The following is a 60,948-nucleotide window of genomic DNA, read 5'->3' as shown; positions in this document are numbered from 1 at the left end:
CCAAAAATATTCCACAAAACTAAAATGATCCTAGCCCTGCTCTAGATAGCAGCTGCAAGAGAGTGAAACTAGAGCTACCCGGGGTCAAGACTAGACTTCTGCATTATGTGGAAAGAAAGAGGGGGTCAAAATGTAAAATCAACTTATTTCTCACCCTCACTTATATGCAGTAAGGTCTTATTCTGTGGGCCAAAAAGCTTCTTGATCTAAAGTGAGCTTCTCCCATTCTCAGGAGTAGGGCCTAACAGACACAAGTAAAGAGGCGTCATGGAGCAGAATTACAACCAGTAAAGAGAAATCTGAGGGGAAAGGAAGGACACTGGAGTCTCAGTTTTACCTGAGACTAGGTGTGTGACCTTGGGCAAGTCCAACCATCTTTCTGTTTTCCCTTCTGTTGTTTTGAGGATCTCATGTGGCCTCATCCCGTGTCCTTCTGAAGTCACAAATTACATTTCGGCACACTGAACATAAGCAACACATTCTAATTCTTTATCATTCCAGAGCCCAAGGAAAGACATAAGCTTCCATGTTGGGGTTTCCAGCTCAACTGCTCTCCTGCCAGGCCAGCATCACTGCTCAGCTCCTGTCTCTCTTATTTCATGGATATTCCAATTGACATAGCTGTGCTTCTACACCTGCATGGATTTTCCTCTTCCTATTGACCCTGACATCAGTATATCTGAAAGCACTTTGTTAAACTATGATGGGACATTTAAATGCCTAATTTGTAACAAAAACAAAAAAATTCTTTGCTACATATTACTTTTTCTTATGAGATCCTCTCTGTAGGATCTCATAAGAAAAAGTATCAGAGTGGACCACACACTCTGTACCTTGGAGGAAGGTGCAGAATTCTTGCTTCTGGCAAACGCTTCGTGACACATTCATGTATTCACCTTTCTGCTCAGGTATACTCATGTATACCTTCTTTCTGCTGATAACTGTGGACCTAAGTCATGACCTGTAGGTGGGCATGGAGAAATGTCTGACTTGATTTTAGTTGAGCTCAACAAATATTTATTGAGTACCTACAAAATGCCAGAGACTGAGGATACAAAGATGAATAAATTTCACATGGCTCCTGCCCTGATGGAGCTGACAGTTCAGTGGAAAGAGAAAGATTTGTAAACTAGCCATTACAACCTAACATGATACATGAAATGATGAAGTTACAAAACACAAAAATAATACAAAAATATGTGAGGTCAGAAACAGCTTTGAAGAGATGTTGCCTGAGCACATCCATAAGTGACTAATGGGAGCCTCCCAGGCAAGCAGAAGCAAGGAAGGCAAATAGGCCATAGAAAACAGTATGTGCAAAGGTGCCAAAGTAGAGTCCAGAGATGATGAGTCACAGGAACTTGCACTATGGAACAGAATATGCAAGGAATGTCCTCTGAGGATGGCAAAGGGGGCCTGGGCCAGATGAGGAGCCTCAGATGCCCGTTGAGGCTAGCACTTTATTCGGAGAGAGAACAACAGAGCTGCCACAGTTGTGTCTTGCAAAGACCACCCAGAAGAAATGTGAAAGATGGCCTAGTGGGGCAAGAAACTGCAAGACTGGTTGGGAAAACATAAAAATCGCCTAGGAAATAAACCAGGGAGCTGGAATAAAGCAGCAGCAGTAGAGATGGCTTCCAGACTTAGGAGTTACATAATGTCAACAGGATATAGTTGTTGATTGGATATGATGAGGGAAGGCTGAGGAAGAGGACAATTCCTAGACTTGGGGCCAAGCTGGAGTGGCTAGGTATATGGTGGGCCAGCAACTGAGAGAAAATCAGGAGCAAATATTGCAAGGGTGACAATGTAGGATGAGAGTAAAGATGATACGTTCCTTTCCTTCCTGCTTCTCCAGGAAGTAAAAATGGTACTGGACACTCTTAACCTGAGGATTAAAAACTCCACTTAATCCATGTTCTCCACTCCATTTTAGAAAATCTTTCTAACATCAACTTAGGCATCTTTCACCCCTAAGGTTTTCCCATTTCTGTAGTGGAATAACCGAGGACATGGAAAGGAGACGTGACCCATGAGCTCGCCCCCCCCCCCAGCAAACTGGGGACTGGTGAATAAGCCAGAACTGCAAACAGTCCTGATTGCTTTGAGCCCCGCCCCCCGCGGCAAACCGGGGGCATGCGAATAAGCCAGAGCTGTGCTTTAAGCCCCCCCCACCCCCCCACCGGCAAACCGGGGGCCTGCGAAGTAGCATTGAGTGCTTTGGGCACTGATCCATGAGATGTCCTCAGTATAATCAGAGTGGTGGGAACTTTGTGCTGCTTTTGTGCTCAAGGACGAAGCACGGCATGTTTTCAAGAAAGCCTATTATTGCTTGTATAATTAATAAAAACATAGGTTGCTGCTTTGGCATTTCTGAAATGTTAAGAAAACAAGTCTTAAAGTGTAAACCTAGATAATGCTTTAATAAAAGCTACCACGGCAGGACAGACGGCGCTGTTTTGCCTGAGCGAGCGGCAGCCCTCTACTGCTGTGCTTCGGCACAATTCATCTCGTGTGATGAGCTTACTTTCGGCTCTGTCATAAGATAAACTACAACACATTTCTTCCTCAAGAAAATTCTCCCTTTCCTCTCTAATCACCACTCAAGACTCCAAAGATGGTAGCATATAAATATTACTCTAAATATCAGGAAGTTCCTAAAGTTTTTGGTGGGCAAAGTTTGACTAAAATATATTAATTCAACAAATAAAAATTTATTGAACATTTACTACATGCTAGCAATGAGTTTAGTGTTTTTTTTTCATTTAGAAAAAAAATACATTGACATTTGCTTTCAGTAGACTATATTTTTTTTCCATGAGCATAAAATGTAAAGTTTTCATAGGGTTATTTTTGCCCATATTAATTTACTCAATTATGAATTGTCCTATGGCAGATTTGAGAACATAATCTTTACAGCTGGAGAGGGAAAATATGTTATTTCTGCCACATTCCCATTATTGGTAATTAATTGCTCAAACCAATGCTTGTAAGATACTTGCTCTGGAAAAAAAAAAATCGATGCTGAGTTCCAAATAACCATTCCAGAATTAACTTACTTTAGTTTTTAAAATCATATTTTTAAAACTATGTAAGCCTCAGAGCATAGAAACTATTTCAAATACTAGTCAAAGGCTAGTTTAAGATCACTTAATCTTCCAGAGCTGAATCTCTGGGTAGCAGTTAAGAACATGAAAGAGAATGGGGAAATAAAGGGGAAACATGCCCTTCCTTTCTCTCAAAAGAATAAAATACCATCGCAGTCATGGCAAACCATGTTATCTCAATTTTCAGGGATTTGAAAAAGAGGGAATTCTCTCTAGAATTCTTTCCAAATTCATCCCACGAGAAGTGTTTCCCTAGATACTCCTAATCTGCAGGGAATGATAAATATCCTGGAAAAAGAGGCCCAATAAAAACAGAAATATCTGAGATCTAACGAATCCATGGTTAGAGCCACCAATGCCATGATTACACAAAACCTAGCCATCCCCATTACGGTGACCACTTCACTAATGCTTTCTCCTCTCTAAAGGCTAACAAACCAAGTCCCACTTTGTTAATCCTAGCGGGCCCCTCTCCCCTGGTCCCTGTGCACTAGTGTCCCAGCCAAGCTTACAAGAGACAGGCGTATGCCCGAGTCTAGGACAGGGATGTGTGGGTAGCTTGCTCAGTCACAGGCAGGCTTCCTGCTCTGAGGCTTCTTAGCACTAGCAGTCTAGCACAAACCATTTTCTTTCTGGGTAAGATAATATTCCTCTGGGAAAGAGGTTAGGTCTTCCTCTCTGTGACCCTCTGAGCAGATCCGACTTCCTTCCCACAAACTGACATCATTCAAGAGAAGTCTCTCTTGATCTCTTATTTCCTTCTTAGCCCCAAGTCACCCTCCAGCTTGAATGGATCAGGAAGCTCTCCCTCACCCTGATAAAAGCCTTCTTCACCTATTTTTCTGTAGCAATCAGCCCAGCTCTTGCCACATATCCCCTCATTTGCTGAACAGATGAATGACTAAGGATTCTGTTTTCACTTGTTTCTATCTCCCCTTCACGGAAACGCCTCCACAGATGGGCAGCCTCCCCACGGTGGCATGGTCAGAGCGGCCTCAGGCATCTGCAGGCTACTCAGCACTACCTCAGAGCTGCTGCCACTTTCACACCGACCATCAATTTGGAAAAGCACCTCAGCCTATGACCAGTGAACACAGGTGACAAGTTGGGAGGGTGAAGCAGGGATGCAATAAGGGAAACACAGTGCTAACTTAAATGGCATCTCCAGGTATGAGAAGGCCATGGAGACAAAGGAATGGCAAAGAGCAAGGATTTCTGTGAAAAGTAGGAACTTCTTTCCTACCCTGTATTCCCAGATGCCCACCTGGAGTAGGCTCTGCATTCTCCAAGCTCCCACCTCCATTTCTCAAAATACCCTCCTGAGTGCAGGATCCAAGGCTTCTTTATCCTCTCCTCTAGGAACTCTTCCTGTCCCTCTTCGCCAGCCAGATTCCTAGTCACTGTCTCTAGAGAACTGTCATAACCTGAATGCCAGGTTTATTCACCACTGTGAAGTTTCTGATGTCTGAAAAGGACTGAACTATGTCTGAAGAATTTTCCACATTCAAAGCATTCATAAGGCTTCTCACCAGTGTGAATCCTGTAATGTTCACTAAGGTGTGCGTACTTGCGGAAGGTTTTCTCACACTCACTACACTTATAGAGCTTCTCACCAGTGTGAGTCCTATGATGTTCAGTAAGAGACGTGTTGTGAGCAAAGGCTTTCCCACATTCTTGACATTTATAGGGCTTCTCTCCAGTATGAATTCTCATATGCTGAGTGAGGCAGGTATTCTGGTTAAAGCCCTTCCCACATTCATTGCATTTATAGGGTTTTTCTCCGGTGTGGCTTCTCTGATGCCGAATAAGGCAAATGCTCTGAATGAAAGCTTTACCACACTCACTGCATTTGTAGGGTCTTTCCCCTGTATGAATTCTCTGATGTTTAGTGAGTGGGGTGCTCTGAGCAAAAGCTTTGCCACATTCCTTACACTTATAGGGTTTTTCTCCGGTATGAATTCGCTGGTGTTTAATAAGGGATGGGCTCTGACAAAACGCTTTCCCACATTCCTTACATTTATAGGGTTTCTCTCCAGTATGAATTCTCTGATGCTGAGAGAGGTTTGCCTTTGTATGGAAGGTCTTCCCACATTCATCACATTTATAGGGCTTTTCACCAGTGTGAATTCTCTGATGTTGTGTAAGATTTGAGTGTTTGCGAAACGAAGAGCCACATTCATTGCATAAATAAGGTTTCTCACCAGTGTGAATTCTCTGATGATGAATGAGGTGTGTGTTCTGACTGAATGCTTTCCCACATCTATTACATTTATAAGGTTTCTCTCCAGTGTGAATTCTCTGGTGTTCAGTGAGATGTGAATGATTGCGGAAGGAATTCCCACAGTCATTACATTTATACGGTTTCTCTCCAGTGTGGATTCTCTGATGCTGAGTAAGAAATGATCGACATCGAAATGTTTTCCCACACTGCTCACATCCATATGGTTTCACTCCGGTGTGAATTCTTTGATGTCGAACAAGGAATGAGCTACGACTAAAAGTTTTCCCACATTCCTCACATGTGTAGGGTCTCGTATGAGTCCTCTGATGCTGGGTAAAGGATGAGCTCTGATTAAAAGTTTTTCCACATTCACTACATTTCCAAGATTTTTTCTGTGTAGAGAAGATCGGACATTTACTTTGGTCTGAAATCTCATTGGTGTATATGCTACTTGTCTCCCACTGATGTAGGCTCTCTTCTGTAGAAACCCTGAGATGTGTAACAAGGCTTGAGGTCAAAAGCAGGCTTCTCTCAAAATTATATTCTTGTCTAATCATTTCTGGAGGTGCTTCCTTGTGGATGAAAGCTATTCCCCCAAAACCTTCTTGGAAAAGGCATGGTCCAGAAACCTCTCTGGGAGGGTTTTCCTTCATGCTCTCACATACATATTTTTCTTCAAATGTAGAATCCTGGTATTCATCCTCTTGGGATCTCTTTGATGCTATCCCTGGCAAATCAATTTCAGAGCCATCCTGCTCTGGAGCAGGCTTGTTCACCCAACCTGAAAAAAACCATCACAGTGAGTATCTCTTGCGCAAGGCAGAGTGCAAGCCCCTGAACTTATAGGGACCTAACTTTGACAGGTCTCAGTAATGGCCTATGAGTAATGGCCAATAAGAGCAAGTGGGGGTAGGACTTCCCCGGTGGCACAGTGGTTAAGAATCTGCCTGCCAATGCAGGGGACACGGGTTCAAGCCCTGGTCCAGGAAGATCCCACATGCCGTGCAGCAACTAAGCCCGTGTGCCACAATTACTGAGCCTGAAAGCCACAACTACTGAGCCCCTGTGCCACAACTACTGAAGCCCGCATGCTTAGAGCCCATGCACTGCAATGAAGAGTAGCCCCTGCTCGCCGCAACTAGAGAAGGCCCACATGCAGCAACAAAGACCCAACGCAGCCAAAAAAAAAAAAAAAAAAAAGAGCAAGTGGGGCAAGTAATTCAGAGTTACAACTGGTGAAAGAGATCTGCATCAGGGTAAGGTGATCACCATTAATGAAAAATGAGTAGCTGCAGACACCAAGGAAGTGACAGAATCAGAGACCAGGGAGATAAAGGGAAAAAAACAAACAATAACAGACTAAGATTCGGGCAAGACAAGAAACATGGATGGTTTGTATTCAAAGAGTGGAGAGTGGGAGAATGTAAAAGTGCAAAATAGTGGAAATGAGATCAAATGAGTACCAGGGAAAAGCTGGCCTCAAGAGATGCTCACTCAATAGATGCTCACTCACATTCACCCCCAGCATTCCTAAAAGAGAGGGTAATTTGCTCTCCTGAGCTTCATTCAGTTTTTCTTGTAAAATTTCCAAAGCCCTCCTGTTTCTTGCACTGGTGATCCCTTGCTTACTCACCTGGACAAATCTCTCTTTCAATCTCTCTCTTTTCAGCTCCTTGCATATTCAACATCCACAAATCTTCTCTTTGCTTTGATTGTAAAAGACTTCAAGGTTGAAAAACTGGGAGCCCTGCTCACAGAGGAAAAAAAGGTGGGGGAGGGGATATCACTGTCCCAGTAAACAGAAAAATGAGATAGAGCTGTTGCCTAAGGATACTATCTGGTAACTCACACAAAACCTGTCAGGACAGCAACGTGCCTGCATCACCAAGAGTCAGGGGTGGCTTCCAGCTTTCTAGGTTAACAAACTCCATTTGTCAGCTGTCCAAGAAGTGGCAGCCAGACAGACTGACATATTAGCAAACACTCAAGTACTTGAGAAATAAATCAGAATGTTATTTATAAAGATAAAAATAACTATGAAGTGAATGGGAATATCCATGTCAATTAGTGCACTCTTTCCACTATACAATAATCTATATGAAAAGTCAATTAATATAGTCAAATGTGTTGGGAAATGGCCTCACAGCAAGGCTAATGCATTAAGTCTGATCTACCCACCTCCCCTATATGTCAAGGAGTTGGATAGTAATTAGGGATTTCTATTTGATACAACCTAGAGATATGCTGATTGTCCTTTCTTCAAGATGTCTTATCAATTCAAAATCTTTTCTTCAGGCATAGCTCAATATAAGAGTGTAGGCTGCAGTTGAAAAAACAAAAACACTCTGTGAAATAATTTTTGACTTACAAAGAGTTGCAAAAATAGTATAGAGAGTTTCTGGTTTTTGGAAAGTCAAAATCATAACTGTTCATCAAAAAATGTCTCTCTGTATAACCCTGAAGTGAGAAGTAGAATTGGAAGCATTATTTCAAGAAAAACAGAAGGTAGAGAGATGGTTTACCATAATCAAGAGCTCAGAAGGCATGGAAGAATAGGATGTCTGGTGAAGTATATAATAAGACTGGCCCTGTGAACTTCTCTTCAAGGTCTGTGCCTCGGTGTTGAGTTTTAGAGGTTTAAGAGGATCCTATCTGGGATTTCCTGATCCTCTTCCATAGCAGGGACATAAAGTGGACCCAATGCAGAATCCTACAGAGACTCATGAAGTAGGGTGGGGTTTGGCTATAATCAGAGCTAGACAATGGAGAAAAAGTCAGAAATGCCCCCGCCTACCCAGAGCTTATGTCACAGCTCAACAAAGACACTAACACCAGTAGTTACAAATAAGGGAATTATAAAAGGAGAAATATTGGGTCCTGTAGAATGCAGAGCAGAGGGGACCTAATCTAATCTGGGATAGATATAAGAAGATAAATAAGAATAGATAAAATAAGAAGAGATAAATAAGAATTAGACAGGTGAAGAGGGAAAAGAAGATACTAGAGAGATGAAACAGAATATACAAAAGGAATCAAGCCCCATACTTTGGAAGAATGAAAGAGATCTAGTAAGGCCAAAGTATTAGGCACTAGAAATAAGACATGAAGCCCAGGGCAAGCAAATATAACCCTGCAAATCACTTTAAGGAATTTACCCTAAAGTGAGCAAAAAGCCATAAAAAGTATTGGAAAAGGTTTGAAAAATATGTGACATGATTAGATCTTCTATTACACACACACACACACAGACAACTTATCCTTTTGCTCATAGAGCAAAGCGTGTACAAGGGGTGGAAGGTAGGAGGCAAGGTGAAGGCTGCAGGACCCCTTGGGAGGTTGTTTCAGCAGTCCAATAAGGGGACTTGGATGACTAAGAGACAAAAACAACAGGACAGGATGACTACTGGAGCGAGATGTGAGGGAGAAGGAGAAGTTAATGATAATTTGCTGGTTTGGGGCTTGAGAGATGACAGTGACCTTTGGTGAGAGTGGTAACACTGGTTTGAGGAGGAAAAAGATACATTCAGTTTGAAATATCAGGCATACATATATGGAACAGAGGACAGAGGTGTGGGCTGAAAACTTGTATTTAGAGTTTTTGTCATAAAGAAGGTAACTGAAATTCTGGGGGTAACAGATAAAATCATCAAAAGAGTGTAGCTAGGAAACCTCAACAGGGAGTTTACACATTTATAAGGAGGTTTAACTCTGGTTTTTAATTTTAGAGATTCCTAATCCCTAAGAGAAATAAGTAAACTAATTTAATATATGATAAAAATTGGCATTTCTAATCAGAAAAAAATTGATTACTCACAATTTATGTTGGGACTGTTGCTTAAGTATCTGGAAAAAACACTTAGTGAGATTCCTACCTCACACAACATACCAAAATAAACCAAAACCCAGTAAAGGGTTAAAAAATGTATTTTTGATTTATACATCAAGGAGTAGATAGACCTGATAGATAAAAGACTTCCTATTAACGAGTAAAGAAAAAAGATGAACTGATAGAAAAACGCAAAGTACAACAAATACACCAAGAATTACAAAAGGCCAAAAGACATACCAAAACAAAGCTTCACCTCACTGGTAATCAAAGAAATGAGAACTGAAAGAATGAAGAATCAATTTTTATATCAAGTTGGAAAGTCTCTCTTTAATGCTAAAACTCAAAACGGGCAAAGGTACAGGGAAAGAGAGCTTCTCACACACCACTGGTGGGAATGTAAACTGGTACCATCTTTCTAGAGCTAACCGGCAATATACTGGGTTGGCCAAAAAGTTCGTTCGTAAGATGTTACAGAAAAACGCGAATGAACTTTTTGGCCAACCCAATATATTAGGTCTTAAAGTTGTAGGCTGAATGGCAGTTGGGACACCACGATCACCATTTTGTAGGTACAGAAAGTCAGGACAAAATTCTCAATCTGTACTATATACAACACCTGCAATGGATCTCAGAATATCCTCAGTCATCAGTATGTCATAAAAATGCCTATATTATTTAACCTAGTAATTCTACTGTTAGAACTTTTTCATAGAGAAGGAACCTCCCAGAGTGGGAGAAAAAAACCCAAGCTGAATTCTTTTGTTACCTGTAAAAAAAAAAATCCCCTGAAATAATGTTGGAAAACACAATTTTTCTGTTGATGGACACTGAGGCTTAGCAATTTAGCAAAGTATGGTACTTCCACTTGGTGGAAATTATACAGACATCAGATAATTGAAAATGAAAATACGTGACAATGTGGAAAAATACTTATAGGCAAATGTGAAAAAAAACACAGGATATTAAAATTTCAAATACAATCTAACGTTATATATGTATGTTAAAATATACATATGAATAAGATCAAGAAGGAAAGGTAATCACCACTATGGTGATATAAATTATGAATGATTTTCTCTTCTATTTTCCAAATTTCTTCAATTATCTATATTTTGCCTTATTTTTAAAAAACTTAAATCTCTCAGAATATCTATCAATTTGTTAGCCATGATCATCTTGAGGAATAAGATTATGATAAACTTTTTTTTTTTTTTTTTTTTTGCGGTACGCGGGCCTCTCACTGCTGTGGCCTCTCCCATTGCGGAGCACAGGCTCCGGACGCGCAGGCTCAGTGGCCATGGCTCACGGGCCCAGCCGCTCCGCGGCATGTGGGATCCTCCTGGACCGGGGCACGAACCCGTGTCCCCTGCATCGGCAGGCGGACTCTCAACCACTGCGCCACCAGGGAAGCCCTAAACTTTTTTTTTTTTTTTTTTTTTTAGCCCTAAACTTTTGTTTTAAGGCCTTTCTTTTTGCAATGTTTGAAAGTTTTCCTGTAGAAATAAGTAAATAACTCTGTAATCACAGAAAACAAGTGAAAAAAATATAATCAGAGATAAGCACAGAGATTTATGTACAAAGATCACATTGTTACTATAACTGTAAAAATACAGGCAAGTAAACATTGATGGCATATCAATATGATAGATTATGAAACTATTAAGAGTCATGCTTTCAAGAATATTCATGAGAAAATACAATATGTTAAAACAGGAGACTACAAAACACGGAAACAAAACATACACATATATACCAGTACTAAAGTAAGCATTCAATAAACAGAAACTATTATTGCTACACAGATATATACAAAACACACACATAAAAAAGGACAGAGGAAAACCCACTAAAATGTCAACAACTGATCTCTAGGTCATTTAATGGGTTACTTTATTTTGTCCTTTATATCCTTCTACATATTTCATTTTTCCTGCAATAAACACGAATTACTTTTATAGTCAGTAAAACATTTAAAAATGAGAGATCTCACTCAGGGGTTTAAGCACCCCCCCCAAAAGAAAACCTTTCTTTTTAATGCCACACGTAATGGATATGGTATTGGTTTCCCTTTCAAAATAAGATCAAAGTGGCAAAGTGGACTGGGCTGGGACTCAGGAAACCATGCTCTGCCATAGCCCACATGAGCAGGCTATTTATCTGAAAAAGGTGAGAAATTAGATAATATCCACAAGTCCTTCCAGCTCCAACGTTCTGTGAAACCCCTAACTAAATTTTTTTTTTTTTTTTTGGCTGTGCCGCACAGCTTGTGAGATCTTAGTTCCCTGACCCCAGGGATTGAACCCAGGCCCTCAGCAGTGAAAGCCCAGAGTCCTAACCACTGCACCACCAGAGAATTCCCTAAATGAGTTAATTAATTCACGTAAAGCATTTATAAAGATATCTGCCACATATCAGGCACTCAACAGGGGTTAGGCATTATGTTTGAGAAGGACAGGTTGGTGACAACCACTGTCCTCCAGTCGTGGATCATCTGAGCTGTTTGTCTACGCCAAAAGTTAGCAAACCTTGCCTTTGTAGTTTGAAAACAGAACTAGACAATATGTAAACAAGTGATCTTGGTTGTGTTTCAGTAAAATTTTTTTTAACAAAAACAGGTGGTAGACCAAAATTTAGCCCATGAGCCACAGTCTGCTGTCCCCCTGGCCTCTAAGTTGCCCAGAATAGGCGGTATAGGTGGTTCCACAAATACATAATGTGGAATAATCTGTTGGTGATTTTAAGATGCTGAAAGGATCTATCTGAATCCAGATTTGGGGGAAACGGGTATTATGGTGAACGGACATATATATCTCCATCCTCATCTTGCTAAACGAAGAGGGATCTGGCTTCCTCCTCATGCCTTGTAAGCTTTCTCCCTGCTGCCACTTCCCTATCCCTCTAGAAGGATTCTGGGGAAGCCAGGTGGGGTTTTCCAAGAATTTGAAACTACAATTCCTTCAATAAGACCACACGTAAATGTACTCTTCTCTGAAGCCCTTCTTGATTTGCCTGTTGGTCCCAAGTAACGTATTCTTCTAGGCTGCAGCAGCACACTGGATCTATCTCTTCTGCAGCCTTGGGTCATTCAGTAGCAATGTGTCCTCGGATAAGTTACCTATTCTCTCGTACCTCAATTTCCTCACTAAAAACTAGATAATACGTTGCTGTGAAGGCTAAATAAACTAGCGCAACTGCTTAAAACAGTGCCTGGCACACGTTAAGCGCCAAATAAATGTGTTTTAAAACATTACCACAGAAATCTGCTCACACATATATCTTCCAGCACTACAGTGGAAGCGTCTTCCCATTTGGCAGGCTCCGAGGTCACTCATCCTGTATCCCCGCCTCTAAACCCTGTGTAATATTTGGCAAGTAATGGATAGTAAATTTTTGTTGTTAGACGTTAACATTTCCATACGTGCTATCATGTACATGCTATCAACTGAGCTTTAGAGAGAAAAGAAGGTAGTGACAGTCCAACTTTATAAAGATCAAGAAACCGGCTCTGTCATGGGTAATTATAACCCAGGTCTCGAGACTCCTTAGCTAGTGCGCTTTACACTATTTGCCTTCTGCTCTTAAGTTGGTCCCTTAAAAAAGTTTGAGTTGCAGGACTGGCTGGGGGAAGTAGCTGGTATCCAGACCGAGAACTCTGGCCCCAGGATTTCATTTCCGAACACGGGTCCTAGGTCTTGATTGATCATTTATCCATCACTCAATCATCATTCATTCATTCATTTATTCACTCCACCATCTTCTTAGGCGTGTCCTCTGTGCCAGGCCCTGGTGAGTGCAGTGTTGAAGTTGCAAGCCGGGCCGGGCCGCCGGGAGTTCGGAGCCGCCATGCAGGCAGCAACCCGGGGAGAACGAGGCCCCGGCGGGCTTGCTACATAAACCTGGGCCGCCGCCACAGCCGAGACGCACCCGGAGCCGCTGCCTTCCCCTCCCTTGGGCCCCGCCCGCTCACCGTGATGTCCCGCGGCTCCCAGCGGGGCGGCGACCACGGTCCCGGAGGTACACGGAAACCCAAGGCGCAGGCTCACCCGCCCGGACCGGAAGAACAGCAGCGCGGCCGGTAGTGCGTCATCAGCGACCCCGAAGAGCAGCCCTCACTTGCCTCTCTAGGATTCGGGAGGAGCCTCTCGATAGGGGCCTCATAGAAGGCGATTGGGGCCTGGTTTCCCTCCAAGCCCAGTGGCGTGCCTGATGTCCCATAAAAGACTGCCTTCACCTGGAACACAGTGACCACCTCATGTCTGGGGAAAACTGTAGATGGGGGCGTTAGGGTTGGAAAGAGTGCTAAGTGGGAGTCAGAATGGGCCATCTCGGGCTTCCCTGTTGGCGCAGTGGTTAAGAATCCGCCTGCCAATGCAGGGGACGTGGGTTCGAGCCCTGGTCGGGGAAGATCCCATATGCCACGGAGCAACTAAGCCCCTGTGCCACACCTACTGAGCCTGCGCTCTACAGCCCGCGAGCCACAACTCCCGAGACCACGTGCCACAACTACTGAAGCCCACGCGCCTAGAGCCTGTGCTCTGCAACAAGAGAAGCCACCCAATGAGAAGCCCATGCACCGCAACGAAGAGTAGCCCCCGCTCGCCGCAACTAGAGAAAAGCCCGTGCGTAGCAACAAAGACCCAAGGCAGCCAATAAAATAAATAAATTAATTTATTTAAAAAAAAAAAAGAATGGGCCATCTCAGCAAGGGAGTAGTACATTCCATGTGCTAAAAATAGCTCCTGATTATGAACCTTGACCTCAACTCTGGGCTCTGACCAGGGAGGCTGGCCTGGTGCTTCTTCTGGGTGTGAGTGGTCTGGTGGCAGACGAGATGGGAGCTCTGGCCCAAGGCCTTCCTGCACTGGGTGTGGCAATAGGTCTTCTTGCCTGTGTGGCTCTGCGGGTGCACCAGGAGGCAAGGGCTTCAGCTGAAGGCCTTGCAGCACTCAGGGCACACGTAGGGCTTCACCCCAGTGTGCACCCTCTGGTGCAGATCAGGTGGGAGCTGCACGTGAAGGCCTTCCCACACTCCCCGCACCCACACGACTTCTCCCGTGTGCATTCTCTGGTGGGCCATGAGAGTGGAGCTCTGGCTGAAGGGCTTGCCACACTCAGTACACGTGGAGAGATTTTTGCTGGGGGCAAGAAGTGTTTTGTTTTTTTTTTAACTTTCATATACCCCCGATAAAAAGGGAACAAGATTGGAAATGCACCATGCAAGGAAGTAGAATAACACTCCCTCTGGGATAAAGATATATCAATAACTGGTCTTTCACGGGCCTTCTACTTTTTCAGAATAAAATGAAAACACACACTCATTCACAAGAGAGGTACTTGAAAAGAGGTGAAAAGAGCAGAGTAAAGGCACCCATCTATCCACAAGTCTATCTGTAGCATCAGTCATATAAAGATTCTATGTACATTAAATCAATATATTCCTGAATTGAATTCCCTTTGAATTAAAAATTACCATTGAAAAAAGTTCATTAACAAGCCTCTCCTCACTTACTTGTCTGCAGGCTGTTCAGAATGTCCTGCTGTCCTGCTCCCCGCTTCTCTGGCTTCCCCAATGCACAGACCTCTGGAATCTCGCCCTGGCGTCTTTCAAAGAATTCTCCTTTCAGTTTGCTCTAGAATCAAATCCTCCTTTTCAACTTTGGTCTCACTATCTGAGCAAGGCATAGAAGATAAAAACAAATAATATATAGCAAAAAGAAAAGGAGAATCAGCTTTATATTCTAGACAGGTAAGAGACTATATTGGGATTTGAGGAAACCCAATAAATGACTTCTCTCTTTAAAGAAGCAACATGGGGGAATTCCCTGGTGGTCCAGTGGTTAGGAGTCCGTGCTTTCACTGTTGAGGGCCTGGGTTTGGGGAACCAAGATCCTGCAAGCCATGGGGCATGGCCAAAATAAATAAATAAATAAAAGTAAAGAATCAGCATAGCACTGGGGCCAGACTGCTGAGGTGAAATCCTGCCTCTGTCACAAGCAGTTACTTGACCTCTCTGTGCCTCAGTTTTCCTATCTGTAGAATAGGTTAACGCTAGTAGCTATTTCATGATGTTTTTAGAATTAAAAAATTTAATGTCCATAAAGTGTTAGCTAGGTAAGTGTTAGCTATTAGTAAAATTCTCTGCTCAGTTGACAAATAAGATATGCAAAGACCAATATATTATCTTTATTACTGAAGAGCTGATATTGTTGAATGTGCCTTATAGTTGCAGGCAAGTGAGGTTACTAACACCAAATCCCAGGATTAGACAGCACTAAGCACCCAGGGACACAGTGCTGGGCAACCATGGGTTTGCCCCTGTAACACCTGCAGCAAAGAAGAACAGGGCAGACACATGGTCTCTGTGGAAAAACTGGACCCTAAGGGTAGGAAGGAGGAGGGCTGGCTTTCACACAGTCCACTTCTTTTCCAAAGTCATCAATCAAATCCAATCCCTTTTTGTCCTAGGGCAAGAGTGAGTGTGGGATCAGAGAGAAGATACAAGTGTTACACCAGTGAGCTTCCTGAAACATCAGGAGTGAGGGAGTAGAGTACTTAAATTCATAATTTTTCTATACACGCACCATGGTTTCAGAGTATGGGCAGAGGAAGAAAAAAGAAAGAAAGAAAGGGCAGTAAAGGAAAGCTTGCATTCTGGGGAAGAGGCGGAGATGGCTCTGTCACCAGAGATGTTGTGCCCAGGGAGGACCAAGCCTGCAGATGTAAAGACTGCCAAAACAGGAGGGGACACACGGGATGTCTTGGGAACTGGCCAAAGCAGCAAGTGAAGGTCAGAGAAGGGCTTGGATGTGGACTGTGGGGTCCTAGGAGTCAAGGAGCTTGAGCACATCCCCCTTGCCAGCGAGAGAGAGGCAGGACGAAAACTCCTGAGAGGGAACTGAGGGGTCCATGCAATCAGGTAGGGCAGGGGAGCAGGGAGCTACGAGGTAGGCAGGGTCAAGGGCCTGCTGTGGGCAAAGCCAGGCACTGAGATTGGCAGTGGGGCAGGGAGGTGGTGCACAGAGGTGTGGATCCCCAGCCTCACAGCCTACAAGCTTAGTCTAGGTGGGAAGAGAACAGAGTGGCCGACCCTCCAAATCGGTGGGGATGGACACACTCTGCCCCTTTTCACCCCACATCTACAGGAAACAGAAAAGGAAAGAAGATCCACTCAAGGAGGTCCAGGAGACGGAACTCGGCCTTTGCTTCCAGGAGGGCTGCAGAAGCAGGGGAGCATCAAAATGCCAAGGAAGGGCTTCCCTGGTGGCGCAGTGGTTAAGAATCCACCTGCCAATGCAGGGGACATGGGTTTGAGCCCTGGTCCAGCAAGATCCCAAGTGCCGCAGAGCAACTAAGCCCGTGCGCCACAACTACTGAAGCCTGCGCGCCTAGAGCCCGTGCTCCACAACAAGAGAAGCCACCGCAATGAGAAGCCCGCGTACCGCAATGAAGAGTAGCCCCCGCTCACCACAACTAGAGAAAGCCCCTGCGCAGCAACGGAGACCCAATGCAACCAAAAATAAATAAAATAAATTTATTAAAAAACAACAACAACAAAAAAAAAACCGCCAAGGAAGCTCCTTAGCGGAGCAGTCCAGTTTCCTCCGTTTGGGACTGGGAGAACCAGGGAGGGAAGACTCAAGCCCAACACTGGGAAAGAGTGATACCTGGTCAAACTGATTTTGAACACATTCTCCAAGAGCAAAGAACAGTTTGGAGGGTAGAGGTGGCCAGGGTCTACCTCAGTCCAGCCTGAGCCCTCACTGTGGTCTTATCTCCCATTCCCTAACCCCCTTCTCGGCTTCCCTGAACTTTCTGGTCATATTCATGCTCCCTAAAAAAGATTTCTTGCCTGTTTCTTTTCTCTCGTCTTCCTCATGGCCTGGAGCAGTCAATACTTGTCCTTCTCCTCACCACAACTGCCCAGCCACCCAGCCATCCATCATCTGGGACTGGCTCAGGTCGCACCTGCCTCAGGGAGTCTTGGTCTGCCCCTCCCCAAGCTCCCAGTGACTGCCCCCCTCCTGTCTCCTCAACCACCTCGGCTATCCATCCCCACTGCTTTGACAAATGACTTCATATTTTTTTGTGAATTAGCTTTCTCTTTCCCATCTGTCCATTTTATCTTCCCAATGAGGCTATGAGTTTTTGCAGGGCCACAGCTGAATCCTACGATGCCTACAGCCTTCCTAACCTGGTGCATTGGTGCAGGTCTCTGTGAGGACACAGTGCTGGCTAGGCATAATCCCTGCCCTCAAATCTGCCAAGAGGAGGGACTTCCCTGGTGGCGCAGTGGTTAAGAATCCACCTGCCAATGCAGGGGACACAGGTTTGAGCCCTGGTCCGGGAAGATCCCACATTCCGCAGAGCAACTAAGCCCGTGTGCCACAACTACTGCTACTGAGCCTGTGCTCTACAGCCTGCATGCCACAACTACTGAAGCCCGTGCGCCTAGAGCCCGTGCTCCGCAACGAGAAGCCACCGCAATGAGAAGCTCGCTCACCGTAACGAAGAGTAGACCCCGCTTGCCGCAACTAGAGAAAGCCCGCGCGCAGCAATGAAGACCCAGCACAGCCCCCCCCCCCAAAAAAAAGAGTTATATGCTGAAGATTCATCTCCAGCAGGGGATGTGGGCCCCATACAGTCACAAAAGCATCCCTCCCAAAGAGCACACCTTCTCTTCTTGGACAGGGAGCTCAGCCTGACTAACTAATGATCACAGCAATGCGACATGACTGACGGTTCACAGCCTCATCCTGGCCCCGTCTCCTTGAAGCTCACCACCCTGTGACGCTGTCTGGGCAGGTGAGGAAATTGACTGGGAAGCTGGCTGGGCTGGTGAGGAGTCTGTGGCTTCCCAGAGATGACCCAACAAGTCAGAGGAAGAGCAGGTCCTCAAAGGACCCTCAGGGCTCCCTGGCACTCAGCACTCAGTACGAGCTGGCCACTCTGACTGGGTTAATAAGAAAGAAATGAGCCCAGTGCATCTGGGCTAATACACCTAAAGGTCCAGGACCCACAGGGGAACCAAGAATGGCTTATGAGAAGGCCAGCAGGTGAGTCCCACCCCTGCCCCGGCAACCCCTGGTCCTTTTCTCACCCTCTTCTAGGGCCAGCCTGTCTCCCCACCTCTCACAGCCAGCGACGGTCCACCAGGCTCCAAATGGGAGCTCCGCTCAGCCCTGCCGGTGGTGTTCCCAAGGCCAGAGCCACTGCCGGGGCTCCTCCTCTGTCAGGCTCATGGGGCTTGTCCTCACTCGCGCGCATTGCATTCTCACTCAACTCCCTGATGGCAAAGAAGAAACCCTGATGTGTTCCTGACTGTGACTTCCTCGGGCTCAGGGAGTGTCACCTGAAGGGGCAGTAAACACTGTTCAACACAGAGCTGGCCCATCCTGGGAGGGTCACTGGCTCTTGAAGGAGGCAGGGCCAGCTTTGGGACCAGGCCTCCTGTGAACACAGCTCACGACAGTGGGCACCCATTGTTCCAAAGGCCCAGTGGTGCCCAGCAGGCTGGAAGGAAGGACAGGTGCTCCAGGCCACCCCGGGCACTGGAAGCCACTCCAGCACCCACAGCTGTCTGGGACCAGGGCTCATCCATCCTGCTCTTGCCTCAGTCCAGACCCTGCCAGAGACTCTTACTTCCTGAGACATCCCCTCATGGCTTCTTCTGGCCTCAGGGGTCACAGAAGCACCTGGCTCCTTCCTCAGCACAGTGGTTCCTTGGACTCTCGTCTAAACAGATTCTACCTTTTGCGACCTGAGTTATGACTTTGCATCTCCCCTCCCTGACCTGTTTCCTGTCCTCTCAACAGCCAAGGCCTCTGCAAGGCTTCTGCTTCTTAGTCTCAAGCTTCAGGTAGATTTGGTGTAACTTCCAGCAGCAGTGATGGGGGAATCCAGCCCAGCTCCAGGGGCAGGACTGAGTTTGGCTAAGGCCTTTGCAGTCCCCAGCTGCTCAGCGGCTCCTGCCATTGATGTCTATGCGTGAGGCTGTCAGCAGGAACTGCACCCCATGTTGAACTGCGAAAGTAAAAATGTTTTCCCAGTCAGGTAAAGCTTGGCTTCCTTTATCCATGCCTACCCTGCCCTCCAGCAGGAATATGACAGGTCGCTGCAACCAGGCAGCTTTTTAACGGTTACAGAGCCATTTCAAACTCATTTCATCCCAGCCTCCTACCTGGAGTGGAAGAGAGGACTTACGTTCGGAGACGTTAGGGATTTGTCCTGGGTTGGAGGTAAGTGAGGGGCAGGGCCAGTCTAGAATGCTCTCTTCCCCAACAAGAGGTTTGGGAAAATAATCCCGTCCGCAGCGGCACGCCTCCTTCGTGTCCGCCAGCCGGAGGCCAGCGAAACAAGCTCAGCAGGACCGGTATCCCAGGGTCTCGGAGGAACCCGCCCTTGAGCTGGTATGAGCCCCTCCTCTTCCAACGCCCTGCCCCTCGCCCTCCCACCCTGTCCGACCCCTTTCCCCGCCCCGGCACTCTCTCCTCCACGTCTCTGCTCTTGCCCATCCCCACCGCTTATTCTCCCCGCGCGGGTCCCGGCCCCACGCCCACTGCCCCCACTCCCCACCCCCGTGGCAGCCTTCCTCCTCCCCTTAAGCTGACCTCAGGCTGCAGCCCCTCCTCCGCTTTCACAATACACACCCCGCCCCACCCCCCAGCGCCGGACTGCAGCCGCGTCCTCTCTCTCCGTCGCCCAGGACTGCGGAATCCGCCCTCTCCTCCATCCCCAGCAAGCCTGGCCCACCCCGCCCCTTCCGGCTATCCCTTCTTTCTCCGGCAGCTACCCCTCCCCTGGGCCTCCACTCCCGGCTCTTACGGGCGCGAGCCTGTCACTCCGAGACCGCGGACCCTCGGCGACCTGAGAACGGCCCAGGGAAACGGCCGGGGTGGGAGCACTCGGCTGCCGGCTGCTGCACCGCAGCTTCAGGAAGCAGGGAGGTGCCTCCGTCTTCGTGGTGCTTCCGCCCAGTTCCCCCTGCTGGACTCCGAGGAAAAGGGGAGGGCTGCGGGGCCAGGACCCAACTCGGCCCTTACTACAAAATGGATTTCAAACGGACCTATCTCAAAGACTAGGCGACATCACGGGAGAATGTATAATCTTGAAGAGGGCAAGTCTTTGATTTGACATTAAATCCTAAATATCCGAACAGCAAAAACTAAAGTAAAAGGACTAACTGTAAACTGGGGAAAATGTTTGCAACTCATCTAGCAGATGAAAAGAGTAACTTCTTTACTACAGAATTGGTAGAAATAAATTCCTAAGAGGATCAACAACCAACAGAAAAACTTGTTAAGGACATGAGCAAGCAATTCACACAAAAAAGAAATACACCTGGCTTTTAAACACAAGACATGATATTCAGTTTCACTCATAATTGAATGCAAATGAAAACATGAGAGCATTTTTCATTTATCAGATCAGAAAAGACAAACAATAGTTCTATAGAGGAGTCAGGGAAGTGAGCATTTTCCTACACATACTGTACTGGGAACTGCATTTGCAATTTCTATCAAAATATCAAAAGTACCTACCCTTTATATCCTGCAGACAAAGTCGTGCACATACCAAGGACAGTGTGCCGGAATATTCAGCATGGCATTGTTTGCAAAAGCAAAAGATAGGAAAGAACCTACTTGGCCACCAAACCCCAGACAAAAACATCAGAGGATTTTTTGCTAAGAAAATGTAAGCACCCCAGCCAAAAGATCTCTGCATTCTGGCATTCAGAGGTCACCAGGGAAACAGCTTGCTCATTACCAACCACTCTAGAGGGAAGCCTTTTACTGAGCCAATCCCACTACCCACCTTCCCACCACACAGATATACCCATGTATTTGTGTGTGTATCACTAAGAATCACAACATATTTGAGGAAAGTCTCCAAAGACAGTCAACAAAATAAAGAGAAAAAAGGACCCAGAGCAGGCGAACGAAGATGGTGAGACAATTCATGTGACAGAAGAGACTTTTCGGAAAATCCTTGTAATTACAATACTCAGATTTGAGAGGTATCTCTAAATGAGAAAAGTACGCTACAAAAAAGGAACAAACTGAAAACAAGACTCTTAGAAATTAACTACTGCCAAAAATAAAAAAATTCACTAGAAAGGTTGAAAAATAATCAAGGTACTCTCCCAGAAAATGGCACAAGGAAATGGAGATACTAGAGAAAGTAGTTGACGATCAATCCAGAAGGTCCAACATTTGACTGACAGGAATTCCAGAAAGAGTGAAAATAGAAAAAAAAATACGGAAACGGAGAACTGTCACATAAATAACATGAGAAAATTTCCAAGAGTAGTAGTACCTGAGTCGCTAGATTGAAAAATCTCAGAGTACGTTAGGGAATTGAGTACATCAAGGATAAACAGGAGACTTCAAAAGCTTGAAAGGGGTGGGGAAACAGATCACAAAAATGTAAATTCTATTTATTGTCAAAGAAATAAGAATCAGAATGGAATCAGGCATCTCATTAGCAACATTGGATGTTATAAGTCAGGGAAGCCAATGCCTACAAACTTTGGGGGAAATTTTTCAATCTAGAATTCCAGAGTCAAACTACCAATCAACTGTGAGGGCAGAGACAGTTGTTTTAGATATATAAGCACCCAACAATTTTGCCTTCCACATACTCTTTCTTGGCAAGTGACTTGACGTGCTGCAGTGAAATGAGTATGTAAACGAAGAAAGGAAGAATGTGGATTTTAGGATGCAATGGAGCCCAGTGTAACAACTGGACAGTAGGCAGAGAGAACATGAAGAACAGGGACTTTCCCGGCGGTCCAGTGGTTAAGACTCCGTGCTTCCACTGCAGGGGGTGTGGGTTCGATCCCTGGTTGGGGAACTAAGATTCCACATCCCACATGCTGCAGGGCATGGCCAAAAAAAGGTTAAAAAAAAAAAAAGAACGTCAAGGACAGACTAGAGCAGAAGGCTGGAGGTCTCTGGAAGGGATATATACAGGACAAAGGGGGACTCAGAAGAGTGTCTAATTGGACAGAGAATTTGAAAATAACTGCGGATATGTTAAAAGCAACCAGTACAAGGGAAAAAGAAAGACAACCAGAAACTTCGGTAAAAATTAAATGCTGCTCCAAAAAGGAAATATAATCACAATAAACTACTTAGGTCTGCAGTGAACAACATTTACACAGTCATAATAACATTCATGCTGTTTATTTCAATTTTCAGAACAAATCAATAAACAAAGCATAAAAGACTATGGTTTCAGAACAGAATTCAAGAATTATCAGACTTGACATTGTCAGAGGCAGAGAGGTGGACAAGGGGAGGAGACAGAAGCAGGGTGCATCCCCCATTCTACAAAATGGAGAATTGAGATACTGTTTACAGTTAATACAATAAAACTAAATTTGTAGTTACAATAAATAATTTATTTTTCCTGATTATAAAATTTTTGTTCCTTATAAAAAATATGGAAATTACTTTAAAAAAACACTTTTAATCACCCATAATTCCATTATCCCTAGGACCTGGGTTTGAGCCCAGGCTCTGCAATTTACCATTTGTATGGCTCTGAACAAGTCAACCATTTATAACATTTTCTTATATTTCCTTCATGTTTATCTATATACTTTCTCATAGTATACAGTGTACATAACATTATGTGAGAACTATACTATATACACAATTTCGAATCCAGACTTTTTTCACTTTAAAGCATAAAGTAAAACTCTGGATACAAATATCATGCTCTTCGATACTTCTAAATATACTTCTTGGCCATAGGGCAGTCAGAGGTTTCCCAGAGATGGGCCTGAGCCAAATCTTAAAAGAAACCAAATGTTAGGCAAGCAGACAGGCGCTGTGGGGTGTGGTGGTGAGGTATCACAGGCACCGGGGACAGTGTGAGCAAAGGCACGAGAAGAGCAAGCACGTGCCTCCAGGCTGCAGTAAAGGTGCGTGTGAAGTGAAGCGATGAGGCTGGGAAGAGCTCAGTAAATCATGTTGAGGGATCCAGACATCTTTCCCATGAGAGACATGAAAAGGGGGTATGGTAGGCCTTGTTTGCTTTGGCAACCCAGGACCTAGCACCATGTTTGCCACAAAGAGAGTGCATAATAAAGATTTTTGTAATCAACACATGATACATCGGAAGCCAGAAATGCCTCCTGGGTTTCCAGTCTGGGTGCTGGATAATGCCATTTGCTGAGGGAGGGAAGCCAGGAGAAGCAAGAATGAAAAGGTTATGTATCTGGGCAACATCCTCAGAGATTCCGTAATCTGACCTCATTTTTTAAAAAGCCACCATTTTGTAGCATGTGAGGGCAATTATGTAGTGCATCCCCAGGTGTGACTTGAGGCTCCGGAGGCTCCACGGATTGGCCTCAGGGAATTTATATGCCTCCACAAATAAGCACAGAACTGAGAGTGCAATCCGAGTTTCTCCTGAAGAGGGTCCACAACCTCCATCAGATTCTCAAAGGGGCTGTGACCCCAGAAAGGTTAGGCACACAAGGGGAGAAGTGACAGAAGTGGGGGAGGGATGACCACCTAGGGGAGGGAGGCGATCTAGAGCATAGAGAAAGGACTAGCTTCCTTGAGCCTGGAGGAATTCACAGCCAATTATGTTTGAGAGGGGTGTGTGTGTACGCATGCTGATGAAGAATCTCTCCCCACCGAGCCTCCAAAGCACCTATACGAGATTTCACCTTCTCAGCCCTGTGCTCCACGTAACATACATCTGTTGGTCTCATTTGAGGGTAAAAACAGACTTCTTGGCTCTACCCTTAATGCTCATCACTAGGTCTGACTCTGAGATCTGTAAGACTGATAGCTCTTGGCAACTTAAGAAAATGGGGCTTCAGAGTTCCCATCTACTTCTGGCAAGACCAGCCCAGAAAGAAGGGAGATGACCCCAAGGAAAAGGAAAACCTAAGCCAAATCTGACAACAAAGGGTAGTCACTCCTCTCCTATCAGAAACCCTGTAGAAAAAAGTGGGAGGTAATTTATTTTGAGGGCTGGAATTTAATTGGGAGGGAAAGTTTTTATGAGTTGGGGAAGGAACTGATCTGTCTAGTAACCTACTAGGCTCACAGGATTTGTGTAGGATCGGGGGTCCTGAACCTGGGTGCAGATTGGTGGAAACCCAGACCTGGAGATGAAATATAAGCAAAAATGTAAAAAGTCATTTTGTTGAATGAGGAACAGAAAAGCATGTTCCGTAGAACTTGGTTTGCTCATGTAAATAAAATGTTTGGTATATTCACTTAAAATACAAATACAGGAAGTTAGGTCACAGGGTCCCAGCAGCCAAGGGTTGTCAGAGGCACGGAAGGCAATGTAGTTACTGTCCTGTTTTGCTGAAACAGAACAATGCGCATCCAGATCCTTATACTGGAGTTCGCCTCCACCTTTGATCACACACATTTGTGACCTGCAGGTTTTACTTGTCTGTAGTGGCTCATTCCCCTTCTAAGTTTTCAAAAATACTGAGGCCTAAAATGGAAAAAATTTCACGTGTCCTAGATGATTGTAACATGCAGCCAAGGTTAAAAACCACTGCTGTAAAACGGTGGGTCAGTGATTCCCAAACCTGGCTTTATATCACAATCGTCTGGATAGCTCTTCTGAGCTCCCTATGAATAGAAATCTCTAGCCAGGAGATCACAATCAGTCATGACTGAGTATTCATTTACGAGGATAAATATACAACATGTGACTCAAACAGTTTAACCATCTTAATGGTCACAAATCCCAGCTGATACCTTTCAGGAAAGCACACTTTTGGCCTCTTGGTGGGTCAGGGTCACGGATCTACCCCAAATCTTCAGACCTGCTCACCCTCTTCTAAGCCTCCTGATCATGCAGGGGGAAAAACCTAACTTGTTCCTAATCTCAGCGGAGACATGTGGTGTTACCTTTGGGTCTTTCCACTCCCAGACAGGGGACAGAAAGAGTCACTACCAGGGTCTGTGAGGGCATGAGAATTTTTTTTTTTGCGGTACGCGGGCCTCTCACTGTTGTGGCCTCTCCCATCGCGGAGCACAGGCTCCGGACGCGCAGGCTCAGCGGCCATGGCTCACGGGGCCCAGCTGCTCCGCGGCATGTGGGATCCTCCCGGACCGGGGCACGAACCCGTGTCCTCTGCATCGGCAGGCGGACTCCCAACCACTGCACCACCAGGGAAGCCCCGCATGAGCATTTCTGATTCTTACTTTTGAACTGTATTGATGTTTTTGTATTTGTGTCTATATGATTTAGAATGAAACTGGGAGAAGTTGTCACACATGCTTTGATGAAAGACTGTGGTTAAAGGGGGAAAAAAAAAGAAGTTAATAAGCTTTCTTGTGTATGCCTTGTGTATGTGAAAGTGCTCTGTAAACTACAAAACGCTATGCTAACTAATATTTAGTCTTGTAGAAATGACACAATAAATGCGTGGACTTATGCACGAGAGGTGCCCCCAACTGCTTTCACCAGGTATAGCATTTATGATAAACACTCTTGCTTCCTGAGAGCGGGAGTGGAGACAGACCCAAAAATTAGGAGACTCAAACCCCAGCCTTAGATTTGCTGCTTGCTGGGCACACTGCCTAAGGCAAACCCCCAAATCTGTCACCTCAGCTTCCTCACCTATATATATATATACCTTTTCTATATACCCTTTTCTCAGGCTTTCCCACAGATCTGGGTGGGGTTACAGGTGGTGAGACATGGGATAAACATAGAAGAACAGAGGAAACCTGGATTTAGGACCTGGGCCTGAATACAGGCTGTCACTTGTTACTTGGTCTTGTGTTAAATGACCTCTCTCAGGTAAAGGGGGCAAACACCTCTTTCAGTGTTACAAGGATTAAGGTAATGATCTATCTGAAAGTATGAGGTAAGTGCCGGGTATCATGACTCTACACATGAAGGTACACAGACAAAGAATCAAGTTCTATATAAATACAAGGCAATATTATTACATAACTCTACCTATTGCATAGTTGTAGAAATTGTTTTTCGGGAGTAAAGGCTCAATGGTAACAAAGGTATCTTACCTTAGCCAGTTTCTTCATCCTTCTAAAAGTGTGCATATTCCAATACCTTTGAACTTCTAGAAAAAACAAATGAAGACCTTAGGAATCCCACTCTGCTTCCTCCCTCTCTTTTCATTTCCCTCTTGGCTCCTCTCAGAATTAGAAGGGCTCCATTATTTCTTCTAAAGACCATCCAGAAAGTGACAATGACACCCAACTGAGCCCCCTGCTTGGGCCTGAGCAGAATGAGAGCAGAGACAAAGCGGGCATACCTCCAGGGAAGCTTTATTCTCTGATGCCTCTATCTGGAAAGGGGGCTGCTAGCAGCGTCTCACTCAAACGGAATGCAATGGCAACTGGGGTTAAGTTATGGGAAGAGCTGTTGACCTTAGCAAAGGGACACAGCCCAGCAGCGTCTGTGGCTGTCTCCATCAGTCCTCAATTGCTTGGCCATGCAGACTGGGAAACGGTCAGAAGAGACTCTCGTCAGAGGTCCCCAGAGCTTTACCACACCAACGTTCATGAGGTACAGATGATGAGGGAAACGAATGTTTCCTACTTCCATCCATGTTAGGAGCAGTAGATGGTTAGTAGGGTGTTTTTGTTTTTTTTTAATTACCTAGGGAATGGAAAACCTATAAATGTTCATAGGTGAGTTGTTGGTGAACTGCTACCCCAAGTGGTTTCCTTAATGAGTCGCTGCTTAACCCAAAATATTAGAAAACGAGGTTCAATGCTCTGGAATTCCATCAGGCAGACCTCCACCAGTAACCTGCCCGTTGCCCAAGAAATTACCAGAGTTTTCAAAAACAAAGTTAAGTGAAAAATGCCTTTCCCCCAAAGGGATCTTTATCACTGAGCTCTGTATGATCCATTTCTAAGAAAGCCACATTCCACTTCAGACACCATGACCACTTGGGGCACCAAGTGAAAAACAAAATCCTTGCCTTGAGGCCTTCGTTTTCATTTTCTTTAAATTAGCCTCTGAAATGCCCCTCTTGTGTTTCGCACTGCACTCCTGAAAACTATTACTTTTAAGGACAGAGCAGGCCTCTTTTCACCAAGGAGGAGAAAACAGCCAAGAGGTGTCTGACTTGGGAGGGGGGCAGGGGCAGAGGTTCTGACTGGCGCCTGGAGGTCTCCCTCGTCCCTCTATGTGCTCTCAACGAGATGGGTTCTGTGGTGGCGCATGAGGTGTGAGTTGGAGATGAAAGCCGCGCCGCACTTGGCACACTCGTAGGGCTTCTCCCCGGTGTGGGTTCTCTGGTGCACGGTGAGGCTCGACCTCTGCCGGAAGGCCTTGCCACACTCGCTGCACGTGTATGGCTTCTCCCCATTATGGATCCTCTGATGAATCAGCAGGTACGAGCTGCAGGTGAAGGCCTTCCCGCATTCGTTACACACATACGGAAGGTCCCCGCTGTGAATCCTCTGGTGCACGATAAGGCAAGAGAGTTGACTGAAGGCCTTCCCGCACTCGCTGCAGTCGTAAGGTTTCTCCGCGGTGTGGATTCGCTGGTGCACGATAAGGTGTGAAAAACAACTGAAGGCTTTTCCGCACTCTTTGCACTCGTATGGCTTCTCACCAGTATGGCTTCGCTGATGCACGATAAGATTTGCACTCTGTGTGAAGGCTTTGCCACAGTCATTACAGGCAAAGGGCTTCTCCCCGGTGTGGATCCTCTGGTGGACAATGAGGTTTGAGCTTCGAGTAAATGTTTTCCCACACTCGTTACATTCATAGCATTTTTCTGTAATGTGGACTTTCTGGTGCCGGGCAAGTTGTGAGCTGTAACTGAAGGCTTTCTCGCATTCACTGCACTTAAAGGTTTTCTCTAAGGAGTGGATTTTTTGATGTACAGTCAGATTTGAACTCTGTGTGAAGGCTTTCCCACACTTTGAACAAACATACGGTTTCTGTCCAGTGTGGATTCGCTGATGCACAACAAGGTTTGCGCTCTGAATGAAGGCCTTCCCACACTCGTGACATTCGAAGGGTTTCTCTCCAGTGTGGATTCGCTGATGCACTACAAGGTTTGCGCTCTGACTAAAACCTTTCCCACACACGCTACATGTAAAAGGTTTCTGCCCAGCCTGGCTTTTCTGATTTTTAACAGAGCCAGAACCAAGGCTATATCTCTCCTCAGATTTGTGACACTTCTGGTCTTCCTCTTCTTTGAAGTTTTCAGGTATGTGACAGTCCTTCACTGTCACTTGTCTGAAATCTTTCTTTTCCGTCTTTATTCTCTGCCTTTTTAACATGTTCCCTTTTTCACAGCCTTCTCCTAATTCAGGTCCTGGAGGGTCAACTTTCTGGATTCTTCCTGATATTATGAGAGGTTTTTCTGCTTCATCACATATCTCAGTTTTTGGAACCAATAACTGTGGGTTCTTGGTTTCAGCACCTGAAACAGCAAACAGAAAAAATAAATGTCAGATTTTTTTGGCCTAGAAAAAGAATAGGATAGTCAAGTCATAACGGTCAGGAAGTGTGTGACTTCAGCTGTGAGCTGCAGGTCATGCAGCAACTGCACAGGGGAATCTAATGTCCAAAGACATCCTACTGGCACAGGCCAGGGCAACTCTCCAGCCAGTAAGATGAGTGGGTGGGACAGGGATGTTGTGAGGCACAAACCAATACTGGGCAAGGAGGACAGCCCAGTTTGGTTGCCAGGCTAAGGCCATCACAGTCATTCAGAAAGAAGGGCAATGTCAGAGAAAGGGAATGCCTGAGCACTGGATACAGCAAAGCCCCGAATGCGACAACAACAAAACACCCTGAAAGGCTTTTTCTGGTTATTTCTATTACTACTGCTCTGATTTCTCAATCTACTCCACTCTTCTTCCTGCAGTTTAAAACTGCTATTACATCTTCTTTTCTTCCTTCTTATCTTACTTTCTCCCTGTTACCTCTTTCCCCTACTGCCTCTCCACCCTTCCTTTCCTGGTTTTTATGTAAAAATATTTTTTGTTTGTGAAATATTCTGAATTTTTCTAGATGTATAAAGGACATAAAAATAAGTTATGCTTAAAAGCTTAAAAACTTGGCTTTAAATGTATAAACTTTAATAAATTCAATATTAATAAATACATACCAAACTGTAGATAAAACTCACAAACATTAACTTCAAAATTTCCAAAGTACTTTCACGTATATTATACAATTTTATGATCAAGATGAAACTGTTCTCCTTCACTTGTATGGAAGCTAAAAAAGGGCAAGGCTGTTCTTACTCACTGCTATATCCCTAGCGCCTGTCACACTGCCGGCACCCAGGAAGCAGGCCCCCAACGAATCCTTTATTTACTGAATCAGTGCACCCCACTTTATAGAATAGGAAATGGACGTCCAGAAGAGAAAGGGTTTGCTCAAGGTCAAAGAGTTATCAGAGGTAGGGCAGCAACTACACTCGTGACTCCCTCTCAATTCCTAGAGCTCAGTGAGCTCACTATTACCTATTTTTTTTTTTTTTAATATTTATTCATTTGGCTGCACCAGGTCTTAGTTGTGGCATGTGGGATCTTCATTGCAGCGTGCAGGGTCTTTAGTTGCGGTATGCAGGTGCTTACTTGTGGCCTGTGGGATCTAGTTCCCTGACCAGGGTTTGAACCCGGGCCCCCTGCATTGGGAGCTCAGAGTCTTAACCGCTGGACCACCAGGGAAGTCCCTCGCCATTACCTGTTACAACAGAAATGGCTCGCAGAAAGATGAGTCCTGGCTAGGAATAGCAGAGAGAGAAAACAGTGGCCATTCCTGGTGGATGGGGGCAGCTGCTGGAGTTAAAACTACAAATGACTGACTGATAAAGCAAGGAAACAGAAAAGAAGTGATACAGAGGGGAACGCTCCAGAGACAATGGAGTAGAAAGCAGAAAGCGGGAAACAGAAGCTGCTGAGAGTTTGGGGAATTAAAGAAGAGACAAGAAAATGAAAGGTGGCAAGCCTAGCCTTCCCTACAACACTGGTTTAAGAAACTGACTTGGTTTGCAAATGCCTGAGTAATTGGCTAGGGAGGAGAATAGGTTCAGGATATTCAGGCACAGCCCTATACCCATAGCATATGAGTACCAGAGGGGCCTTGGCAGTCATCCAGGGATTGCTTCCACAACACAGGACTCATGGCTACCACACTGTTGACCCACAGTTACATGTCACTCCTTCACAGGCAAGCTTCCGCCACTGCTAGCCAGACACATCCTGAGTCCCAGCTTAGAGAACCAGGTGATAAGCCAGCCATCAGTAGCCTCCATGAAGACCTAGCTTTAAACTTCATCATGGCTGACGCAAGTGCTTAAAATCCTCTAGAATCTGCACAAAGATCTATGAAAACAGAACACCTCCAGGGCATTTCCTCAAAATATCACCACAAAAGGTGACCCTTCCTACATTAGCCAGCTTCTCTTGCAGGCTCACCAAGCTACAATAAACACGAAGCATACTGAAGAGGACACGTGTCTACACAGGTGAATAAATATGAAACTTGCTGAACAATAAATGTGATTAAAAGGTAAATTTGGAGTTCACCTGTGTTTATCTGGTGTCTTGAGACTGTGTGCAAAATAAGCCATTTCCTGTGACAAATGCATAGGCATCTTTCAGTATTCCTCTGTCCAGCCGTCCCTGACACTTTCAACACCTCAATACTCTCTGTTGCTGAGGTTAGGAGACGAGACCACCAGTCTCTGAAAAGATTTTGAGAAACCTCAATGGTCATATTCCGAATTGAGGTTGAACCTCACCTAGACAGGTCATGCTCCCATGAGTCTCCAGTAGCTCCCTCTTGGCCAGAGTCTCTGGTAATGAGGAGCTGCCAGGGGTTGATGCAGCAGACGCCTCCTGTGTTGGTTTCAGGACGACAGCCATGTCCCAGAACACGTTCTGACCCTAGAAACAAGCAGGCACAGGTGGGTTTATGAGGAGACTGTCACTGGGAGATGGTACAATTATAGCTTTGAGGTTGAGAACATAAGCACCCGTTCTTGGAGACCGTAAAATAAAAAATTTTTAAAAAGAAAGAAAAATACCAAACATTTAAAGATAAAGAAAGGAAAAGGAAGCCAGAGTCTTCCCTAATTCCCAAGGTGGGGTGGGCAGAGAAGCAAGCCTGTTACCTTCCTCCTGATCATTTTGATTTCATCTCATTGTCCACTTCAGCACCCAAACCTAACTTGCCAGTGAGAGCACAAGACAAGAGAGCATATGGGGAGATTCTCCAGAGTACACTTTCCCAAGGTCTAAAGATCAAAGAAGCAAGGTTCTAATCATATTATTACAGAGAGGCTTTGGGGAACCTCAGGCCTCATTTGGCTAGTGATGGAAAGGTGTGTGTTTGAAAACATACAGCCTCACAAACTCAAATCGTGGTCTGCAGATCAGCAGAATCACCATCACCTGGGAGATTGTGAGACCTGCAGAATCTCAGACCACACCCCAGACCTCCTGAATCAGAATCTGCATTTTAACAAGATCCCCTCCCCCACATCCTGGTGATTCCTATGCATATTAAAGTTTGAGAAGTACAGGTTAGAGTTATCAAATCCTGCAGGAATCACCTGAAGAGTTTTTTTTTTTAAATACAGAGGTCTGGGTCCCATCCCCCAGAGATACTGGTTTAACTGACATGAGGTATGGCATGGGTATCATGATTTGATAAGAAGCTCCCCAGGTAATTGCAAACTGTAGCACAGTTTGAGAAGCACTGGTTTATAGAAAGTACCAAGTGTCACATCAATAGAATAATATAATGTTTCAATTATATTGCAAAAGACTAGAGGCCAGAGCCCTCACCAGACAACAAGACTACAGATGTGGGAGCAGAGGGATAGGGTCCCCTCTGAAATCACTTGAGATCTTTGGCTGTCTCCTTCCTCCTTCCTCCCAGACCATTGTTTACCTTTTCCTCCTGTTCTGATACATCGAAGCCTGTCTGAGGACACTCCCCAGGAGCCCAGACTTTGATGTTTTCAGAATGCACTTGTTGGCTGGATGCCTGACCCACGAAGGTTTCCTCCTCTTCCTCTTCCTTTTTCACTGTCACTGGGCCCCAAGGGGCCAGGGTCATGGCCTCTCTCAATTCTGTAGTCATCCTCTCTGCTCAGCAGGGGAACTCCTACAGCTGGGGGCTGCCCAGCAGAAGTCAAGCCCCATCTAATCTTTAAGTCTCAAAAGCTTCTTCTTGAGTTTCTTCCCGGGGCCAGGATGAGTAATGTCTACTGAGAAATCAGAAAACACTGTTAGCAGTAGAGCAGAGGTTTGCCTGGATGCCACCAAGCCCACAAGCCAATTTCACCAGTGTCTAGGCAGCAGCCACTACCGCTACAGGGTCTGCTCTCCTCCTCAAGAGGATGGAAGGAGCTGTAATGTATACAAGCAATTTATCCCCATAATAATCACATTACAAGCACCTTTATATAATATTTATTGATTTTCCCTCTGATTATAAAGTTAATATATTTTAATTGTAAAAATTTAAAAAATACAGAAAATGATTAAGAAAAATTACCCCTGGTTCATCTCCAAAGAGATAATCACTGTTTATTAAAGAATTTAAGATATTTCTTTTAAGGAAAAAACCTCCAACCATACTGACAATTATGACTTAAACTTCTGAACTATGGTTTCTTTTTAAGAAAGGACATTACAATCCAAAGTTTTTCGTTTGCTTGGTTCGTTTTTTTTAATCACCAAGGACAAAAGCATGAACAAAAGACTGCAACCTGAACTGTTTGCTTTTTGAACTCAATTTCTATGTTTCACAATAGTCTTAGGTAGATGTTTCAATATAAGTACATATAGCACCACCTCCTTCTACCATGGTACTCTAAGTTACAGCTACATTATAATTTACTTAACCAGCCCCTATTTATTTATTTTAAAGTATTTATTTATTTGGTTGTGCCAGGTCTTAGTTGTGGCTCACTGATTCCTTAGTTGTGTCATGAAAACTCTTAGTTGCGGCATGCATGTGGAATCTAATTCCCTGACCAGGGATCGAACCCGGGCCCCCTAACCACTGCGCCACCAGGGAAGTCCCCAGCCCCTATTTATTAGCCACTGCTTTAGTAAAAGAACTTTTGTTTCCAGTTTATTTTCTTAATAATTGTTAAGATTCTTTTCATGCAAATAGTTTTTTTCTGCTGCTGAGTTATTCCTTTACAATAGTGGGATTGCTGATTGAAGGATTTTATGAGTGACAGGTATTGCCAAATTGCTTTCTTTTTTTTTTTTCTATTTTATTTTTTAAAATATTTATTTGGCTGCGCTGGGTCTTCATTGCAACATGCACATCTTTTAGTTGCAGCATGCAGGATCTAGTTCCCTGACCAGGGATCAACCCGGGTCCCTGCATTGGGAGCGAGGAATCTTAACCACTGGACCACCAGGGAAGTTCCCCAAATTGCTTTCTAAAAGGACTGCACCAAATCATACCACCACCAACTTAACAGTACCCCTGTATCATAGCCAAGCCAACAGATTGTTTTTTTGATTTGTGAGTAAAATAACCTTACCATTTTAGTTGATTATGAAGAAATTGAAATTTTCCTATTCCCCTTTAGATGTCTTATTAGGGAAAAACGTGCTACATTTCATTAAGTCCCTTTTTGCTGCTACTGAAGTGATCACATACTTTATCCTACATTAACGTACTGGCAATTTATTGTATACACTGCATCTCTTCAATAATGCAATATTCTCAGTCCTGCAACACATCTTAATTCTGGAGAATTATTCTTTCCATTACTAGCTGAATTCTACCAGGGAGGAAGGCCCTTAACACTCGTTTCACCTATCTATACGCAAGATTGCCTACTTTGAGTATTGTCATCACACTGCTGATCAAACTCTAATCGGCCTCCAGCCCTAGACAGCAAAGTCTCCTAACAAGGGTTTCCTTTCAATGTCCTTTCCCTAGTTCCAAACGTGGCAACGCATCTCCTCCTTCTCCAGGCCCCACGCAGCCCTGTTGTGGGGTCGACCCTGGCCCCTTGGGCGGTCCGTGTCCAATCTCCCGCGTGCTAGGCCCCCATAAGTAGGCGAGAGCCGAGTTTCCGAGGTGGCGGGGCGCGGAGCCACCTCCGGACAGACAGGGTTAGGATCCCCGAGGGGAGGACGAGGCCAGCGGACCCTGCGATGGCCCCTCCCTCACCACCGACGTTCGCGCCCAGGCCACGCCAACCCCGCTCACCATGCGCGGAGAAGAAGCCCGGCCGGAGCTCGCGGGCTCTGGAGCAGAAGGCAAGCGGCCGCGACCCCTGCGCCTACCGGCGCGAGAACAATGAGCGGACAGGAAGTGCCTGGGGATGGGCTTCCGGCTCCCCAAGTCGCCAGGCCAGCCTCTCTAGGAATCTCGGAGGTGCTGTCTTCTCGTTGGGTGTCCAATATCGCTACCGACCAGTGATGGGGGCAAAAGCGATTAGAGGAAGAGTGCAGGTGGATTGGGGAACTGAGCCTCAGAGCGCGGGGCATCCCTAGGTCGGGTAAGGCCACTTAACCGAGGCGCGCACCCGACAGCCTGAAACTACAAAGCATCCATCTGTGGAAGACCCTGATAATTTTGCCCTAAATGTTCTGGAAATATCAAACAGTACAGAGAATGGTACAACGAATGCCTGTATCCTTCTGTACTCAACAATTAACACTTGCTATGTTTGCCTTACCTCTCTATATACTGAAGACATTTTTTTAAGTTGTAATCATCAAAACACTTCATTCCAAATACTTCGATATGCATCCTTCAGTAATAAGAATAATCTCCAAACTAACAATACCATCATTACAGGTAGGAAAATTAACAATAATTCCGTGAAACCATCTAATAACCATTTTCAAATTTCCAACTGCCCTAAAATATATATTTCATAATTTTGTTTTTCCACATCAGTTTCACACACTGCATTTGGTACGGCTTTTCAGTTTTGCTTTTTATTTTGAATTTACAGATTCACAGAAAGTTGCAAAGATAATACCCCTCAACTAGTTTCCCCCAATGGGTACATCTTACATAGTTTAATATTTTAAAAAATCAAGAAATTGATATTGGTACAATGTGTGTGTACACTTTGTCATTTTATCATGTGTAGATTTGTGTAACCACCATCACAATCAAGATATACAACTGTTCCAACACCACCAAGGCCTCCCTAAGTGCTACCCCTCCCTCTTCCCCTGCTCCCTCCCACTATTCCCAACCTCTGGCAACCACTAATCTGTATACTTTCATCTGTATACTTTTGTCATTTTAGAATATTATATAAATCTGGCCATACATTTCAGATTGGATTTTTTTCACTCAGCATAATTCTCTTGGAATACACTTGAGTCACTGCAGGTATCAATAGGTCATTCCATTTTATTGCAGAATAGTATTACATGGTATAGATATACTGCAGTTTGTTTTAACCACCTGTTGAAGGATATTTGTTTTAACCACCAGTCAGATCTTGACTATTACAAATAAAACTGCTTTTAACAGTCACGTACAGGTTATTTTGTGAACAAAAGTTTTCATTTCTCTGGGATAAATGCTCAGGAGTGCAAATACTGGGTATATGGCAAGTGCATGCTTGGTTTTATAGGAAACTGCCAAATTATTCCCCCGAGTGGCTGTAACATTTCTCATTCCTGGCAATGTAAAAGATTCCGTTCCTTTGCATCCTTGCCAGCATTTGGTGTTAAAACTTTTTTTAAAAAAGCTGATAGCTGTGCAGATTTTTAACTTGCATTTCCCTAATGGCTAATGATGTTGAACGTCTTTTCATATGCCATAAATATCTGTTCATGTCTTTTGCCCATTTTCTAATTGGATCTATTTATTACTGCTGAGTTTTGAGAATTCTTTAGTCTAGATACAAGTGCTGTGTTGCATATGTGATTTGCAAATATTTTCTCCCAGTCTGTAATGCTTTTTCATCCTCTTTAAAGAGTCTTTTGGAGAGAAAATTATTTTGACGAGGTTCAACTTATCATTGTTTTCCTTTTATGGAGTATGCTTTTGATATGTCTAAGAATTCTTTGCTTAGTCTTAGTTCCTGCTGTGATTTTCATTTTTTGCCTATGGCTATCCAATTGCTGCAGCAGCATTTGTTGAAAGGCTATCTCTCCTCTACTGAATTGCTTTTGCACCTGTCGAAAATCCATTGGGCATCTGTGCGTCTATTCCTGGCTCAGTATCTTATGGCTCTTTAGTATCTTTTAAAAACAACCTTCTCCTCCACTTTTTATACCTTTCATTATGAAAAATTTCATACATATACAAAAGCAGTACAATGAACTCTCAATATTCACCCAGCATCAACAATTATCACCCCTCCCTTTTTCACCGTATCTTTTTGAAGAATCCAGTTTTCTTTTTATTTTTCTTTTATAGCTGGGCCGCTTGGCTTGTGGGATCTTAGTTCCCCGACCAGAGATCAAACCTGCGCCCTCAGCAGTGAAAGCAAGGAGTCCTAACCACTGGACCGCCAGGGGATTCTCCCAGTTTTCTTACACAATATCCCATGTTTGAAACTTGTTTCTCATGGTGTCTTTTATCTTGTTCCTCTGCCTCCTGTATTTCCTGTAAACTGGCAATCAGGTCTAAGAAGCTTGATAAATTCAGGTTATACTTTTGGCTTTATTGCATTACATGCGGAGAGGCACATTATGTGAATTGTCTCAGTCTTAGCAATGTTACATTTTGTTAAACTGATTAAGAGGTAAATGCCAACTCTCTTCATTGTTAAAGTACATCTTTCCCTGTGTAATTATTACATAATCCGGGGTGATTCTTCTGTATGGACATAAAGCATCTTCATATTCATTACCTCATAACAACTTGGTGAGGTAGATATTCTTCCTTCTGTTTAACAGATAAGGAAATCGAGGCTCCAAGAAATGAAGGCATTTGTCCAAGGAAGAGTGGCAGAATCTGACTCACAGGGTCTTCAGACTTTTAACCTGGACCCCTTCCAGTTTTCACTCTTGGTCCCTTCAGTCTGAGGAACCAGCCCTCAAGGAACTTTGGGGTTGAATTAATAACACTTATTATAATCAACACACAACTTCAATGCTGCTAGTATTAGAAAACACAATCCTAATATTAAGGTATTTATACTCCAGTGACAGAACTGGAGTTCTGAGAATTACAACATAAAATTATCAAATAAAGAATATAGGAAGAAATAAATTTACAAATGTACAAAAGGGTACAGACTGAATGAATGATTGGTTCACTGGGAGTAAATGGGCCTGACCACTCAGAGGTGGATTCTGAATTGGTTTAATCAGAGCTTTGAAGGGCTTGGCTCTGTGTAAAAAAACTTATGTAGTAAGTTGAATGCTGGGACAGAATGTTGTTTCTTAAGTAACAAGCTATTTGTACGTCAATAATGATGAAATGCTGATTAGAATTCAGAATGACAGTAGCACGGATAATCAGCTCAAGGGTTGGGGTTAAGGATTTTTTCCTGTCAACAAGCAACATAGGACTGTCCTTCCATTTTGATACTCTACGTCCGCTAGTTTTAAAATCCAAAAGTTGAAAAATAAATTGTTTTTCTTGGCATCATACTAATAGCTGGACATACTATTTAATAAGCCAGTATTTTTTCCATTAAAACTAATATATTATCTATTATCTCCCTTAGACATTTAAAAAGCTGTTTTAAAAAGGTCTTTTTAAAGTACAAAATTCCAAAGTTAGCTATCCACCATACTTCCTCTTACTATAAAAATGAATCTTTTGAGGTGCATTAAGTCCTAATATTAACTTAATGAACAAGCATTACATTAGGCCATGTTCTAGATTTTGTTCTAGATCATGTTCTTTTATCCAACTTTATTGACAACTAAATTGTTTCATAAAGTACTTTCACATGATCCTTTTACTGAATGCTCACAACAATGCTATGAAGTAGGCATTATACCAATATCTGATTGACAGAGAAACTGAGACTTAGAGGCTGACTTAATAACATCACAGAGCTAGTAAAAGGAAGAGCCAGGACCCAAACCTAGCTTTTCTGATTCCAAATACAGTGTACTTAAGTTGTCCTCAAACAGCAGACTCTTGCCCATCCAACTCCATGTTTGATATGTCTTAATCATACCGTCTGTAGAGACTTTCTCTAGCAGTAATACTACCTTTAAAATGTACAATATATATATACCTTTTCAAAAATGTACACTTTTTAATACCAAGATATTTTTGCTATCATTTACAATGACACCATTACATCTTATAAAACATAACCCAATTTCTTCAGAATCTTTGATCGCTCCAAGGTCCTTTTCTAGGTTCATAACAAATGGTTTGGGACAGAATATTTAACTAGAATTTGGCTTATGTTTTTGTAGTCTTGAAAGTCTAGATTAACTTTCTTCCTCATGCAACATACTTGTCTATAAAGGGGTGATCATGATTTTTTTTTCCTTATAAAAACCATATGCTGCCATTTATCCAACAGTTACTTAAGTAGGCAGGGATTCTATTCCATTTGACACGATACTAGATTTTCTGAATCTCTGTCTTGGACTCACTGGCATTTTGGAGCCAAGAGAATTCCTCCGCAGAATGGATTTTTTGTTGAAGATGAAGGTTTGAAGTCTGAGAGAATTCTTTTTCAGACTCATCACATTCACAGTTTTTTTCATCTGTATGAATTTTCTGATGTACAGTAAGGTTTTTTCTTTGCCTAAAAACTTTACTACAATCATTACACCCATATGGTTTCTCCCCGGTGTGGATTCTCTGGTGGCCAACTAAATTCCTCTTAGAAGTAAAAGATTTTCTACACTTCTCACACTCATATGGTTTTTCCCCAGTGTGCATTCTCTGATGTACAACAAGGTTTTTATTCTGACTGAAGTCTTTTCCACACTCATTACATTTATAAGGTTTCTCTCCAGTATGGATTCTTTGATGTACCATAAGATTTCTACTAGAGGTAAGGACTTTTCTACATATATGACATTCATAGGTTTTTTCCCCACTGTGAATTCTTTGATGTTCAATAAGATTTCTGTTGTAAGTAAAGCCCTTCCCACACTCATTACATGCATAGGGCTTCTCACCAGTGTGGATTCTCTGATGGGCTATAAGGTTTGAGCGGTAACTGAAGACTTTCCCACAGTCATTACATTTATAAGACTTTTCCCTTGTGTGAATCCTCTGATGGCCAATGAGGCTTTTCTTCAGAATGAAGCATTTGCCACACTCATTACACTCATAGGGTTTCTCACCACTGTGGATTCTCTTATGTTCAATGAGGTTTCTGTTAGAGCTGAAAGCTCTACCACACTCACTGCATTCAAAGGGCTTTTCCCCGGTGTGGATTCTCCGATGTACGAGCAGGCTTGAATTGTAACTGAAAGCCTTCCCACAATCCTCACATTTGTAGGCTTTCTCCTGTGTATGGAGCTTCTGATGGACCATGAAACTCTTGCTCATAATGAAGGTTTTTCCACATTCTCGACATTCATAGGGCTTTTCCCCATTGTGGAGTCTCTCATGGTCAATGAGGTTTCTGTTAGAACCAAAGACCTTGCCACAGTCTTTACATTCATAGAGATTCTCTCCTGTGTGGAACCTTTGATGTAAAATGAGGCTCTTTTTCAGAATGAAAACTTTCCCACATTCATTACATTCGTAGGGCTTCTCCCCATTGTGGAGTCTCTGATGGTCAAAAAGGTAAGCACTCTGAGTAAAGGCTTTCCCACATTCAGTACATTTATAAGGCTTCTCTCTGCTATGCATCCTCTTATGGTCAATGAGGCTTGACTTAGAAGTGAAAATCTTCCCACATTTTTTACAACCAAAGGTCTTCTTTTCTGTGTGAACTCTCTGGTGTAAGAGGAGGCTTTTGCTTCGAATGAAAACTTTTCCACATTCTTTACATTTATATGGGTTCTCTGTGCTGTGGAGCCGCTGATGGTCAACAAGGTAAGTGGTCTGGGCAAAGGTTTTTCCACATTCATCACATTTATAGGGTTTTTCCCCCGAGTGGATTCTCTGGTGCAGAATGAGGCTCTTCTTCAGAATGAAAGCTTTCTGACACTTGTTACATTTATAAGGTTCTTCTCCTTTGTGGAGCCTCTGGTGATCAATGAGGTAAGCATTTTGAGAGAAAACTTTGCCACACTCATTACATTTATAAGGTCTCTCTCCAGAATGGCGCCTTAGATGTATAATAAGGCCTGAGTGCCTATAGAAGCCCTTTCCACACTCCTTACATTTATAAGGTTTCTCTCCAGTGTGGATTCTCTGATGGTTTAGAAGGTAAGCACTTTGAGAGAAGGCTTTCCCACATTCATTACATTTATAAGGTTTCTCCCCAGAATGGTTCCGTAAATGCATTAGAAGGCTTGAGCGCTGAATAAAGCCTTTTCCACACTCCTTACATTTATGAGGTTTCTCCCCAGTGTGGATCCTCCGATGGTTTATAAGATGAGAGATTTTATTGAAATGTTTACAACATATATCACATTTATAAAGCTTCTTTCCTTCAGTGCCTATTAAACTTTCAGAAAAAGCTGAATCTGAAGTTAAGCTTTCTCCAAATTCCTTCCACTTTTGGCCTCGCTTTTCTGGTGGAGTCCTTTTCCTCTTTTCTCGTTCACACAGGGAAACTTTCTTCAGTGTATCTCTTTCCCTTGTTTCATTTCCCCACTGACTTGCTAAAACTTGCCATTCATACTCTTCCTCAAAGTCAAGAACCTGGGGAACATTTCCTTGAAGTCTTTTTGATGCTCCTTTCTGAGAATCTGCTCTTTGAGATAGGCTTGACTTTGATGTCACCTCCTCATTCTCAGTCATGGTCTCCCACTCTGGTAAAAGGAATTAAAAATGCAAATATTATCATATCCCTGTGTTAGTGAGAACAAGATCTTCAAATGACTTTAAAACAAGCTAGAAGGAAACTTTCATATGCATACAAAAAGGAAAAGACTTTTGTTAAATGAGGGTATAAAGCTGAATGCTAATGACAGAATGTTGTAAATGGATTAACATAAAATTCATTCTGAGATACTTCTAAGCTCTTTGCCTTCAGGGAGCAGATGTAAACATAGAAAGGATTCTGAAAAAACAGATGCAAGAAGAATCAGAGAAAGAACATGGGATCTTTCGTAGGTGGTTCACACCTGAGGCTCAAGAAGTTGGATGGGACAAAAAGAACCATTTGGCTTATAAAGAGCTGTCTTTTTATTTTCTTCTTGCTAGGAAGATGGGAACTCTAAAAGAAAGAAAATATACCTAAAAACTTGGAAGACAATCTTTAATTTGTGAAGTCAAGTGTATAAGCACTTTTTAATTACTTGAAAGCAATTAACCTACAGGGAAAAAAAACCCATGAAAAAGCAACTTAATGCTTAGAATTCTCCTTCCAAAATTGAGAAACAGAATTTTAAAATTCATTTCACAAAAATATCAGGTTTGGTTAGACTCCCTCACTTAATTAAATATAAAAGAGAAGAAATACAGAACAAAATGAAAAAACATAGACATTAAAAACGATGAAAACATCTATAAAATAATGAGGCTAAACTAGTTAACCTCTTTTCTACTCTAACATCTCAAATATTTTAAAATGTGAAATTATATATATTTTAAATGTTTTGGAAACTTATTTTCACCATCCAAATGTGAGAAAAATTATGAACTAGTTCCCCAAATTATCTAATAAGTAAAATTATGTAAATAATATTAACATTATCTTCTATTTGAGTATAAAAACACTATTCTTCTCCCTAAATAGAAAAGACATGGGAAAGGAGTGTAACTATTTTACTCTATTATGAACTTCTTTAAACTTTAAGTTTATGAGAGTATGAAAATGGAAAACATCCAATAAATGTTAAAGTGAACTACATTCTTAGGTCAGGCCGTCATATCTCATCTCAACTGTCCCTCTCTCTGGAGTTTGGGTAGGACTGCCCATCACACTACACTGCTTCACTTGGCAGTAGGGATGGGCATGTGTCTTAGGCCTATCCAATACCAGTACTCCAGTTTCCTTGTCCACAGTGATTGTATCAAGACTGGTTTCACAATTTAAGCAGGATGCTGGTGGAAAGGAAGGTTCCCTTTCTTTAAGGAAGTAGAAGTGTTTTAAGGAATAGAAGTGTTGCAAGTAGTTAAACTGAGATGGAAAATCGTTAAGAAGTGAGCAACTTTTATATACACAGTAGCTAATTAGCTGGTTAAACGATCTGAAATTTTAGTATAGAAATCAGACTATGTACGGGCCTATTGAGCTTTAAGGGACTTGGGAGAAAAATATGAGAATGAGAGAGGAAGCTGGTTACCTTCTGCAATCTTTGGTGAAGCCTGCAAGAAAAAGACAGGGTTCCCTACCTCCAATACTGCCCACTCCTCTAATCCATGTCCACTCCATTGCTAATTATCTTTCCAATAAGTATATTTGATCATGTCACTCACCTGCTCAAAACAAATAACCCTTCACTGCTTATAGGATAAAGCACAAATGACTAGAACAGCCCAAGAGTTGCCTTCACCCTATATCTGCCTATTTTTCTGGCTTCACTTCCTGTTAGTACCCTTTATGCCCAGAGACTCTAGGCATGGAAAACTACGTAGAGATGCCCAAACATGTCATGTTTTTGCTTGCTTCTCTGTCATTGCCCTTGCCCCTTTTTCTCTTCCCAAATTGCTCTTCCTCGTCCCCAATTTGCTACCTGCCCAAACCTACAGCCTTAAAAACTAAGTACAAAAGTCACCCCCGCCCCCGGAATTACCACTGATCTTACAGAAATAAAAAAAGGATTATAAAGGAATACCATGAATGATTCTGTGCCAATAAATTGAACAACTTAAGATGAAATGGCTAAAATCGTAGAAAGACACAAACCACTAAAATTGACTCAAGACATAGAAAATCTGAATAGTGAAATTAAATCAGTAACCAAAAAACTACCCACAAAGAAAACCCCAGGCCCAGACTGAGTGGCTGAATTCTACCAAACATTAAAAGAATACCAATTCTCTTTTGACAGGGCGAGAGAGAGTCATGGACATATACACACTAACAAACGTAGTAAGGTAGATAGCTGAGGGGAAGCAGCCGCAGGGCACAGGGATATTAGCTCGGTGCTTTGTGACAGCCTGGAGGTGTGGGATGGGGAGAGTGGGAGGGAGGGAGACGCAAGAGGGAAGACATATGGGAACATATGTATATGTGTAGCTGATTCACTTTGTTGTGGAGCGGAAGCTAACGCACCATTGTAAAGCAATTATACCCCAATAAAGATGTTTAAAAAAAAAAAAAAAGAATACCAATTCTTCACAAACTCTTCCAATAAATAGGAAAGGTGGGAACACTTTCCAACTCATTCTATGAGACCAGTATTACCTAGATACCAAAACCAGGCAAAGATATGACAAAAAAAGAGAAAACTACAAACATATCTTATGAATACAGACATAAGAATCCCCAACAAAGTATTAGCTAACTGAATCCAGCAACATATAAAAAAGAATTATACACTATGATCAAGTGGGATTTATCACAGGAATGCAAATGCTGATATAACATCAGATAATCAATTAATGTAATATACCATATCAACTGTATAAGGGACAAAACTCACATAATCATCTCACAGATACAGAAAAAGTGTTTGGCAAAGTCCAAAACTCCTTCATGATAAGAACACTCAACAAAGTAGGAATAGAAAGGAACTTCCTCAACCTGATACAGGACACCTACAAAAAATTTAAAGCTAACATCATACTTAATGGTGAATGATTGAATGCTTTCCCTCTAGGAGCAGGAACAAGTAAAGGATGTCTGCTCCTGCCACTTCTACACAACAGTACTGGAGGTTCTAGCCAGGTCAATGGGGCAAAAGAAAGAAATAAAAGGCACCCAGATTGGAAAGGAAGACATAAAACTATCTCTATTTGCAAAATTTGTACATAGAAAATCCTAAAGAATCTACCAAAAAACTATCAGAACTAAATAAGTTCAGCAAGGTTGTAGGATAAATATCAATATACAAAAATCAGTGGTATTTCTGTACATTAGCACTGAACAATCAAAAAACAGGAAATTAAGAAATAATAGCATCCGGGAATTCCCTGGTTGTCCAGTTAGGACTTGGCGCTTTCACTGCCAGGGCCCAGGTTCAATCCCTGGTTGGGAACTAAGATCCTGCAAGCCACACGGTGCAGCCAAAAAAAAGAGACCAATATTCCAAAAGTTAAATGGGCAAAGAACAGTACTAAGTAGTTCATAACATATGAAAAGATACTCAACCTGACTAGTAATGAGGGTGCTCATGAAACCAAACTGAAACAGCAATGAGATTTCATTTTTTCACCCTCTGTAAATCCTTCCCTAAACCATCCACCCCTCCCCCACCCTCCCAGTTCTTCCATCTAACCAAGCTCCTACGTGCTCCCGCACTCATGCATACTTTTATTATATAACATTTGCCACACTGTATTGTAATTATTTGTGTAAATGTCTTTTACTCCAACTTGAATGCACTTTATGGCAGGGGCTAAGTTTGATGTGGGAGATGCTTAATATTTCTTGAATAATAACCTTCAAATCCTATTCCAATCTCTTAAATGAACATATACAAGTCTTTTACATATTGAAGAAGTATGTGCAAGCTATCTGGGGGTCTGCTTTTCTACCAGCTTATCAATGCACAGAAACTGAGTGCACAAAACTGTCAAATACGATAGTGTTACAGTCTACCCCCAGGTCAAAACACCATGGGCTGTGTAGTACTTTGTCTGGGGGAATTTGGTCGTGCCCAACTTTTAAACATTATAAATCCTTCGTGGGGACGAGATTCTTTAGACACATTACTTATTTTCCCTCTTTCTGAACCATTTCCTTAAGGTAGCCTCCTCAAGTCAGAATTACTAGGTCAAAGAGCATAAACACCTTGGTATCTGCTTGCCCAAAGCCCTAACAGCATTGCAGTTAGAGCATATCTTACTTATTAAAGTTGATTCAAACTTCTCTTCCCTTAAAGAGTTGGAATAAGGAATTACATTTTCTTCTTAGTTTTTAAATTTCACTCCAAATTTAACTCCTAGACCCATGTGGAATTTATTTTGGCTTACAGCGTGAGGTATGGATCCATGGTGAGTGTTTTTCATAAAATTAATCAATTAACCCATAAAGCATGTTTTAAAATTCTTCAAAGAAAAGATGAATTATTGAGTAAATAGCATTAGAACTACTGAAAGCCACTTGGGTTAAAAAAAAAAAAAACCCAAACATACAAACTGGATTCCTATGTCATTCTGTATATCAAGATAAACTTTAGATGGACTAAAGCTTAAATGTAAAAACGAAACAATGAAAATGTCTGAAGAAAATACAGGTGATTTAAAAACTAATAATTTTATGGAGAAGGAGACCACAAAGGAAAATATTGCTGTTTGACTACATGAAAGATTTTCTAAGACTTAAAAAATAATGATAATAATAATACCACTGAAAGGCAAACAAATGGGAAAATGTGTAACATGTGACAAAGGGTTAGTAGTTCTAATAAATAAAAGAAATATGTAGAAAAGATATGAATAAGCAGAAAATGACCAATAAACATGATAACACTAATAATCAAAGAAATGAAAGAAAAATAAACAAAAGATAGTATCCTTCACCTAGCTAGCAAAGTTTTAAAACAGTGACCAGGGCTTCCCTGGTGGCGCAGTGGTTAAGAGTCCGCCTGCCAATACAGGGCACACAGGTTCAAGCCCTGGTCTCGGAAGATCCCACAAGCCGCAGAGCAACTTGGCCCATGATCTATAACTGAGCCTGCGCTCTGGAGCCTGTGAGCCACAGCTACTGAAGCCCGTGTGCCTAGAGTCCATGCTCTGCAACGGGAGAGGCCACTGCAATGAGAGGCCCGCGCACCTCAATGAAGAGTAGCCTCTGCTCACCGCAACTAGAGAAAGCCCGTGTGCAGCAACAAAGACCCAACGCAGCCAAAACAAAACAAAAACAAAAACAAAAAAAACCCAAAACAGTGACCAAATCATAAGCACATACAGGGGAAATGGGCCCTCTTGTACTCTTTTTGTAGAAGTGTAAATTGGTACATCATTGATAGAAAGCAGTTTGGGAATATGTATCAAAATATAAAATCTACAAAATACTTGACCACCACACCATAGCTGAGATACTAAAAGACATATTCTCATATATGTAAAAATATATAGTATAAATTACTATGAACAATAAAAAACTTACTAAGGTTGCTGGGTACAAAATTAACATACAAAAATTAAATATTTTTATGTATGCAAACAATGATCAATTAGAAAACATCAGAAAAGTGTCCTATTTCAAAGAATCAATGTAACCAGAATATGTAAGATCCACCTGAATGCAATTTTAAAACAGGCCTGAAACAGACAAAGGCAGTATGAACAAATGGAACTATATGTAATGTTCTTGAATAGAAATTCAGTATCATAAAGCTGTCAATGTAAAGCATGATACTCAGACAATGAAATACAAAGCTACTTCCTTCATGGCCTTTCCTAATTCCCAGGAATTGGTACTGATTGTTTTGTCTTCTTCATTTCCATCTCAAGAGGCTTATGTCACTCTATTACCAATTATTTTATTCTGCCTTGTTTATTCTTTTTATGTTCATCTCCCAAATCATGCTACTTAAGGGCAGAATCACGTCATTTCCATAGTTGCCATTATGTGGTAGGTGTTTAATGTTTGTTGAAAACATAAATGGCAAACAGTTTTTAAAAAAATACTCGTTATTAATCAAAGAAATCCACTAGAGAATAAAGATATTATAACTTAAAAAATTATATTAACAATAATTTAAAAGAATGGGACTACTCAGCAGCAATGAAGGCAGAGCCAAAGGAGTGGTTCTTACGTACAGCTGGGAAGAGCAGAGAGGACTGAGATCACTATGGAAAGCAGTTTGGCAGTATGAAGCAAGAGCCTTAAAACAATTCAAACACTTAGGCCTAGTAATTCTACTTTTAAAAAATAATGAGAAATTAAAAAAACAAAAACAGGGGCCTCCCTGGTGGCGCAGCGGTTGAGAGTCCATCTGCCGATGCAGGGGATACGCGTTCGTGCCCTGGTCTGGGAGGATCCCACATGCCACGGAGCGGCTGGGCCTGTGAGCCATGGCCGCTGAGCCTGCGCGTCCGGAGCCTGTGCTCCGCGACGGGAGAGGCCACAACAGTGAGAGGCCGCGTACCACACACACACACACAAAAAAAAACCTTAGGCATAGAGATAGATTATTATTATGGCAATTATTTAAAATAAAGAAATGGCTAACTAAATTATGACACAAATTATGCAGCCAATACAGATAATTGTTGCAAAGATTTGTGATAATATGAGAGTGAGGTGACTGCAAAGAACGCAAGCTATAAAACTGTATATATTCATAAATACACACTCTCAAAACAATGTAAAAAACCTCAAACACACAAAAAAAGCCAGAAAGGTAATATATCAAAATTTTGATAGTAGCTGTTTGCAAATAGTGGGTTAAAAAAAATTTTTTTTCTCCTAATATTCTGTGTTTTCCAAAATAAGTATGCTATACTATGTTCATAATCAGAAAAACAAACAAAAGCTGGGACTTTCCTGGTGGTCCAGTGGTTAAGAATCTGCACTTCCACTGTAGGGGGAAGAAAAAAAGAAAAGAAAAACAAACAAAAGCTGATGAAGTTGTGGGGGAGGGAGACACAAGAGGGAAAAGATATGGGAACATATGTATATGTATAACTGATTCACTTTGTTATAAAGCAGAAACTAACACACCATTGTAAAGCAATTATACTCCAATAAAAACGTTAAAAAAAAAAAAAAGCTGATGAAGTAAAGGTAAGAATTATGGAAAGAAAGTGTCCTTACCTAAGGAAGTCACATTTCCATAATTCTCCAGCATCACATCCCAGTACAAAGCCCTCTGAATTGGGCCCAGACATGCCCATTCCTCTGAAGTGAAGCATACTGATACCTCCTCAAACATCACCAATTCCTGAAATAACAGGTATGTGTGAGATTATCCATGCCCAGGAAGCTCCCCTACTGAAAGGTCCCTTTCACTTATGGGGAAGACAGGTTGTGAGGGCATGAGGTGGGCAAGGGATATCAGGGAGACATAGGAGACCCCACATGAAGTCTGCCTTCCAATAGCATCGACCTTGATTTAGAGATGGGAGCTGACTGGACATCCAAGCACAAGGATGAGAGATACTCCAACCACAATTAGGATACTTCAGCCACAATGAGATAGTGCAGATAGGATCTTAGGAAGAAAAGAGGATGCAAATCTTACCTGGGGCTGGGCTGTCAGGAGCATGAGAGCCATTAATTGATTTCTTGGGTTCTCTTCCTGGGAAAGGGCAGAAGCTTCAGGGGCAGGAGAATCTGAAGGAGAAAAAGCTGCATATGAGATAACTGTTGTTCCTGCCCACTACTCCAAGTCCAATATCTTTATCTTCTATAAACAAGGAATTCAAAAAGACACAGAGCTCCCAGAACTAGGCAACGATGGCTATAAAATGACCTACAAATCTTTTCTGACCCCCACGTGCAGGGCTGGAATAGCACGAAGAATAGCAATAAAAATGGATAAAGGGGGACTTCCCTGGTGACACAGTGGATAAGACTCCGTGTTCCCAATGCAGGGGGCCCGGGTTCGATCCCTGGTCAGGGAACTAGATCCCACATGCATGCCACAATTAAGAGTTCATATGCCACAACTAAGGAGCTGGGGAGTCTCAACTAAGGAGCCCCACGAGCCACAACTAAGGAACCCACAAGCTGCAAATAAGACCCAGCGTAACCAAATTTAAAAAAATTTTTTTAATTAAAAAAAAAGAAAGGGCTTCCCTGGTGGTGCAGTGGTTAAGAATCTGCCTGCCAATGCAGGGGACATGGGTTTGTGCCCTGGTCCCGGAAGATCACACATGCCACAGAGCAACTAAGCTCGTGTGCCACAACTACTGAGCCTGCGCTCTAGAGTCTGTGAGCCATAACTACTGAGTCCACGTGCTGCCACTACTGAAGCCCATGTGCCTAGAGCCCTGCTCCACAACAAGAGAAGCCACCACAATGAGAAGGCCACGCACCGTAACGAAGAATAGCCCCTGCTCGCCGCAACTAGAGAAAGCCCGCGCACAGCAACAAAGACCCAACGCAGCCAAAAATAAGTAAATGAAATAAATTAATTAAAAAAAAAAAAAGAATGGATAAAGGGTCAGAGGAACCCAGGAAAGGACAAGAGGGAGAACAGGAAAGAGCTTGGTACCATAAGGGGTTCATATAAAGGCAGGAGAGGAAGCAACTATCTGGAGTAGGGAAATGAGTCACAGTAAGAGTCCTGAGAAAAGTCCAAAGTCATAGCCAGTAAGTTACCATGTTGAGGATCTTGGAGCAAGTTGAACACCACTGGGTCAGTAAGAGGATTTGAGCGAATTTCAGCTGATATGTGGCTGCCAGTGGGTGCATGAGGAAGTGTTATTCCTGGAGTGCTCAGACCCTCCTGGAGAGTGTCCTGATCCTGGACAAGGACTGGAACCTGGGAACAAGCAGAACAAAATAAGCTGACTCTTCTTGTACCTCCAGAAAATGGACTCACCTAACATGGACCTCTTTCTGCCCGTAATCTAGAACTGTGAGATGAGAGTGACCCACCTCAAATATGGAGCATCAAAACAGCAGTAAAGCTTTGCCTTGAGAACAATGGAGCTGCCCTCTAGCCCCACTCATGGTACTGGTGACCTCTCCCAGAGGAGACTGAACACAACGGTGGAAACAGAAGCCAGACCTGGGTGTGGGTTAAGGAGGGAATGGGAAGTAACAAGCAATTAAGAGCTTCAGACCTCGTTTTAGATTACACCTGGGTTCAATACACTCTTCTACTTATTTACCCCTTTACTTATCCCTTCCTGCTCCAATAGAAGGAACACTAGAAGTCTAGACATTTGCTTTTGTTGCTAACTAGATGTCTCACCTAAGACAATATAGTGAACCTTTTCCTGCCTCCATTTTCTTATCTCTCAAATGAGAAAGATGGATTAGTGATTAGTACTGAAATATGTAGCTCTAAATTCTTCATTTTTATGATTTAAACAAATAAGCCCATCCTTGGTATCACTCCCAAGTTATATTCCAGACTTCTTATATAGAAATGTTTCTAGTGGGCTCCAGATTGACAGAAAGAGATCTGACACATACTAGAAACTATATCAAGATCCCAATTTAATAGCCAAGGATATAAAATCTTATCAGAGGCAAATATCTCAACCCCATCCCTTGGCTCACAGAATCCCCAGTAGGGGAAAACATGGGGAGGTCTTGCCAGATCTAGAAAGCTTCATTCATGCTTTCCCACTGCCTTTTATACTTCAGGCTTACAACATCACTCCAAACATACTTATACAAACAATACATATGTTTCTGTTTAGAGGAACACTTACAAACATTACGTTCTTCAGATTCTTGAACCAAACTCAGCATTAGCAAGCATCACCCAAGGAGGCAAAGCAGAGTCAATGCCTTGTGTTGATTCTGAATTGGCCCAAAGACCCCAATCATAAATCCATTTCTCTCAAAATACATTCTGTGGTCTGAACAGCTCATGAACCTGTTTTAATTAGCATTAGGGTTGCTATTGTGTTATTGTTAATGAAAATCACAGCATCATCCTCTATCCCCTCTGTCCTGGGCCTACTCCCTCCTTCCACCTCAAACTCTTCCCCCTTCCCCTTTCTCACTTTTAGTGCTGGTCCATCGAGGTCTTTCTGCAGCTCCTCTACCAGGGCCACTGCCTCCTCACCACTCCCGGGGCGATGGATCTGCACCCAGGTCCGTATCTCTCCGGGCAGGATGCTCAGGAACTGCTCCAACACCAGCAGCTCAAGGATCTGTGCCTTGGTGCGTGCTTCTGGCCTCAGCCACCGGCGACAGAGCTCCCGGAGCCGGCTCAGTGCCTCCTGGGGTCCAGATGTCTCATGGTAACGTAACTGTCTAAAGTGCAGGTGGGAGGTCTCCCAAACAGAGGAGCTGCTCCCTTGGAAGCTGGTTCCCCACTTCCAGGTATCATCCTTCCCTTTAACAAGGCCCTCTTGTCTCAGAGCACTGTGGGCCCAATTTTCTCTTGTCATTGTTGTTATTTAAGAAAGGCTCCTCTCTAGGGCCCCTCAATCCTTGCTTGCCTTCTTCCTTAGAGCTTGGAGAACATCATCTATAAGACCTCAAGAAATCATTGTTAAAGTTAACCCAGAGAAACAATCAGGTTTTCCAGACCCCAGTTAGCTCTCACTAATGAAGAAACCTCCCTGAATGCAAAGTTCTAGATTCTGGGCCATGCCTCCTCTAACAGAGAAGCCCAGGCCCAAGGCTCTAGGGACACTAATACGCATGTTACCCAGACCATTGCTGATATCAAAAACATGAAATTCCTTTGGTCTTTTTTTTTTTTTTGACCACGAGGCATGTGGGATCTTAGTTCCCCGACCAGGGATCCAAGCCTCACTCCCTGCATTAGAAGCACGGAGTCTTAACCACTGGACGGCCAGGGAAGTCCCTCCTTTGGTCTTTATTCACAGTTTCTCTTCCACCTAATTACAATAAATCTTTTATCCACCATTCTAACGATGGGCATCCTGGCTACTCCTGTGTGACCTTGAACAAGTTACCTCACTTCTAAGTCTCAGTTTGGTAACCTGTAAAATAGGGGCAACAATTCCTATCTTATGGGCTTGTTGTAAGCAATCGATGTGAAATACATTTCAGGCTTTTGAATAGTGCCTGGTATATGGATTCAAATGTTAATCATTATCTTTCTGCAACTAGCACCCTTTCCTATGTTCTTAGGCTTCTGCTTTCTAGAAATAGTGCGTTTTTTAGAAATAATATGTATCTTTCTTATTACAAAATGGAAAATCTGTAAAACCAGAAAACACATACAAAACCAAAGAACAATCACTGCTGTTGTTCTGGACTACATTCTTCCAGTCCTTTCTCCAACGGGTAATTTGGATCACAAAACTGGATCCAACTGTACTGCTCCATAATTTCACACACATTGTGTTGTAAACACAATATCAAATATTCTTCATCATTATGTTCAAGAGTACATCAGCCCATGGGACTTCCCTGGTGGTGCAGTGGTTAAGAATCCGCCTGCCAATGCAGGGGACATGGGTTTGAGCCCTGGTCCCGGAAGATCCCACATGCTGCGGAGCAGCTAAGCCCGTGTGCCACAACTACTGAGCCCGCGTGCCACAACCACTGAAACCTGCGTGCCTAGAGCCCGTGCTCCACAACAAAGGGAGGCCACCGCAGTGAGAGGCCTGCGCACTGTGGGGAGTAGTGGCCCCCACTCGCTGCAGCTAGAGAAAGCCCGTGTGCATCAACGAGGACCCAACGCAGCCAAACATAAATAAGTTTATTAAAGAAAAAAAAAGAATATATCAGCCCATTCATACTTTAGTCCTCTGTTTTTAGACGTTTAGATTTATATTTTTTTCCTATTACAAATTCAGCTGCAATGACCATCTTTGTTAATGAATTTTTGGTTACATTTCTGCTTACTTCTTCAGGAAAATTTCCCAGAAAAGAAACTGGTTGGCTGAAAGGTACAAAGAGTTTAAACTTTTAAGGTTGTAATAGTTACATTACTACCAGTAACATATAAGAGTGCCTCATTAATTTTATTTAACACATGGACCCTTAAAATTCATGCTTATAATGGAGCAGAGGAGGCCAAAATATAAACATAATTTCAATATAATGTGTGAGTACAATTAATAGGAGGACATATAAGCACAGTAAGAATTCATGAAGGTAATTTTGGGTTGGGCTGTAAAGAAAAAAAGACCACTGGAGTATTAGGAAAGCCATTCCAGGAATAAAGAAACTGTAATTTCAAAAGCAAGGGAGAGACAGCACATATAGCTCTGTTAAAAAGATTCTTTGCAAATCAGAGAAGTAAACTTTGAGGTAATTTTGTAGAATTAGAGTGAAGAGGTAAAGAGAAGCCAATTCTAAAGGCTACTGAGAGGCAGCCAGAGGCATCCCAAGTAGCCAGAGTGGCACTGTCAAGCTCCTTCCACAGGAATTACACTCAGCATCTCAGCACCAAGCCACTGTAGATTTAACCTGTGTCTGTGAGCATCTGTGCTTTATCTATTTTTACTTTGTGCATCTGTTAGCAAGATGTGTCCTAAGGGAACTGCTTCTTTGTTTTACATCATTTCAGCTTATGAAAGGTTTCATAAGAATACTCTACTTTCAGGGACTTCCCTGGTGGTGCAGTGGATAAGACTCCATGCTCCCAATGCAGGGGGCACAGGTTTGATCCCTGGTCAGGGAACTAGATCCCACATGCATGCTGCTACTAAGAGTTTGCATGCCACAACTAAGGAACCTGTTTGCTGCAACTAAGGAGCCCACAGGCCGCAACTAAGGAGCCTGCCTGCCGCAACTAAGACCTGGTGCAACCTAAATTAACAAAACAAAACAAAACAAAAACAATCCTACTTTCAGACATTAGGGGAAACCTGTAGTCTAAACAAATAATTAAAGTTCTAAATTAAGTAGTAGTAGGGATAGAACAATTGAGAAAAACTGAGCAGTTCTTTGGTAACTGATCTGGGGGTGATGGAAAGGAATTTAAAAAAAGGATTTCTATCCCATGTTCACAGATAGGAAGACTCAATATTGTCAACGTTTCAGTGCTTCTCAACTTCATCTATAGATTCAATGCAACTCCAATCAAAATTTCAGTAAGCTATTTGTGGATATTGACAAACTGATTCTAAAGTTCACATGGAGAGGCAAAAGACCCAGAATAACTAACACAATATTGAAGAAGAAGAAGAACAAAGTTGAGGGACTGACACTACCCACATCAAAACTTTCAAAAAGCTACCATGAAGTCAGCATGGTACTGGCAAAATTGTAGACAAATCAATGGGACAGAATAGAGTCCAGAAATAGACCCACATGAATAGTCAACTGATCTCTGAGAGAGAGTCAAGGTAATAAAATGGAGCAAATATAGTCTTTTCGGCAAATGGTGCCGGTACAACTGGACATTCACATGCAAAAAATGAATCTAGACACAGACTTTACATCTTTCACAGAAATTAACTCAAAATGGATCAAAGAACTAAATGTAATATGCAACACTATAAAATTCCTGGAAGATAACCTAGGAGAAAACCTAGATGATCTTGGGTATGGTGATAGCTTTTTAGATACACACAAAAGGCACGATCCTTGAATGAAATAATTAATAAACTAGACTTCATCAAAATTAAAAAATTCTGCTCTGCAAAAGGCAATGTCAAGAATGAGAAGACAGGGCTTCCCTGGTGGCACAGTGGTTGAGAGTCCACCTGCAGATGCAGGGAACATGGGTTCGTGCCCCAGTCCAGGAAGATCCCATATGCCGCGGAGCGGCCGGGCCCGTGAGCCATGGCCACTAAGCCTGCGCATCCGGAGCCTGTGTTCCGCAACAGGAGAGGCCATAGCACTGAGAGGCCCGCGTACCGCAAAAAAAAAAAAAAAAAGAATGAGAAGACAAATACTTGCAAAAGACACATACTATTTATCCTTCCTTTGTATATTTTATACAAAGAACTCTTAAAACTTAACAATAAGAAAACAAACAACTCAATTAAAATATGGCCCAAGGGGGAATTCCCTGGTGATCCAGTGGTTAGGACTCAGAGCTTGCACTGCCAGGGGGCTGGGTTCAATCCCTGGTCAGGGAACTAAGATATCACAAGATGTGTGACAAGGGAAAAAAAAAAAGTTAAGATAAAATGACTCAAAGACCTAAACAAATACCTCACCAAAGAAGATATACGTATTTCAAATAACTGCACGAAAATATGCTCCACATCATACGTCATCAGGGAAATGAAAGTTAAAACAATGAGATACCTTACGTACCTATTAGAATGGCCAAAATCCAGAACACTGTCAACACCAAATGCTGGTGAAGATGTGGAGCAACAGGAACTCTCATTCATTGCTGGTGGGAATGCAAAATGGTACAGCCACTATGGAAGACAGTTTGGCAGTATCTTACAAAACTAAACATAATCCTACCATAAATTCTAGCAATTGTGCTCCTTGGTATTCATCCAAAGAAACTGAAGACATACATCCACACGAAAACCTGCACATGGATGTTTACAGCAGCTTTATTTGTAACTGTCAACACCTAGAATCAACCAAGATGTCCTTCAAAAGGTGAATGAATAAACTGTGGTACATCCAGACAATGGAATATTACTCAGTGCTAAAAAGAAACAAGCTATTACGCCATGAAAAGATACAAAGGAAGCTTAAATATGGACTACCCAGTGAAAGACGCTAATTTGAAAATCTAATATACTGTACAATTCCAACTATATGACATTCTGGAAAAGGCAAAACTATGGAGACAGTAAAATGATCAGTGGTTGCCAAGGGTTGGAGAAGGAAGGGATGAGCAGGCAGAACACAGAGGATTTTTAGGGCAGTGAAACCATGCTATATACTAAAATGGTGGATACATTATACAAATCATTATAAATCTGTCCAAACCCATAGAATATATAAACACAGAGAGTGAGCCTTTATGTAACCTATGGACTTTGGGTGATTAAAATGTGTCTGATACAGGTTCACCAACTGCAACAAAAGGTACCACTCTGGTGGGGGATTATTTTTGGGGGGGATTGAAGTATAGTTATTACACAATGTTGTATTAATTTGTGCTGTACAGCAAAGTGATTCAGTTATACATAAATATACTCTTTTTATATTCTTTCCCATTATGGTTTAGCACATGATATTGAATATAGTTCCCTGTGCTACACAGGAGGACTTTGCTGTTTATCCATTCTATAAATACTAGCTTGCATCCGCTAATCCCGAACTCCCACTCCATCCCTCCAGTGGTGGGGGATGTTGATATGGGGGGACGCTATGCAAGAGAGGGGGCAGGGGGTATATGGGAAATTTCTGTATTTTCTGCTTAATTTTCCTGTGAACGTAAAACTGCTCTAAAAAATAAAGTCTGTAAGTAAATAAAACCCGGGGCGGGGCGAGAAGGATTTCTAAATAATTTTCTACAGTAAATTATCAGAATTCTATTTACTCTTACTTTGCAGATAGATACAAATAACAAATCCTTAAACATACATTTTGTTTGCTTCTCACAAAAGGTTTGTGAGCCACACGTTAAAAAGAACAAAAGAAGCCTCAAAGGAACTAAGTGATTCACTCAAGGCCACTCAGTTATGGGAGCAAATTCTGAACTCAGGGATTCTAACTCCAAAAGTCCAAAATAACTGCATCTAAGAAAAGACTTCTGAAACCCAAACAACTATTCTAAAGCAATGGTTTAGAATAATAATGACAACAATTCATTATAAAGCTTTAATCTGGCAAGCGGTAAAACGAAAATAACCATACGTAGTCACTCGCAGGTTGGCAATGACCTTTCTTGCAAAAGACGGCGTTTACGCTGAGTTTACCATCTTGGTGCTTAATGTGAAAATACATTCTCTAAAGCAATGGTGGTACGGCTTGCCTAAGTTTCCTTCTTAAATACCATTATATTACAAAATTAAAAGATGAGAACCGGTCCATACCTCAAGGGGGAAAAAAAAAAGCCCCTATTAGTCTGGGAGCCCCTGCTCCAGGGAAGTCTCAAGCTGTTTCTCAGCATCAGTCTCAGAGAAGATGGGAAAAGAGCAGAAAAGCCTGAGCTGGGGAACCTGACTACTGAGGGCGGTGTTCTCAAAGGGGCAGCACATTCTACTAACTCGAGGGCCGGTCCACAGACACACAGACTCAGGGGCTCTGTCTTCAATACCTTCCCCAAGCCGCAGCCAAGGCGTCTACCTCAACACGGAGCGGAGGGACCGCCCTGGGGGGTAAGGTCCGGAGAGGGGTCGGCGAAGGCTGCGCTGCCCTGGCGAGCTCAAGCCGCACCCCGGGCCGCCCTCCCCGCGTGCCAACCTGACCCGAGCCCACCCCGCTCACCGGGGGCTCCCGCAGCGGCTCCAGCCTTGGGGACCGCCGCCTCGGCGAGGACGCTGGGAGATGACACGGGAACTAGACGCCACGGCACCTGAGGCCCCAAATAATGGCTGACCCGCGGATACCGCGATTTCCGGTCGCTCACCCCACCTCCCAGTCCCGGCTCTCTAGGAAGTCATAGCTCTATGGTTCCTAGTTTTTCCCGGTGAAGGCGAAGAAAAGCGGAGCTACTGGACCCTTGGGTCTTCGTTCCTCCCAACCAAAGAGTAGGCGTAGCTGTGTTCCGGAACACAAGGATCAGCGGTGAATCACACGGTTCAGGCCCTCAGGACGCTTGTTCTCTCCTGAAGGAACGGAACCTTTTTGTTTTAATTTGCAGTTCAACTGAGGTTGATGGGGAGTAATTCTTCATATGTCTGAGTGACTTCGTGGGTGACTTTTCCAATCTATTCTTGAACCTGGAGCAGTTCTCACTGTAAATAACATGGCTTATAAATGACTCCCTTGTGAACTGGCTTACTGTCGAGTATCTCTTGCCCAAATGATGAGATAATGGAGCTCTGGTGTTAAATATTAATCAAGCTGAAACTGCGATAGAGAGACACTTCCTCTCTGGAATGAGAAAGTTGTTGCAGTTGTCCATCACCCTGGGTAAAGTTAGGTCTGTGTAAAGGAAACTGAACTCTGATTCTCTCTTTGATACTTAGATATTTTAAGTTTGGACTCCTGGAGTCGTCAACCCCTATATAAGACAGACCAGAAAGAGGCTCCAAGAGGGTGTTGCAGGAGAGGGAAATGTCATGTCCTGGGACCCACAGGAGCCCTTAGGATGGACCATGGCCAAGTGAGGGTCCTTGGGTTGTGCAGGAAAAAATTCAAGAGCTCACCAAAGAAAAGTGAAAGCAAGTTTATTTAGAGCGATACACGCTCCACAGGCCGAATGTGGACTGTCTCAGAAAGTGAGAGCGGCCCCAGGGCATGGGGCTGTAGTTTTTATGGGCTAAGTAATTTAACACGCTAAGGAATGGAAGGAATATTGCTGTTACCAGAAGGAATATTGCTATTTCTCGGAAGGGTGGGGATTTCCCAGGAATTGGGCCACTGCCCACTTTTTGGCCTTTTCTGGTCTGTCATGGCTGAAGGGGCATGACTTTTAGTATTACAATGAAGGTATAATGAGCTAAAGGTCAATGACCAGACTTTTCTCAAAGCTACCTTGGTTACCAAGCAGGTTCTAGCTGGTCTTTATCGAATCCAAACAACTGCGCTCCATCTTCATTTATCTAGAGTTTGTGTCCTGCCCCTTTCCCTCCTGTGTCAAGGGCCAGGGCCATGTCTGTCTGGATCCCTTGTATACTTGGCACCTAGCACAAAGCCATACTAGGTGCTAGATGAACATTTGTTGAATGAGCAAGGTGTTATTCTGTATATATGTTCTCTTCTGGCTTTCAATGAACACTTGCCTAAACATTTCAGCCTCTACTCTTTCATTCATTCAACAAGTATTAACTGAGTAATAACCATGTGCTAGACACTATTTTAGGCACTAGGGACATAAATGAAGAGGTAAAGTCCCTAGAAGCTTACATTTCTAGTGGGGGTAGACAGGAAAACAAATACAAAATATGTCAGGGAGTGATACATGCTAAGCAGAAAGACGGTAAAGACCCAACAAAGGAGGCTTAGAAGCAGCAACCAACCAAGTAGAAGGAGAACCAGGAGATAGTACTTTATAGGTCTCAAAGCACGAATGGGAGATTTTGAAATAATAATCAACGTGGTCCCTGCTCCCCCTACACTAAATCATTTTACTTGTAACCTGAGGCCCCTTCTCCTCCCCTGCCTGCCCAAGTAGACAGAGGTTATTCACTGTGAGACTAGAAAAAAAGGGTACAAAGACTATACTGTCAGGTCAACAGACACTTTTGGGAGATGGAAAGACATGCTTGCCGAACAAGTGTTTCTGCTGGGGAAGAAGAAAGGAATGAGAGGAGCCAAAATGACTAATTGGGCTGTGGATGACTGACCAGTGAGCCTATAATCATCCACACCCTACCAAGCAGTGGCCTGGAAGGATGTAACCAGAGTTGTTTGCTGGTGAGGACCACTAATTGCCAATGGTCTGCCTAGAGCCCCAGTTTTATCATTCAGTTTTTGCCCTGAGATTCAGCCTGGTGCTCATCTGACAGTCAAGGAATTTGAAGCCTCCTCATCCTCACCCCAAGATGAAAGACTTGGTTATCTTGTGGGATGATGGTAGTCGAAAAGGGACACCCTACCTTTGAAGAAGATGGAACTATATGGAATCTGTTTAAAGTGGCCCAGAGAGCTGGGATGTTGGTGGAATACAACACATAGCCTCTGTTTTACGTATACTCACACGTTCTTAGCACATAGAATTCCCACAGGTGAAGTACACTGGATTTGGAATCAGAAAACCTAGGTTTGGGTCCTGGCTCTTTCTCTCACTAGCTCTGTGATGTTATTAAGTCAGCCTCTAAGTCTCAGTTTCTCTGTCGGTCAAATATTGGTATAATGCCTACTTCATAGCGTTGTTGTGAGCATTCAGTAAAAGGATCATGTGAAAGTACTTTATGAGACAATTTAATTGTCAATAAAGTTGGATAAAAGAGGTAATGGTCAAAATCTAGAACTTGGCATAATGTAATATTTGTTCATTAAGTTAATATTAGAACTTCATGCACCTCAAAAGCAAACAAGAATTAAACGAGTTTGTTAGGGCTATATAGTATATTCAGTTAATTAGGGACATAGGCAAGAATGGAACCGAGATCTTTCTGCTCTTTCTTTTGCAACAGGTTACATGCACCTAAACTGTCCAGATACCATAGAAATTCACTTAAATATAGAACATGCCAACTCTGAAACATTCTTCTGAACTAAGCCCCTACTTTAATGCCAATAAATAGCTTGGAAACTTGAGTTCTATTCTTAATATTGCAGTTTCCAAACATCGCTTCAACCATTCCCATAGTTTTTAAGGGCCCAGACTCTGGAGCCAAAATCTCTGATTTTAAATCCAGGTTCATATGTGAGTACAACCCCCTTTTTGTGAGAAAGAAAAGGACACTAAAAAATGAGGGACCTCGGACTTCCCTGGCGGTCCAGTGGTTACAACTCCACGTTTCCAATGCAGGAGGCATGTGTTCGATCCCTGGTCAGGGAACTAAGATCCCACATGCGGTGTGGTATGGCTAAAAAATAAAAAAATAAGAGGGACCAGACGTACACTCACGGCTGCCTCACCTTCTCATGGACCACTTTGTCTCTGAGAAGCAAGATCAACACATCCTCCTATCTTTGTGGTTCTCCTGTTTAATTTCATTGTCTTGCCTTAACAGGAAGGAAAATTGACCCTTCATTTTGGGGAGGGAAGAATTATACCAGATCCTTTGTCATAGGTCAGTCACACACCAATTTGCATTTAAAAACAAACAAACAAACAGCCCCACAACACTGGTAGAGTAGGATTTTATAGAAAGATGAGAAACACGACCTTAACATTCAGACTAGGATTTCTGTTGTAGTTGACCAGTATTCTGAGGTCTTAGCCCCATCTTAGACTATCGGTCCTCTCCCTCCAGCCTCTTCTCAAATACCTATCTATGATGTTGATTGATGCTCTTACACTTCTAATTTGGAGAGGCCCAAAAGCGTACTTTTAAGTCAATCTAGAATCTTCCATCCTTAGCAGTGGCTAGGTGTCTGGGCAGAACAAAATGTAACTGAGGCCCTCCCCAGTCCAAGAGATTATGCAAATACTTCTCTTTCA

The 60,948-nt window shown here is 43.0% G+C and overlaps 3 protein-coding genes across 3 annotated transcripts; all 3 read right to left on the bottom strand.

Moving 5' to 3' along the window:
- Positions 1 to 4,544: 4,544 nt before the first annotated feature.
- Positions 4,545 to 7,016, bottom strand: ZNF502 (zinc finger protein 502). The gene is made up of 2 exons (XM_065886221.1): positions 6,962 to 7,016; positions 4,545 to 6,109 (listed from the first exon to the last, which is right to left on the bottom strand). The coding sequence occupies exons 1-2, from the start codon at positions 7,014 to 7,016 to the stop codon at positions 4,545 to 4,547; spliced, it is 1,620 nt and encodes a 539-aa protein (XP_065742293.1).
- A 3,496-nt stretch (positions 7,017 to 10,512) lies between these two features.
- On the bottom strand, positions 10,513 to 34,385 carry ZNF35 (zinc finger protein 35). The gene is made up of 6 exons (XM_065886222.1): positions 34,334 to 34,385; positions 32,042 to 32,357; positions 30,888 to 31,032; positions 27,181 to 28,553; positions 26,914 to 26,920; positions 10,513 to 10,574 (listed from the first exon to the last, which is right to left on the bottom strand). Exons 2-4 carry the CDS (start codon positions 32,231 to 32,233, stop codon positions 27,301 to 27,303), a joined length of 1,590 nt encoding a protein of 529 aa, XP_065742294.1. The 5' UTR covers positions 32,234 to 32,357; positions 34,334 to 34,385; the 3' UTR covers positions 10,513 to 10,574; positions 26,914 to 26,920; positions 27,181 to 27,300.
- A 4,247-nt stretch (positions 34,386 to 38,632) lies between these two features.
- On the bottom strand, positions 38,633 to 51,277 carry ZNF197 (zinc finger protein 197). Its single transcript, XM_065886220.1, has 5 exons — positions 50,885 to 51,277; positions 49,524 to 49,686; positions 48,442 to 48,533; positions 48,015 to 48,141; positions 38,633 to 40,950 (listed from the first exon to the last, which is right to left on the bottom strand). The coding sequence occupies exons 1-5, from the start codon at positions 51,272 to 51,274 to the stop codon at positions 38,633 to 38,635; spliced, it is 3,090 nt and encodes a 1,029-aa protein (XP_065742292.1). The 5' UTR covers positions 51,275 to 51,277.
- Positions 51,278 to 60,948: the final 9,671 nt, after the last annotated feature.

The sequence above is a fragment of the Phocoena phocoena genome, chromosome 10 (assembly GCF_963924675.1).
Source record: "Phocoena phocoena chromosome 10, mPhoPho1.1, whole genome shotgun sequence".
Classification (NCBI taxonomy): Eukaryota; Metazoa; Chordata; class Mammalia; order Artiodactyla; family Phocoenidae; genus Phocoena; species Phocoena phocoena.
This window is presented reverse-complemented; position numbering and strand designations above follow the sequence as displayed.

What these genes read in the sequence shown, in the direction of transcription:
- ZNF502 (XM_065886221.1), bottom strand. Translation starts at nt 7,016, where the DNA reads ATGTTGAATATGCAAGGAGCTGAAAAGAGAGAGATTGAAAGAGAGATT. An exon ending in TGAAAGAGAGATTTGTCCAG is followed by an intron (nt 6,110 to 6,961) that starts GTGAGTAAGCAA and finishes GGTTTTTTTCAG; the next exon opens with GTTGGGTGAACAAGCCTGCT.
- ZNF35 (XM_065886222.1), bottom strand. Translation starts at nt 32,233, where the DNA reads ATGACTACAGAATTGAGAGAGGCCATGACCCTGGCCCCTTGGGGCCCA. An exon ending in TATCAGAACAGGAGGAAAAG is followed by an intron (nt 31,033 to 32,041) that starts GTAAACAATGGT and finishes GCTTGTTTCTAG; the next exon opens with GGTCAGAACGTGTTCTGGGA. An exon ending in TGGGAGCATGACCTGTCTAG is followed by an intron (nt 28,554 to 30,887) that starts GTGAGGTTCAAC and finishes TTGCTGTTTCAG; the next exon opens with GTGCTGAAACCAAGAACCCA.
- ZNF197 (XM_065886220.1), bottom strand. Translation starts at nt 51,274, where the DNA reads ATGACAAGAGAAAATTGGGCCCACAGTGCTCTGAGACAAGAGGGCCTT. An exon ending in GCTCCAAGATCCTCAACATG is followed by an intron (nt 48,534 to 49,523) that starts GTAACTTACTGG and finishes TTTCTCCTTCAG; the next exon opens with ATTCTCCTGCCCCTGAAGCT. An exon ending in TCCTGACAGCCCAGCCCCAG is followed by an intron (nt 48,142 to 48,441) that starts GTAAGATTTGCA and finishes CTGTTATTTCAG; the next exon opens with GAATTGGTGATGTTTGAGGA.